General features: G+C 41.6%; 1 pseudogene; it reads left to right on the top strand.

The window, feature by feature from the left end:
• LOC137332214 (5,6-dihydroxyindole-2-carboxylic acid oxidase-like) overlaps positions 1–1,123 on the top strand; it is a 4,896-nt pseudogene extending 3,773 nt beyond the window's left edge.
• The last annotated feature ends 70,966 nt before the right edge of the window (positions 1,124–72,089 follow it).

Raw genomic sequence — 72,089 nt, 5'->3', positions numbered from 1 at the left:
GCTGCAATGGATAGATTTTTGGACTCTAGGGCAATCAAGGGATATGGGGATCGGGCGGGAAAGTAGTATTAAGGTCGAAGATCGGCCATGATCTGATTGAATGGTGGAGCAGGCTCGAGGGGACATATGGCCTACTCCTGCTTCTATTTCCTATGTTCTTATACCCTTACAAATTAATAAAATGCAAAAAAGGAGTCTTGAAATGTGATCTTATAGAGGTATATTTGCACTCCCATACTGGAATTTTGCCACTGGAGGAAACATCTGTGACATCTGCAGGGATGACCTCATGGGAGCCAGAAGCAATTTTGACCCTACTCTCCTGAGCCCTAACTCTGTCTTTTCCCAGTGGCACAATCTATGTGAAAGTTTGGAAGACTATGATACCCTAGGAACTATATGCAATGGCACTGAGGGTGGCCCGATTCGGCGGAATCCAGGTGGGAATGTTGATAGACCGATGGTGCAGCGTCTACCTGATGCCCAGGATGTAGCACAATGTTTAGACATATCCTCTTACGACACACCACCTTTCTACTCCAATTCAACCGATAGTTTCCGAAACACGGTGGAAGGTTATAGTGATCCTTCAGGAAGGTATGATCAGGCAGTTCGCAGTTTGCATAATCTGGCACATTTATTTCTTAATGGAACTGGTGGGCAAACCCACTTGTCCCCAAATGACCCTATCTTTGTGTTGTTGCGTACATTTACTGATGCAATATTTGATGAGTGGTTGAAGAGGAGTAATGCAGATTTATCTATCTTTCCATTTGAAAATGCTCCCATAGGACATAACCGAGGGTACAATATGGTTCCCTTTTGGCCTCCTGTAACCAATGTAGAAATGTTTTTGACAGCACCTGAAAACCTTGGCTACACCTATGAAGTTCAATGGCCAAATCGTACACTCTCATTGTTGGAAATGATAACGGTGGGGATTGTGGCAGCTCTCATGTTGGTTGCTATTGTTTTCACGGTCTCCATGTTAGCTTTATGCAGAAGAAGAAGAAACTTGGCTGCAAGTGAACTGAACCAACCTCTCTTAGAAACTCCGTGTCCGCACTACTCATAATATGATGCATCGACAGTAATCCGAAAAGCCTCACAGTCTGCTATCTGACTCCTTCTTTGATTTTTTTTTCATGCTTTTATACCATACCGATGATGTGCAGCAAGAAAACAGGGTGACTGTTTAGATAAAAGATCTAATGAGAAGTAAGCTCTAATCTCATGACCTGCTGCAGCCTTTAATGAAATAAGCCATCTATCATTAGCCTGCACTGAAAATGATTACTTCTGACTCATTAATGGTAGCTGTCATGGCTTTTAGTAGGGTTTAAAATTGAAACGAATTGGAGTTAATTTGAGAACTTGGTTAAATAAGCCTCAAACTTAATGCTAAAGGGATATGGGGAAAAAGCGGGAACAGAGTACTGAGTTAGACGATCAGCCATGATCATTTTGAATGGCGGAGCAGGCCCAAAGGGCTGAATGGCCTACTCTTGCTCCTATTTTCTATGTTTCTATGTTTCTATATATGATAAGTACGGAAATAGAAACGGTAAATCCAGGATATTACTTTAAATTAAATTGTCAGTGGAGGACAAGGGGGCACAGATTCAAGCTAGTTAAAAGTAACTGTAGGACTAATGTCAGGAAAGAGTGATCAGTGATCAGAATAGACCCAGATAGAGTAGTGAAGGCAAAAGTAAGTTGGAATAATTTAGAAAGATAGAGATGAATCTGAAGGCCAGGCTGGCAAGTATGAAAATTCAAGCAAAAATAATCAATTTGTAATATTTGTCATTATATGTTGATTCTTCTAATTTTAGAAAATGAATCAAGGAGGTACCAGTCTATTGGAGGCTCAGGAAGATATTGATTGACTGATTCATGTCACCTATGACTGTCTAAAGTAAAAAATCCTTTAGGAAACTATTAGTAAATTATATAAGCAGTAAATTAGATCTTGAATGGATTTCGTTGGATAATTTTGAATAAATATTTAATAAGAGAGTCTGACTGGATGTTATTTCTATCATTACCCAAACAGATTATCCTTAGCATTTGCACTTTCTCAATTAACCCTCTCCAAAGGCTGAGTGCACTGGATACAGCAAAGGCTATGGGCCCCAACAACATCCCAGCTGTAGTGCTGAAGACTTGTGCTCCAGAACTAGCTGCCCCTCTAGCCAAGCTGTTCCAGTACAGCTACAACACTGGCATCTACCCAACAATGTGGAAAATTGCCAAGGTATGTCCTGTCCACAAAAAGCAGGACAAATCCAATCCGGCCAATTACCGCCCCATCAGTCTACTCTCAATCATCAGCAAAGTGATGGAAGGTGTCGTCAACAGTGCTATCGAGCGGCACTTACTCACCAATAACCTGCTCACCGATGCTCAGTTTGGGTTCCGCCAGGACCACTCGGCTCCAGAACTTATTACAGTCTTGGTCCAAACATGGACAAAAGAGCTGAATTCCAGAGGTGAGATGAGAGTGACTGCCCTTGACATCAAGGCAGCATTTGACCGAGTGTGGCACCAAGCAGCCCTAGTAAAATTGAAGTCAATGGGAATCAGGGGGAAAACTCTTCAATGGCTGGAGTCATACCTAGCACAAAGGAAGATGGTAGTGGTTGTTGGAGGCCAATCATCTCAGCCCCAGGACATTGCTGCAGGAGTTCCTCAGGGCAGTGTCCTAGGCCCAACCATCTTCAGCTGCTTCATCAATGACCTTCCCTCCATCATAAGGTCAGAAATGGGGATGTTCGCTGATGATTGCACAGTGTTCAGTTCCATTCATAACCCCTCATATAATGAAGCAGTCCGAGCCTGCATGCAGCAAGACCTGGACAACATCCAGGCTTGGGGTCATAAGAGGCAAGTAACATTCGTGCCAGATAAGTGCCAGGCAAAATTCCATCTCCAACAAGAGAGAATCTAACCACCTCCCCTTGACATTCAACGGCATTAACATCGCCGAATCCCCCACCATCAACATCCTGGGGGTCACCATTGACCAGAAACTTAAGTGGACCAGCCATATAAATACTGTGGCTACAAGAGCAGGTCAGAGGCTGGGTATTCTGTGGCGAGTGACTCACCTCCTGACTCCCCAAAGCCTTTCCACCATCTACAAGGCACAAGTCAGGAGTGTGATGGAATACTCTCCACTTGCTTGGATGAGTGCAGCTCCAACAACACTCAAGAAGCTCGACACCATCCAAGATAAAGCAGCCCGCTTGATTGGCACCCCATCCACCACCGTAAATATTCACCCCCTTCACCACTGGCGCACAGCGGCTGCAGTGTGTACCATCCACAGGATGCACTGCAGCAACTCGCCAAGGCTTCTTCGACAGCACCTCCCAAACCCACGACCTCTACCACCTAGAAGGACAAGAGCAGCAGGCACATGGGAACAACACCACCTGCACGTTCCCCTCCAAGTCACACACCATCCCGACTTGGAAATATATCGCCGTTCCTTCATTGTCACTGGGTCAAAATCCTGGAACTCCCTTCCTAACAGCACTGCGGGAGAACTGTCACCACACGAACTGCAGCGGTTCAAGAAGGCGGCTCACCACCACCTTCTCAAGGGCAATTAGGGATGGGCAATAAATGCCGGCCTCGCCAGCGACGCCCACATCCCATGAACGAATAAAAAAAAAAATTGGTTCTTGATTCTGTCAGAATTTGATCCTGGCAGAAGTTGTGAGGCCTGACCATTTTTTTGTGTAATGTGGGACTCCTGTTAACTTTTGGAGTAGAATGTCACTTACTAAAAAGTAACAGATTCCTGATTGAACAACAAGTTTAATTTGGTAGCAAGGCAGCAAGCAGATGCAAATGGTTTGTATGGGTGCTTTACTTGGACCAAAACAACAGGAGTTTGACAAGCTAAATCACATTTCATATTATTTTCTTTTAATGTCATATTTTATCATGTACCAATAGAAATAGAGATTTAGGGCGCTAAATTGGGCCGTGTCGCACCCGTTGTTTCGGCGCATTGTGGCCTCCCGAAGAGCCTTGGCTGCTTACGTATGTTTCCAGCGTGACGTGCACCAGACGCCGTCTTGGTATATGATTTAGCACAGGCGTATATACCGAATGCCGGAAGCATGTAAAGTTAGGAGACAATGGATACAATCGGTGTGCAACGCTGATTTAAAGTGATAGACACCATTTTGGGACTTAACGCTCCATTCAACGCACAGTCTTAAACCCGACCATTTGAACGTGTCTTAGAGTGCCTGGAGGAACCCCCGCCCCCCCCCGACCCCGGCGCTATTTAAAGGGACCATGCAGGATTTACAGGTTAGTGGCTAGATTATTGCTTCTGGCTGCAGAGACATTTGTAGCTGTGTTTGGAGGTTTCCTTGACTTGAATACTAGGACTAGGGGACATTTCCTAACATTTAGAGCCAGGACATGCAGGAGTGTAGTTCGGAAATGTTTCTACATGCAAAGGGTGGGAGAAGTTTGGAACGCTGTTCTGCAAATGGCAATTGATGCTAGCTCAATTGTGAATTCTAAATCTGAGATTGATAGATTTCTGTGAACCAAGGGTGTTAAGGGGTATGGGGCTAAGGCGAGTATATGGAGTTAGGTCACAGGTCCACCATGATGTCATTGAATGGCAGAACAGGCTCGAGGGGTTAAATGCCACTGTCACTTGTTGCCACCTGATATGCGTCACCTTCTCCTGCAAGAAAGCGGGACGTGTGTGTGGGTGATATGCCTGTCATGGTTGAATAGCTGCCAGTGTGGCCTGTGAGTTGTGGGTGGGCAGCTTACAACAGTGGTAATGTGAAAGGGTGAGAGGAAGCATCTGATTGTCAGAGTTGAGTACTGATGGAAAGAGTTTGCTGGTATGTGGGTGATGGGGGCTGTAGTGCGTGGTGCAGTTGGTGGGAGATGCCACTTGGGAGTGGACCTCACTCACCTTGACCACTCGTGTCAAAGCATTGAACTTCTTTCTGCACTACATCCATGTTCATGATGCTGTGCGCCTGGCATTGATTTCGTCCTCTACTGCCTCCCACTGCCTTTTGGGTATATGTCTGGAGGGCCTCTTGACCCCCCCCCCCCCCCCCCCGCCCCGCCTGCTGATATAGGATGTCACTCCTTCTGTCCACCTCTTGCACTAAGGCCTCTAGTTCATCAGCAGAGAACCTTGGTTCACGCACACTCGCAGGCCTGGTACAAACTCAGATTGGCAGATTGGTGCGGTCTGGCATGCAGATTGGAGGATGTGGGATTTAGTAGCGAGCGACCTTTATTCAATGTTTTAACATAACTCATCAGTTTTTAAAATTGGGATGGGAGCTGCATTTGTGTTTTATGTATACGATGTCTGATCTCCCTCCATTCGAACTCCGTGCAGACAGCAGACTGTAATTTTCAGTAAATAACAGGTACCAGCTACCTTTAAGAGATTGGAGCTCCCCCTGCTGGTGGAAAGTGTGAATTGCATGGAATCCTCGTTCAACACTAATTTCCAACACACGTTGCAGGTATGTCCTCGGGCCTGACAAAAATCTCGTCCTGCCTGCACGAGGGCATTGGGCGCGAGACAATAGTGGATCGCGCTACCCCTGCCCAAAAACAGACCCTATCCTATTTTTCCCCCCCTTAATGCCCTCATCTATTATGAACAACTGAATACCATCTGTCCATTATGAACTCGTTAGTAAATTCACACAGTTTAATTGGTTTGTTTAATTGAATTAATGTACTTGTTTGAGTCAAACAACTATTTATTGCATCTCAAATGTCTTTTGGGCTGTTTATTATGCCCAGATTGAGTAGAATGATAAACCAAGCAGTAGGCCAATCATGCCTGACATTTTATGAGGATCTGCTCCCAGTGCAGAACCTTGTTGGTCGGGATCATCAATTGCAGGATCGTTTTTCACAATTAAAACTTTTCTACATTTTTTGAGACTGCACCTCCATTCAGCATGAGCCTCCTTACACCTGTGAATTATATGCAAATTGGTCCCATGCCAGACATCATGGATTATCTGGATTAGCTCTGTCTCCCTCTTTAAAAATGGGTACGATATTGGCCACTCTCCAGGCCCCTGGCACACATCCATACTCAATCGAGCCCTGAAATATAATTTCTAGGACCTCTGCAATTTCCTCCCTCAGGATGCTAGGATGTATTCTGTCAAGTCCTGCTGCCTTTCTTCCTTTATCTTAACTTAACTTTATCTTATCTAAAATTTTTATCCATCATAATATCGCTCATCTTGTTCTCAACCACTTGAGGATTCATCTCCTCTCCGATATCCTTCTCTTTAGTAAAGACTGATGCATCATTTACAAATTGATAATCCTCCTGTCAAAGGCATCCCACCTTGCTTTTAATAATTCTCTTTTTACTGATGTACTTGTAATATACTTTACTGTTCCTTTTGATGTTTTTTGAATTTTTTTCCTCATATTACTTTTTAGCTTTTCTTATCCTGCTCTTTGCCTCTTTTCTTATATTCTTCTTTTTTTTTCATTATTATTATAGTCCTTATAGGCCCTCTTCTTCAATTTTAATTGGTTTCGAACCTTTTTATTCATGGCATCCTAAAACTACTAGTGGTTTCATTTTTTAATAAAATATACTGATTCTGTACCTTTGCAATCTCTTTCTAAAAATACCCCACTGTTGCTCTACAGTCCTATGTGCCAAATTCTTCTTCCACCTCACCTCAGCTAGCTCGCTTCTCATCTTCCATAGATTTACCCCAATAAAATCTGGTGTTCTAGTTTCTTGTAGTTACTTATGCCCTTTCTATGGATCTTAAACCATATCAAATTGTGGGCACTACTTTCAAGGTGGTCACCAACATTTAGCTCATTTATCTGAACTATTTTATTACTCGTAACCAGATCTAACAACACCTCCACCCTTGTGATTCCTAAAATGTGTACAGGACTCCTTCCTCAAACCGTATATTGCTGTACACATTTTCGGAATTACATTCCCTTTGCTCCATAACTCCCTCTCTGTCCCAATTGATAAGTGGATAAATCAAATCTCCCAGAATAATAATTTTGTTACACCTACCCATCTCTCTAATCTGACTACAGATTTCCTCTTCCATTCCCTTACCACAATTTGGAGACCTGTAATACAATCCTAATAATGTAACAAGTCCTTCCTTATCTTTGAGTTCCAAATCATATTGACTACTATTGAAACTGAAGTCCAGTAATAAAATACACATCCATAGTACGTGGTCCGTCTTTGGTATTTGCCTTAAGTGGTTGGACTGTAACGCAACTAATGTACCTATTGGCCAAAAAACAAACAAGAACTGCATATATGTTTTAATTATCTGTTCTCTAAAGGTGACTCGAAATAAGGGACCAAAACCGAATTTCCTACTAATGCTAATAGTTTTCCTCTGCTTTTCCCAGGAAGTAAGAAACTGGAAATTCAGAACTCCCTAAATGGAGTGTCTTAATTTGTTGAAAGGAATAAAACAACATGCAGTGTTTTCTCCAAACGTGTTAAAATAGCTCAAAAGCATGGCAAAGGAGTATCATTGATTAGGATCTTGACACTGCTTCTCAACTGCTTTTCACTGCTTTTCAACGGCACTTTAAGTGAGAAGTACAAACACTGCAATTTGTGGACAAATTTTCATAAACTACTTGCGTGGCATAATAACACACACAATGAATTACTGGAACATTTCAAATCAGTGAATTAATTAGCAGTTTTGGCTCAGCATATTGTTTACTTCAAGTGTAACCTTTATACAATCTTTCTCATCAACTGAAGTATTCAGCAAAGTCTATTAAAAAAGATAAAATTCTTGATTAGATTTATAATCATGATGAAATAATTTGAAATGTAAAGTGTGGTATGGTGACACCAGTGAGAAAGAGGACACAAATCTAAATCTGGTGAAGTGGCCAGGGGTTAGACCATAACATTTAAGAAACGAGGGCACAGTCTTTGGTAATGCATAGTTTGTTATTACATCACAACAGATGAGGTTTCTGGACTCGTTCAGGGGCAAAAGGCTGTTGTAATTCAGATTCTAATGATTAAGTAGGATATAAAACAACCCAGTGTGAGATTATTTGGGCAGCCATTGAAGACTTTGAAGTACAGAATTATGAAGAGGTTCTGAATACCATTAGGCCTTCTGTTGTGCTGTGAAAATAAAAATGTTCTTGGTACTGCATTCAACTTTTTTAATCAACTATTCTCAAATTATACAACCTGTATCACTTGTGATTAAGGATTCATTCTTCTTTCTAAATGCAGCTGATTTTATCATGGAATTAAACAACGTAACTATTCACAAAACCAAATAAAAAGTTCAAATTCAATTCTACGAGACCTCACAACTGCTAAAATTAAATCAACAATAAGTAGTTTGCTATTATAAGTTCTATGCAAAATCTCTGCCTGCTAATCTCTAGTCATTACACCACTGCTGCAAATATGCAGAGCATTTATGATGTGTTTGTCTTTTGATGAAGCAACTCAACAGCTTTGCTTAACGTTAATCTTTATGCCCTTAGCACACTTCAGCTCCCAGATCATCAGCACAAAAGGACATTTTCTGGATGGTCAAACTCCTTTATTTTACGTTATGACTCAACTGAGTTCCCTGGATCATTCATCACTGAGCTAATGGCAAAAAAAGAATGAGGTAGGGAGCACAAAAGAGACAAGAGCATGAACGGAAGAGATATGTATCTATTGGCCTTATTCCGCAAAGGAGATTACACATTCTTCAATTAATTTCTGTAAAACATGTTATTTTTAGAGCACAGAAGCGCACATATATCTTTCTACACTTGTATTTTACATCAACCTTTTCCTTCATTGAAATATATTTGATTAGTGGAGAATGGAACGTTTCATTCACCCCATCATTAACAATTTTGCCCCTGGGTCTGGGTATGACACAGGACGAATGATTATAACCGCTTTAGATATTAGGTTGTGTGAAAACAGCAGAGCTACTTACTGCTTCAATGATGAGCTTTGTATAGGGCAAATTCCCCAATCAGCCCCACAGCCCCTGATTTTCTGTCCTTTAATTTAAATGGATCAGGGGCTGCAGACCCAGGATTTTCTAGTCAACACTCACTGTGGGCACTGTTCCCTGTGAGGAGCACCTGATTAGGGAATCAGCCCTTATATCTTTTTTATATAAAATCTTAGATCAGTCATTATACTTTGGATTTAAAATAGACTTCAGCCAGGGATATCCCATGGGAAATTAATTAGGGTAGAAATTTAACCTCGCTGTGCCCATTTTACTTTATAATCATATTTCTTATGAATAAATTTAGTCTGTGGTTTTAACCTGATAATAAGGCTTTTTCTCTGCCAATCAGAGAGATCAAGCGCACATTGTTGGGCAACCTGTACAACTTTCAGTATGAAATTCTCTGGCACACTTCTTTCCCTCAGGGCACATATCGGATTGTAGGTTTTAGGTCATAGGCAACGTGGGACTGTTTATGGAAACTGCAATTCACTGTGAACATGAATTTAAAAAGTGGGGAGATGTCCCGAATTCTAACAGGTTGCTTGAATAATCATAACTCATGGACCGCTGGCAGATTCATGGAAAGTCCAGTCTTCTTGAGCTCATCAATCTTGTTTGTTTCCAGCTCATTCACTGTGATGCTGTAGTAGTCAAGTTGTCAAGTATTCACAAATCGTTGGTGTGAAGTTTTCAGTTCTGAACCATAGGATTTCCTTGCTCTAAAAACATAAACATGGTCAAATTTGACAGTTAAATAAGTCAAATGGGCCACAGTGGGACGGGCAAATGGGATAGATGTATTCTTTGATCTTTTCCCTTATTCTTGTTTCCTTCTCTTTCCTTTTTGTTTCTTTCTTTTCCTTTACAGCTATGAAAGTAAGGCTATTTCAGCATCCATAGCAGTACTGAAAGTTCTGTAAAAAGAAATTGCATGGCTCTGTGGTTTATTTTGAGAAAACTCTCACGACTCTACAGATGATAGCCCTGTCTTCATAACCGACTCTCGCTTTCCAGCGAGACAAAGCAACAGAAGTGCCTAAAATTATCAATCAGCTCGTACACATGCGAGAAAACGATCCTGAGGCAGGTAGGAATAAGGTAGTGATCTTACACCGACACCTTCCGCTGAATGTTAATAGTGCAAAATACTGGTATAGGACTGCTAGTTGAATCTATTACTGTATTCTCATTTGATATTTCAATTGATCATTCATAAAGCAAAGTGATTACATTCTGTCAGTGTGTTATTATAGCTAGGTATATGAATTGCAAACCAAATTCAATTTACTCAAGCCCCTTTTTTGATGAAAAATACAGTTGTTAATCATGATGCATAATCATTGCACTGTACTAAATGTCATTGCTGTGTGTTTTCTATACCTTAAGCTTTAATGAAAACTAATTTGCATAACTTCCCATGATTCAATCACAATTTAGACAACTAATTCATGACTAATGACAAATGGAAGCATAAAGATGCCTCAGTTAGTAATGAGTACTGGCCAAAAAACTTTTTCAAGTCACCAAAGCTTTGCTCAGGAAAAGCATGGAGGAATGTTAGCTTCCCAATGTTACTAAAAACAGCAACAAACAGAAAAAAGCATATTAAATCTTTGCTGTACTATGCAATGTATTGGATACTATCACCAGTTCCCACATACCCATGAATACACTGAGGATATTTTAATGCTTCCACCTCAACAGGAAGGTGTGCCATTCTATTAGCATACAAGTTGTATGTGATGCCAGGAATAGCATTCAAAATGTATGCTAATCTCTCCAGCAGCACAACCGAGTATGAGATTTATGGGAACTCCATTGACTGATTGCTGGGTGATTCATTAGCTTATGGATATTACTGTATTTGCCTCTTTTATCTTTATTTAACGCCTGTGTTATTTATATCTAATTATTTCCAGTCTCCTTCTGGCAAGTGAATCCAGTTCCATTTTTCTAACCCACCCAGAAGAATGTTATTCTGGGATACACAATACCATTAGATTAATCAGAGGACATACAGTGCCACTTTGAAAGAAAGATTAATGTCCTACATTGCATGTTTGATATCAATAGTGATACTGAGCTGACATTAAATAATGCTTCTTATTTCTGATGAATTGTCACTTTGGTGTCAATAGCGAGACTACCTGACAAGGTACGGAGGCAACTTTTTAAATATAAAACATACAGATTAAACAGCACACAGGTAAGTAGTGGTTCCACTTTCAAATTTCAAATTTCCCTGGCATATAAACTCCCCTACCCATATTCACGGCCACCCTCTCAACCTTGCCACCTCACATGGCCTCTCTACTCCCATCACACCAATTACTGATAAGGCCATCTCTGATCACTTCCTTGTAATCCTCTCCACCCACATCCCTTCCCTCTCCGATCCCCACATCCTTCTGTGTCCACTCCTGGAAAAAAATCTCCCCCAGGTCACTTACAATGACACTTTCAAATTCCCAACTGTCTAGCTTTTGGTCCTCCATTCACCACAACTTTTCTGCAGCTACCGATCTGCTCAATCACACCCTCAGCTCCACCTTTGATGCCCTTGTCTCCATTAAACCATTACTCTCATTCACCCTGGCCGTTCCCCCTGGTATGGCCCTCATCTTCGCTCCCTTAAGTCAAAGGGACGCAGACTTGAACATTTATGGCGGACAGCAAGTGTGGGCGTTCGTGATGAACCTCATGAAAGGGCCTTATTACAGAAGCCAGTCAAGAATAGCCAAGACGTGGCAGTATAGTGGTGACGATAATAATATTTAATGTGCGTTTAACAAAAAGCAAATATAAATAAAAAACATGACCAACCGTCAAACACCTTTCTGCATCTACTTTGTGCTTACAAAACCTTCGCCTTTTGCTTCCGACTACTTCTACATGGTGCATTCCCTGTGGCTGCAGCAGAGGTAGTGGCAGGTTGCGCATGTTCATGCCCTGACCGATTAGACGCTTTGGGACTACGCCCTCTGGGTTTTGGTGCCCATGACTGCTCCACCTGCACCTGTGCAGGGCAGACTCAGCCACCTGGAGAGGAGGCAGCATTGTGGGTACTGGTTGAGAGGGGGGCAACAGGTGAGACGTGGGGCTACTTTGAGTGGCGTCCCCACTTCCATGTCCCCTCTCGCCATCATCCCTCCCCTGGGCCAGGCTCACACCACTCCTACCAGTCTGCTGGACGACAGTTTGGAGGACATGTGTGAAGCCTTGTAAGCCCAGTGCTAGAGTATCTGCCGGCCTGTTTAAGGCTGCAGAATGTTGTTCACCCTGAGTCCAAACGGCCGTTGTCAGGGCCTGAATGGACTCATTTGTGAGCCATGCTTGAAGTTCTGTGGAGGCTAGCCTTCCCTCCATCGCAGACATTCCTTCACTTACCCGTGACACTATCTCAGAGATGCCCTCACGACCCTGTGCCACCATTCCACTTGTGCAGGAGTTGGACTCCTCCATCCTCTGCGCAATTGTGGAGTGTGCGTGTGGCACCTGTTCCAGCACCTCGCAAATGTGCTGCTGCCTCTCGATCATTCTCCTTTTCATGGATGGCCCCCAGGGTTCAGCATCTTTGTCCAGCTGAGCAGAGCCTGGAGAAGAGTGCTCCCACCGACGCGGACTCTCCCCAGCTGTCCCTGCCACCTGTGTCTGCTCATGCTCACGTGTGTGGTAACTCACCACGTGTGACCCCAACTAAATGCGGACGGGGACCCACCGAGGTGTGAGTATCTGTGCTGGTAGATGGCTCGCTCAGATGTGACGGTGCCCACTCAGAGGCTGGCAGGTCCTCTTAGGAATCGCCGTCACAGCGGTCGCTGAAGGCCCTGTAAGAGAACAGAAGGCAATATTAAGCATGATGACAGATGTTGAGGTGCTGAAGATGGCAAGGCATGTTAAATCAATTGATATTGTGTGTGCTGAATGTTAAAGTTCTGTCACCAGATGTTTGTCGGGTGCCAGTCTTGGTGTCCCCGACAGAGAAGCACTCGAGAGTGCAGCTCAGTTCCAGAGCCTCCTGCTCCGCGTCTGTGAGCACGACTATCTGTTGCAGCCCCCCTCCGGTCCTCGCCCTCTCCCGTGCATTCTGGGCCATCTTCTACTATAAGGGGAGAAAGTAGAGATGCGTAGGTGAGTGATGGTGACGTGGCCAACCGCTGAATGCATTGGTCTGGGTGCGGCTGACCGTGAAAGAGATGCATCAGAGGGTGAGTGTGAGACAGAGCCACGACATTGTATGAAGATTGGGTTGAGTGGTAGTGGTGGGATGAGTACTGGGGAGGTGCAGGTAAGTTGTGGATGAGCTTTAAGTGGATGTGAGGAGTGATGTGATAGAGTAGTGTTGACAGTGCTGAATGAGTTGGGGGGTGGGGGTGGTGATGTGGAAGATGGAATGTAGGAGAATGAGTAAGTGTACTCACTTTGGCTGACCTAGTTAGGTCACTGAAGCACTTCCTGCACTGGATCCAGGTGCGGGAGATGTTGCTGCTGCTGGTGACCCCCTCTGCCACCTCAAGCCAGGCCTTCATGGTGGCAGAGGCAGGCCACTTCAACCCATCCGCCGGGTAGAAGACATCCCTCCTCCTCCTCACCCCATCCAGTAGCACCTGGAGTGAGGCATCACTGAGTCTAGGAGCAGCCTTTCCCCTGGGCTGCTCCATTGTGCTATTTGCACCAGGAGCAGCCATTGGAGGACTGCCCCTTTAAATCGAGCTCCTCCAGCTGACAGCCTGTGAAGCGGGAGAACAGTCTGCCCGCTGTGCAGGTTTCGGACGCCAAACCCGGAAGCCACGCTAAGTGGTTCCAATTGACCTGCAATCGCGTGGGGAATAGACAGATCACCCCCTCCCCCGCTGCCATCCCGCCTCCCCGCTAAGTGGCCCAAATGTTTAGATTTCTGGTTTTTGAATACTTTTTTGCTTGTTGCACTTTGCATTTCTGGTGATCCATGACAGAGTCGGATGCCAAATGTGGCCAACTTAGTTTGTCTGCCAGAACAAATAAATACAACCACATGTCAACACGTGTATTGACATCAACTGTACTCAAATTTCATTATGGTGAGTGGGCGTAACTGTCTCATGCTCATGAGGTGCAATGTAATGGAAAATTGTGGTGAGTTTCATTCCTGTGTTGCTTTTGAAGGGTCAACTGTTATTCATGGAAACTTTTAGGCCATGGGTTAGTTTTTCAAGTGTCTAAGAGGATTGTGAGAAAAGCACTATTGCCATTGTGAGCAGGAGATAATCTAAAACCATTTTTAATATACTTATTAGAAAAAGTAAGGCAATTTTACCATATATCAACGTAGCAAATAGTTCAGAATATCTGAGCAAAAATTTAGTTGTAAAAATAAATATTTTCTTTGCACATAAGAAAATAGTGATATATAATGACAGACACAGCTTCTCACAAAGTATATTTGTTGTGTCCAGCATTTTGTTATTTGGTTGCTCCAAGAGGTTCATGTAATAAAAAATACACACTGCAAATATGAGAAACAGCGTGTTAGAATTTGCAGTATGCCAGAGATTTGATGGCAGCAGCAGTGTGCCAGAAGTACATGTCGGAGTATTCTAGGATGACAGTGCTTGGGTTATGAAAACAGCTCTAGATTTCATTCTAAATACCAATAGTCCATTAGTGGGATCCATAACCAGCAGTGCTTGGCAGCAATCTGGAGTTTTCTTTTAAGTTTTTGTTGCCAAATATTGAAATGCAATAACAGCTGCCAAAAAGTATTTTGCAACAGCACCTTACCACAACAAAACATTCTCAGTGCGTATCTGGACACAGTTTAATCAGATGCAGCTGAGACCTCTTCTGTAAAGTTGTAATTATCCCTCAGCTGAAAGGACAAACACTTATGAGAAGCTGCTTAGTGATACAGATTTATATATATTATATATATATATATATGCAGTCATTTCAATTTTAGTTTTTTTATATATATATATATACTCTAAAATAGAAATGACTACATTTTTATTCTGTCTTATTATGTATCAATTTATTTATTGGGTATAATTATTCATTTCAGTAGTGATACAATTGCACATATTAGAAGATTAAAGTTGTTTCTCTAATGCAGAATCAGTCGAAGGCCGCCATTCATATAATTATACAGAATATGACCCTGTAGATTTATTTGTCATTATCTGTCATGTATATCTGTGCTAACATTTGAAATTCTGCGTGAAAATCCAGCATATGATCTGCTGTTTTATTATACAATGCAGAAACCTACCTACCTTCGTATAAACCTTCATATAAAGGTTTTAATATGTTTCAAAAGACTACTGAAAAAAATAACGAAAGAGACAGCAGGAAGCATCATGTAGAAGGTGCATTATTGTTGAATTAATGTTTCAGGGAAAATTGATCACATTAAATTAAGTGAAATGAGATAAAAATGTACGCTAATAATATATTCAATGAAATAAAGGGTGAAGTTGTACTTAGCACCCACCCCCATCCCTCTAAGATTAGGGGGCGGACATATGAGGAGAGGTTGAGTAGATTGGGACTCTACTCATTGGAGTTCAGAAGAATGAGAGGCGATCTTATTGAAACATATAAGATTGTGAAGGGTCTTGATCGGGTGGATGCGGTAAGGATGTTCCCAAAGATGGGTGAAACTAGAACTAGGGGGCATAATCTTAGAATAAGGGGCTGCTCTTTCAAAACTGAGATGAGGAGAAACTTCTTCACTCAGAGGGTGGTAGGTCTGTGGAATTTGCTGCCCCAGGAAGCTGTGGAAGCTACATCATTAGATAAATTTAAAACAGAAATAGACAGTTTCCTAGAAGTAAAGGGAATTAGGGGTTATGGGGAGCGGGCAGGAAATTGGACATGAAGCTGAGTTCGGATCGGTCAATGCCCTGTGGGTGGCGGAGAGGGCCCAGGGGCTATGTGGCCGGGTCCTGCTCCGACTTCTTGTGTTCTTTAGATTTGTGGTTGGGATCAGATCAGCCATGATCTTATTGAATGGCGGAGCAGGCTCGAGGGGCCGATTGGCCTACTCCTGCTCCAATTTCTTATGTTCTTATGTTCTTATTAAGGGAGTTGACATTTATGAAGGGCCGACTAGAGAGCCTAGCAATATTTTTATGTGCTTTCTCCTGTTCCAGCGCCCGTGTTCAACCTTGATATCACCAGCAAATGAGCTGAACCTGCAGGATCAGCGGCAGCAAAAGATCAGGATTTATTATCTTATGTTGAATGTTTTCATTGGTGATACCTACTTAGCTCACTTCAAATTGTTTTACATAAGTTTGACCAACATTACTTAAATTATTATTGGCCATCAATAGAACAAAGTACAGCAATTGTCAACAAACATTTAACTCTTGGTGAACCTCAGAATATCACACACCAAACAAAACACAATTGATGTTGCTAGCAGCTACTTTTATTTTACTATTTCTATGCAAATAGATATACCCTGTTATAAATGATCTCATCACAACAGTACAGTACTTAGTTGTAGGATTATAACATCACAGCATCAATGAAGCACAAATCCTCATAGTTTAGTTCAGAGCTACAGCATTACTTCACCTAATGTAAAGTTGTCTGATACTTAGCACAGAAAAAAAGACCTGTATTTACACAGTACTTTATCACAGTGGCAAAGCAGGAACAAGGTCGGAAGTCAACCATGTCCATTTTAACTCTGCTACTGCTCCATTTCTGTTGGATGGAGGGAGTTAAATCTCCCCAATAATCTGTAATATTCAACTGAGAAAGTAGACAAAATCTTGGTTTAATATCTTATGCGAAGGACCTTTGCCAATGCAATACATCTTCAGTATTGCATTGGAGGGGCACTTAGATACATACTTAATTTCTTGGGCTTGAACCTTCTAACCTGGAGTACTACCAACTAAACCATGGTGATATCTGCAGAGCAAGTAGCAATTGTAATTATAATTTAATCTGTTTTATGACACAAGTCATTCTTCACAAATTGTTTTCTGATTGGCTGAGAGTCTGTGTAGTTTTTTTCAACCAATCAGCACCTGATATGTTTCAGGTTTTCCCAGGTGCCCATTGAGAAATATAGACCATAGGAGGCTTGAGGTGGAGGATTTCTTGGAGTTAGAATCTTACCAGTGGATAGAACCCTGGCAGTATCAAAGATTGTAGCACTAAAGGGAGTAAGAAGCTGCAGGTAGGAAATAACGTAAAAATCAGTTGGTGAATGAGTGACCAATTGACTGTCTCAAGGGTGGGGGCTGCAGCATGAGGCTGGTCTCTGAGATTGCTTACAGGTTTAATGTGCTGCTGTAGGATAAACAATCTGCACTTGTTAATTGAATTAATGTACAGCTAATATGAAGATAATTGCAATTTTGTTTCACTCTTGATGTGCTTAAATCTCTCAGATGGGTTTGCACACCATATACATTGATGTAGTTTAACTACAGATCTCAAAATATATTGGTTGTGGGTTGGTCTTCAAACTAGTAAGTGATCTAAGGCAGTTGTGATGAAATCCGTACAAATAAAAAGGCATAAGAACTATTGTAGAGATGCCTGCATGTTGAAGGGTTAATTACATATAATATTGGGGGATGGGGTGTCACAGCAGTTTTGAATATCATCCTAATGGCCTCAGGATCTTTTTGTGAGTCCAGCCACATTGATGGAAAGGAAACTTCTCATCCAAACAGTTATAATAGTCCTATTTGAAATGTATTTGATTCCACTTAACTCATTCCTAGCACTAATTATCATTAAATTGATAATGAGAGGCCATATAATTGTGAGAAATGTAAGTGTGTAGGATCCTTTTTTTGGAGTTTCTTTTTTTTTTCCCCCCTTTCTGTCTTGTAGTTATATGGTATTATTGGGGCACAGCTTTCTTGTACCTTGTCTCAGTGATCATTCCTAATCTAGTTGGTGTCAGCAGGTTGTTTGCCTGTGGAGGGCATCAGTTCACTTTCCAACAGGAGTCACTGGACAGCAATTAGTAACCCTAGCTGATTTTTCTTTCCCTCCTTGGGATGCTAGAGCTAATTGTAGCAACCCCATTGCTGTCCTGGCCCAAATCATTTGGTTCCACTTAACTCATTAGCACAGACCAGGAATGACATCTCGGGTGTAAGTTCAACATGCATCATTACTGATCCGGGATTGCTTGATGCTGCCAAAATAGTAAATTATTTCATTCACAAGACTGATATCACTGAACTTGAGAAGTTTTAAAAACTGGTCAGAAAAGCAAAAGCCCATGGGATCCAAGGGAAAATGGCAAGTTGGATCCAAAATTGGCTCAGTGGCAGGAAGCAAAGGGTAATGATCGATAGATGTTTTTGTGCTTGAAAGGCTGGCCTCAGTATTGAATCAGGCTAGCCTATCGGGTGGGAAACCGTCCCAAAAAAAAACGTCCTTATGTCAAAATCATAAGGATATCTGGGAAACCTGTACTTTCGGGTTTGCCGTAAGGAATTCCACTCCCCAGCTCCCCAATAAAATCATGCCCATTGAGTGTGAAAGCAAGGAAATTATGCTAAACTTTTTTTTATAAAACACTGGTTAGGCCTCAGCTGGATTGGGGGGCTCGGGCTCGGGCTCGGGCTCGTGGGGGTTGGAGATCGTGGGGTGAGGCTGGAGATCATTGGGGGTGGGGGGGTCGCTGCAGGTAGGCTTGTTGGGCCTGGGGGAAGCCCTCTTGCTTCTCCAGGCCCACAAGCTATGCAATAAAGGCATTTACCTGCTGTTTCGGGCCTTCTTGCCTCCTCTCATGTGGCATGAAGTAGAAGGCCTGGGAATCCCGGCCCTTAGGTTTAAAAGCAGATAATCTGTTAAAGTAGAGGCCTGCAGCCTCCTTGAAAGCTTTCACTGACCGACTCGACTCCTAAGAGTGGGTCACCTGCTTCCATTAAATGGGCATGTTGGAGGTGAGTTTTAGATTTTAAATATTTTTTACTGTCACCCTGCCCCCAGTTTGAGTTAAAATCATGTCCTATACCTCTATTAATAAAGCCCAGGATCCTATATGCTTTTTTTAACAGCCTTCTCAACTTGTCCTGCTACTTTCAAAGATTTGTGCACATACACCCCCAGGTCTGTCTGTTCCTCCACCCCCTTTAAAATTGCACCATTTGGTTTATATTGTCTCTCCTCATTCTTCCTACCAAAATGCATCATTTCACATTTCTCTGTGTTAAATTTCACCTGCCATGTGTCTGCCCATTTCACCAATCTGTCTGTCCTCCTGAAGTCTGTTCCTATCCTTCACATTGTTTACTACATTTCAGAGTTTCGTGTCATCTGCAAACTTGAAATTATACCCTCTATACCCAAGTCCAAGTCATTAATATATATCAAAATGAGCACTGGACCTAATACTGACCCTTGGGCACACCACTGTATACTTCCCTCTAGTCTGAAAAACAACTGTTTATAAAACATGTTTATATAACTCAAGTAATGTATGTTTAAATGAATTTACATAGAATGTACAGCACAGAAATAGGCCATTCGGCCCAACAGGCCCATGCCGGTGTTTATGCTCCAAGGGAGCCTCCTCCCACCCTTTTTTTGACATCCTATTTACATATCCATCTATTCCTTTCTCCCACATGTGTTTATCTAGCTTCCCTTTAAATGCATCTATGTTAGTCGACTCAACAACTCCTTGCGGTAGCAAGTTCCACATTCTAACCATTCTGGGTAAAGAAATTTCTCCTGAATTCCCTATTAAATATATTAGTGACTATCTCATATTCATGGCCTCTAATTCTGATCTCCCCCGCAAGTGGAAACATCTTCTCTGTCCACCCAATCAAACCCTTTCATAATCTTAAAGGCCTTTGTCAGGGAACCCCTCAGTCTTTTCTAGAGAAAAGAGCTTGTTCAATCTTTCCTAATAGGTATAACCTCTCAGTTCTGGTGTCATCCTAGTAAATCTTTTTTGTACCTTTTCCAGTGCCTCTATATCCTTCTTATAAGGATAGGGCGGGAAAGTGGAGTTGAGGTCGAAGGTCAGCTGTAATCTTATCGAATGGTGGAGCAGGCTCGAGGGGCCGTATGGCCTACTCCTGCTCCTATTTCTTATGTTATGTTCTTGTATGGAGACCAGAACTGTTCACAATACTCTAGGTGTAGTCGAGCCCATTTCTACATCAATTTAACATAACTTCCTTTCTTTTTAATTCTCTCCCTCTAGAACTGAACCCCCAGTGCTTTGTTTGCTTTTGTAAATCGCCTTATTAATCTGCGAAGCTACTTTTAGTGATTTGTGTATCTGTTTACCCACCCCGGCCTTGATCCTTCTACTCCTCTACCTCATTTAGACTCTTATTTTCCCAAGAGTATGTGGCCTCCTTATTCTTCCTACCAAAATGTTCCACCTCACACTTATCTATATTGAAATTCATTTGCCAATTACATGCCCATTCTGCAAGTTTATTAATGTCTTCCTCTATTTTTTTTGTCGCAGTCCTCCTCAGTATTAATTATATCCCCCAACTTGGTGTCGTCTGCAAATTTTAAAATTGTTCTTCTGATTCTGGGGTCCAAATTGTTCATGTAAATGGTGAACAATAGAGGTCCCATCACCAATCCTTGTGCAACACCACTTCCCTCCCTTTGCCAGTATGAGTAACTATCTTTAATCCCTACTCTTTTTAATTTTTTACCCAGCTTCCTATCTATTCTGCTCCTTGTCCCCTGACTCCACATGCTCTGACCTTAGGATGAGTCTACGCTGTGGTACCTTTATCGAAGACCTTTTGAAAATCCAAATATTATATCTGCTACATTACCCTTGAATACCCTTTCTGTTACTACTTTGAAGAATTTGATACAGTTGGTCAAGCATGACCTTCCCTTTTGCAATCCATGCTGACTATTCTTATATTTTCAGTTTCTAGATGATTTTCTATTATGTCTTTGAGTAAGGATTCCATTATCTTTCCTAACACTGATATTAAGCTAATTGGTCAGAAGTTCCCTGGACTTGTTCTATCTTCCCTTTTTTTAAATATAGGAATCACATTAGCTGTGTGCCAGTCCTCTGGCACTATTCCCTTTTTTCTAATGAATTTTTAATATATGTAATAGCGCCTCTGCTATCTCCTCCCTAACTTCTTTTAATATGCGTGGATACAATACATCCGGACCAGGGGTTTGATCCTCCGTTTGATTAGTTTATCAATGATCTCTCCCCTGTCTGTCATATCTTTTTTGATCTCTTCTTCTAATTTACTTTTAGCACCTGGAATTTCTGCTGGGGTTCTCCCCATCTACTGCTGTAACCCTGGAGAAATAACGTAAATGGATAAAACTGTAAACAAAGCATTGGGTTCATTTCTAGAGGAATAGAATTCAAAGGCAGAGAAGTTATGTTAAACTAATGTAGAACCTTGGATAGACCACACTGTGAGTGCCGTGCACAGTTCTTGTCTCCATATTACAAAAAGGATATAGAAGCACTGAAGAAAGTTTGCTTACCTTTTTTAGTACACGCACAAAGAAAAATATAAATATCATACTTGACTCAGATTTCTACAGCCTTAATGACATGCATTTTCTTGTTTGCAAGTAACATTGTTGTTTGATAACTAGACCAATTTAACACCATTGAGCACAAATATCATCTCACTATCTATGTTTCTATGCACACCTTTTGGCAATGTCAAAAAAATGCTGTTATTATTGGAAAGAACCTGGGCTATTCCTTCGATGTTAAAATGTTCCAAATGGAACAGAACATAGTACATGATGCAGTTTGAAAACTGTGAGGATCTCTTCTTTAGGTGGTAATGTAACTTATCAAATATTCAACCATCCATTAGATTGTCAATTACTATCCGACCCAGTATGTAAGCTGTTCTCTCCCATATTTTTATTGCAGGCGGTCTGAGGGAATGAGTTGCATACCAGTGCAATTTCTAAACCAACATGGTGAATTTTAGAAATGACAAGATGATCACCCAAGAAAGAGAATGCTTTCAGGGTCAGCATAGAAGTTCTGCTCCCCTATATCTGGTTAATATTCTTTGTGTGCATATGTCTGGCTGCAAGAGGAGGGGCAAAAGGAGAAAAGTGAGACTGAAAAGACAAAGGAAGAGACAGGCACAGAAAGATAAGGTGTGGGGGTGGGGAAAGACAGCTACATTAAAAACAGGAGAACGTATGAAGCAAAATGAACAGAGAAAATTAAAAGCCTCAAAGATACCTGATATGCTAAATAATTACCATACTTTTTTTTACACTTCAATGCTGCAGACAGGTTTTCATAAGAGCATTTTGCATTGTTAAAGATGTGCTTTATGCACAGCTGTGGAAACCTTTTTTTTCCTAAACTGCCAATTAAAAATGTGGGGAAGAATTATACATGTGATTTATACACTAGATATTGCAGTAGTTCACTTTGGTATTGCTTGCATCTGATTTAGTTTGTTCTATTGTATTAAAGGCTAGCTCTTTCTTCATTACCAGTTTTTTTTAATGCTGTTGATATTATCTCTATCTGCCTGGCAGAAACCAGGAAGGTGGGTTGCTAAAATGATTAGGTGACCTACCTGCTAAGATCCTGACCCTTTCATGCCATTTTGGATTTTAACCTGCAGGCAAGAGATGCAGGGGGCCTCCTAAATTAATCACAATCCTATTACGTCAATGGGACCCCAATTGCATTTTAACTGGCGCCTGAGTGGGGAAACTGAAGTGGCTTTCCTGCCAAGCTGAAGCAAATGTGCAGCTGGCCTACAGACAGGAGAGATACTTCAAGGTATGTCTAAACGTCACGGTCTCCCCACAACTTACCTATTTGATGGTGAGACTGTCCCTGGGTGTCAACTGGCGGCTTCCGGCCACACTAACTTCTTTTCCTGCCCACCATCCAGCTGCCGTGTTACGATTCAGGCAGGCAGCTGACCGGCAGTATGTAGATGTGGCCCAGTAGTTCAAATATCTTGGGCCTCAAACTTACAGCAGTGAGTGCGTTTGGCATTTGCCCTGCCCGTCCAGATTAAAATCGACCCCTATAGTTTACTGAGAGGCACAATCCTTTACCAAATATTATGAAATAATTTTGGTTCATTAAAGAGAAATTCAGTTCCTAATGGTCCCCTATGAATTCAGAAAAATGGGTGCTGAATATATTGGTATAGCCAAAGAAAACATGAACAATTAATGATCACTGTATTGTTGGTTTATGCACACATCACATTTTTGATTATATTACCTTATCTATCTAAACTTACTGATGGTCAAAATAGTGATATACTTTACCGAATTAAGTACAATATTATTACTTGTATAAATGTTGACCTATATGTTCAGCTTTATAATTGTCTGTGGACAGAAGTTTACAAACTAAGATATTTATGATGATGGTTCAGTTTAGTATAAGATGGCAATAGCCAGAGTACCTGTTTTTGGTACTGGAGGATAACCATCTGGATAGGCAAGAAAACATTAATTCAGAGGCATCTTAATCAGGGACTGTTCACTTGTCCTGTGCTCAACAACCCTTATATATTCCTGCTGAAAAGAGTCTATTGGCACCTTTCATTAGCTCCAGCAAATTGACCTGTTACTGACCAACATTTCAAAGCCTAAATTAAATCTCTGGGCAGTTTGGAACCTTTCCAAACAGGATCCAACTCTGTTTAAACTTTCTTTGTCTCTATGTCTATCTCTATCTCTATCTCTGTATCTCACCACAATGTTTTCCTGCTATTGCAGAATGGTGTGCAATGATGTGTTGCTTTAACATAAAGCACATAGGTGGCCATAAATATAAGAGGCCATAGGTGACCATAAAGCAACTAGGGGCCATAAATATAAGATAGTCACTGGTAAATCCTATAGGGAATTGAGGAGAAACTTCTTTAACATTTATCTGTTCACTACTTAAAACACATGAAACCACTAGGACCAATTCAATTATAATTTATATTATTCCCAGGCTTATGCCCAACTCAAAGGCTGGGGCTCTTTTTTCTTTAGAAAAGAGAAGGCAAAGGGGTGACCTGATAGAGATCTTTAAGATAATGAAAGGGTAAGATAGGGTAAATGTAGAGATGTTTCCACTTGTGGGGGAGACCAAAACTAGGGGCCATAAATATAAGATAGTCACTGGTAAATCCAATAGGGAATTGAGGAGAAACTTCTTTAACCAGAGAGTGGTAAGAATGTGGAACTTGCTACCAAAAGGAATAGTTGAGGGAAATAGCATAGATGCATTTAAGGGGAAGCTAGATAAACACAGAGGGAGAAAGGAATAGAAGGTGAGGAAGAGGGGTGGGAGGAGACTCGTGTGGAGCATAAATGCTGGCATGGACCAGTTGGGCCGAATGGCCTGTTTCTGTGCTGTACATTCTATGTAACCCTAACTATGTGAGCACTAAGTATATGAGTACATGGAATGACCGTATTCTCCCTAGTATTTAGTATTTATTCAGAAATGTTATAGCCATTGTGGTGGCTTATTTTACATCAGCCCAACTCTTTCAAGGAACAGCTGAGTCCAGGCTCTGAGCAGCAGCTGTTATTTTTTCCATAATTGCCTAACTAGCCTTGATGATGCCATGCTTGAGGTATTATTTAAAGAGATTGATCTGTTTTTTTGGGAATGGATCCCGGAATTTTAAATAAGTGGTGTCTTTCCCTTTGGTTGTGTGATCCAATTTGTCACAGACGGCAACTATCTGTGACTCAGGCCGCCTTTAAAGCTCTAAACTGTGTTGTTCACATTTTAAAATGTTTTCTGGATAATTGTGGATTAAGACCAACAATGAGACCATTCCAATTTGATTAGTTGGACTGTTGGGTGAACAGTAACTTTTGTCCAGCTTAAGTTTAGACAAATTTGAATTTTCAGTATTTGGGGATTTGCATAAATAAACAAACTAACTTCTCATCCAAAACTGTTTTAAACTATCCTAAAATAATTCTCAGAATCATCCTCTAGTCTCATGAGCTCACTTTCCTGATCGATACAAACCAATGTAATCATTTAATAGAGAAATAGTAATTAGTTTCAAAAGATTTAACATGATTCAAGTTAATTTCTGCCACATAGGCCCAGAGTCAATTTCTGTTAATTTTTCTTCAGTAGAGTTATGGTAGAATATTAGGAGGATCCCACAGAAATACTCCATCGAATTGAATAGATTTTTTTGCTTTAAAAGATTTCAGAATAAAATTTGGTATTTATTGAAATACAAAAGGCAATAGTTTTAGTTGGAGAGAATACTTGCACAGTCTGGAGATGTATTTTTAAATGACAACAAGGCAGTATTTTCTTTCGATTTCAAAGTTTGGCTCGACTGTGGGGCTAAAGTTCCTTTGCCCCTCTGGTGTATTCCCATCATAACTCTGGCAGGAGTGCAGCAGTAAGACTGCAAAGTAGGCCAGAACCCAGATACATCAGGTCCCAACCTAAAGTCAGAATTCCCAATTGCTTTGTTTGGGACAGAGTCTCTGCCCACTCGAAACAAGATCATCAATGGGGTGGGGACTGCCTTTGTTGAGAGTTCCCAATTCCTTGGCAGCTGGTATGCCAAGATTTCAAGAGAACCAGCGTCTTTTTAATGGTGGAAGTGGGGTCCAGAAATGGACTGAAGCATGGAGCAACATTTTTAAGACGAAAAGCAACACTTTTTTAAAGTCAAAAATTATTTTACAGCATTCCCCCTTGCAAAGAGGACCACAGCAAACCCCAGCTGAATGTTTTGGAGGGTGGGTGGGCTGACCGGTCCAGGCACCAAGGCCTATGGTAGCTGATAAGCGCTCCAGATGTACTCCCAGTAGTGCAGGTGCCTGCTACCTATATACAGATGAGTTGACAACCCATTAACCTCGCATACTCTGACAGCCTTAATAAGAATAAAACCGGACGGACCATCCGGCGATGGACCATCCGGCATCGGACAAAGGCAAACCAAGCCCAGTCAACCCTGCAAAGTCCTCCTCACTAATATCTGGGGACTTGTGCCAAAATTTGGAGCACTGTCCCATAGACTAGCAACAGCCTGACATAGCCATACTCACAGAATCATACCTTTCAGCCAACATCCCAGACTCTTCCATCACTGTCCCTGGGTATGTCCTGTCCCACTAGCAGGACAGACCCACCAGAGGTGGCGGTACACTGATATGCAGTCAGGAGGGAATGGCCCTGGGAGTCCTCAACATTGACTCCGGACCCCATTAAATCTCATGGCATCAGGTCAAACATGGGCAAGGAAACCTCCTGCTGATGAATCAGTCCTCCTCCATGTTGAGCACCACTTGGAGGAAGCACTCAGGGTAGCAAGGGCACAGAATGTACTCTGGGTCGGGGACTTCAATGTCCATCACCAGGAGTGGCTCGGTAGCACCACTACTTACAGAGCTGGCTGAGTCCTGAAGGACATAGCTTTTAGACTGGGCCTGCGGCAGGTGGTGAGCGAACCAAAACGAGGGAAAAACCTACTTGATCTCGTCCTCACCAATCTACCTGTTGCAGATGCATCTGTCCATGACATTATTGAGTGACCACCGCACAGTTCTTGTGGAGACAAAGTCCTGTCTTCACACTGAGGACACCATCCAACGTGTCGTGTGGCACTATCACCGTGCTAAATGGGATAGATTCAGAACAGATCTAGCAGCTCAAAACTGGGCATCCATGAGGCTCTGTGGGCCATCAGCAGTAGAATTGTATTCCGGCATAATATGTAACCTCATGGCCTGGCATATTCCTCACTCTACCATTATCAACAAGCCAGGGGATCAACCCTGGTTCAATGAGGAGTGTAGAAGAGCATGCCAGGAGCAGCACCAGGTGTACCTAAAAAAAATTAGGTGCCAACCTGGTGAAGCTACAATAAGGGACTACATACATACAAAACAGCGGAAGCAACATGCTATAGACAGAGCTAAGTGATTCCACAACCAACGGATCAGATCAAAGCTCTGCCACATCCAGACGTGAATGGTGGTTGTCAATTAAATAACTAATGGGGGGAGGAGGCGGCTCTGTAAACATCCCCATCCTCAATGATGGTGGAGTCCAACACGTGAGTGCAAAAGACAAGGCTGAAGCGTTTGCAACCATCTTCAGCCAGAAGTGCCGAGTGGATGATCCATCTTGGCCTCCTCCCGATGTCCCCACCATCACAGAAGCCAGTCTTCAGCCAATTCGATTCACTCCACGTGATTCCAAGAAAAGGCTGAGCATGGGATACAACAAAGGCTACGGGCCCCGACAACATCCCAGCTGTAGTGCTGAAGACGTGCTCCAGAACTAGCTGCGTCTCTAGCCAAACTGTTCCAGTATAGCTACCACACTGGCATCTACCCGACAATGTGGAAAATTGCCCAGTTATGTCCTGTCCACAAAAAGCAGGACAAATCCAATCAGGCCAATTACCGGCCCATCAGTCTACTCTCAATCATCAGCAAAGTGATGGAAGGTGCCGTCAACAGTGCAATCAAGCGGCACTTACTCACCAACAACCTGTTCACCGATGCTCAGTTTGGGTTCCTCCAGGACCACTCGGCTCCAGACCTCATTTCAGCCTTGGTCCTAACATAGACAAAAGAGCTGAATTCCAGAGGTAAGAGTGACTGCCCTTGACATCAAGCCGCATTTGACCGAGTGTGACACCAAGGAGCCCTAGTAAAATTGAAGTCAATGGGAATCAGCGGGAAAACTTTCCAGTGCCTGGTGTCATACCTAACACAAAGGAAGATGGTAGTGGTTGTTGGAGGCCAATCATCTCAGCCCCAGGACATTGCTGCAGGTGCTCCTCAGGGCAGTGTCCAAGGCCCAACCATCTTCAGCTGCTTCACCTTCCCTCCATCATAAGGTCAGAAATGGGGATGTTCACTGACGATTGCACAGTGTGCAGTTCCATTCACAACCCTTCAGATAATGAAGCAGTCTGTGCCTGCCTGCAGCAAGACCTGGATAACATCCAGGCTTGGGCTGAAAAGTGGCAAGTAACATTCGTGCCAGGCAATGACCATCTCCAACAAGAGAGAGTCTAACCACCTACGCTTGACATTCAATGGCATTACCATTGCTGAATCCCCCACCATCAACATCCTGGGGGTCACCATTGACCAGAAGCTTAACTGGACCAGCCACATAAATACTGTGGCTACAAGAGCAGGTCAGAGGCTGGGTGTTCTGCAGCGACTGACTCACCTCCTGACTCCCCAAAGCCTTTCCACCATCTACAAGGCACAAGTCAGGAGTGTGATGGAATACTCTCCACTTGCCTGGATGAGTGCAGCTCCAGAAGCTTGACACCATCCAAGCCAAAGCAGCCCGTTTGATTGGCACCCCATCCACCACCCTAGATATTCACTCCCTTCACCACCAGTGCACCGTGGCTGCAGTGTGTACCATCCACAGGATGCACTGCAGCAACTCACCAAGGCTTCTTTGACAGCACCTCCCAAACCCGTGACCTCTACCACCTAGAAGGACAAGGGCAGCAGGCACATGGGAACAACACCACCTGCACGTTCCCCTCCAAGTCACACACCATCCTGACTTTGGAAATATATCGCTGTTCCTTCATTGTCGTTGGATCAAAATCCTGGAACTCCCTACCTGACAGCACTGTGGGAGAACCTTCACCACATGGACTGCAGCGGTTCAAGAAGCTGGCTCATCACCACCTTTTCAAGGGCAATTAGGGATGGGTAATAAATGCTGGCCTTGCCAGCGATGCCCACATCCCATGAATGAATTTTTTTTTAAAGTTGAGAAAAGTGTTAACAGATATCCCTAGACTTTAGGTTCGATTTTAACTTGTGGCAGGATCGGACCTTTGTTGGGGGAGGAGGGAGTGGACACCCGGATGTCTGAAAGCTTGTGCGGCCCGGCTGTTTTAACTGCCAGGCCTCATTTACATTCGATGGTCAGACAATCACGTCAGCAGCGGGCCTCCTGCCCCCCTACATGGCGCAATTTCCGTCGGGAATCCTGGGCCGCTATCTAATGGTTGATAGCACCTCCTTAGAGGGAAGGAGCATTCACTCAATATGAACCCTGCTCTTGTCTTCTGCAATTCATTTTTCTGCTTCTAGAAGGTGGCTGCAAGGAGGGGTCAAATTGATGGGTTTTCTGATGCTTGCATTGATGTGCCACTTGTAGCAGTGAGGGGCAGGAGAGAAGTGCTGTTCCCACAAAGTGGCAAGAGAAAGTCCAACAGAGTTACCAGGAAATCTTTGTTGAAGGTCACAGAGGACGTTATCATAGAATCGTTACAGCACAGAAGGCGGCCATTCGGCCCATCAAGCCTGTACTGGCTCTTTGTAAGAGCAATCCAGTTAGTCCCTGCTCTTTCTCCGTAGCCATGCAAATGTTTTCCCTTCAAATATTTATCCAATTCCTTTTTGAAAGCCACAATTTAATTTGCCTCCACCACCCTTTCAGGCAATGCATTCCAGATCATAACCACTCACTTTTTAAAAAAAAAGATTTTCCCTCCTCTCGCCTTTAGTTCTTTTGCCAATCACCTTAAATCTGTGTCCTCTGGTTCTCGGCTTTTCCACCAATGGGAGCAGTTTCTCTTTATTTACTTTATCTAAACCATCATGATTTGATTTGACCACCTCTATCAAATCTCCTCTCAACCTTCTCTGCTCTAAGGAGAACAACCTCAGCTTCTCCGGTCTATCCACATAACTGAAGTCCCTCATCCCTGGAAGCATTCTAGTAAATCTTTTCTGCACCCTCTCTAAGGTCTTCACATCCTTCCTGAAGCATGGTACCCAGAATTGGACAATACTCCAGTTGTGGCCGCACCAGTGTTTTATAAAGGTTCAACATAACTTCCTTGCTTTTCTACTCTATTTATAAAGCCCAGGATATGCTTTTTTTTAAAAAGAGCTTTCTCAACCTGTCCTGTCACCTTCAAAGATGTGTGCACATGCACCCCTTTTAGAATCGTACCATTTGGTTTATATTGTCTCTCCTCGTTCTTCCTACCAAAATGTATCACTTCACACTTCTCTGCATTAAATTTCATCTACCACGTGTCCGCCCATTCCATCAGCCTGTCTATGTCCTCTCAAAAGTCTATCACTATCCTCCTCACTGTTTTACTACCCTTCCAAGTTTTGTGTCATTTGCAAATTTTGTAATTGTGCCCTGTACACCCAAGTCCAAGTCATTAATATATATCAAAAAAAGCAGCAGGAACATCATTAGATCCGAGGTCAGTACACCTCCTCCCTTCCCCAACTCTTGCACTGCACCTGTTCACTTTCCCTTTCCTCCCACCTCCATTATTCAGACCAATCACCACTCCTGCATCACTTCCCTCGCCACCAATCAAAAGGCTTTTCAATACATCATCATCACTCGTGTTCCTCAAGCGTTTTTCTTTTAACGGCTGGACCCCGTGCAGAGGTCTGCATCTCTGTCCCACGCAGCAGAGCCAGTAGAGGATGGCACCCTCCGACAAGTTGTCTCCCAGGCTGTCCCTGCCATCACTACCAGCTTTTGTTTACTTGTACTGTGTATTTCATCGGGTACAGGCCCTTCTAACTCACAATTTATGCTCCCTGAAGTGCCAATCTCTACACTGGTGCCTGGGACGGATGCATCACTCTTGCTGCTGGGTAGGTAGGGTTAAAATCAGGGCCTTTGTCTCAAATTTCTAGATGCTAACCTTGCAATTGGTAGTTTAGAAGAAGGGGTCTAAAACTTGCTGTACTGTCCACTCTGGGACCTGACCTCCGATATGGCTGGCCATGCCTGTTGGTAAACTGTTCCAAATTTTTGTAGTCTTCAGGACAACTTGTCACCTTTTTCTGGTGTTGCAACTCTGAGGTACAAATTATTTAATTTAGTAGGTGGTAAATAAGAGTTTCTCCAGCTCCAGATATGATACCTTTCTGCAGCACCAGAGTACAGATGGGATGAGAGTTGTCTTCTATCATAAGCATGACTTGGAATCTCACACAAACAGGATTTAGAATCAAGCACCTTTTGTGGATAAGGGGAACCAGTGGATGCAGTATATTTGGATTTTCAAAAGGCATTTGATAAGGTCCCACACAAGAGGTTGTTAAATAAGATTAGGGCTCATGGGATTTGGGGGTAATATATTAGCATTGATTGAGGATTGGCTAACGGACAGAAAACAGAGTAGGAATAAACGGGTCATTTTCAGTTTGGCAGGTTGTGACTAGTGGGTTGCCGCAAGGATCCATGCTTGAACCTCAGCTGTTTACAACAGATATCAATGACTTAGATAAGAGGACTGAGTGTAATGTATCCAAGTTTGCTGATGATACAAAGCTAGGTGGGAAAGTAAGCTGTGAGGAGGCTGCAAAGTGGCTACAAAGGGATATCGACAGGTTAAGTGAATGGGTGAGAAGTTGGTAGATGGCGTATAATGTGGTAGGAAGAATAGAAAAGCAGAACATATTTTCTAAAAGGTGAGAGACTAAGAAATGTTGGTGGTCAGAGGGATTTGGGTGTCCTTGTCCCCGAATCGTAGAAAGTTAACATGCAGGTACAGCAAACAATTAGGAAGGCAAATGGTATGTTAGCCTTTTATTGCAAGGGGTTTGGAGTATAAGAGTGAGGAGGTTTTGCTGCAATTTATATAGGGTTCAGGTGAGACAATACCTGGATTACTCTGTACAGTTTTGGTCTCCTTGCCTTTAGAAGGGGTGCAACAAGGGTTCACTAGATTCCTAGGATGAAAGGGTTGTCCTATGAGGAGAGATTGAGTGAGTAGAATGGGCCTATATTTACTGGCGTTTAGAAGAATGAGAGGTGATCTCATTGAAACGTATAAAATTCTTAGAGGGCTTGATGGTAGATGTTGAGAGGTTGTTTCCCATGGCTGGAGACCCTAGAGTTAGGAGTCATAGTCTCAGGATAAGGGGTCGGCCATTTAGGGCTGAGATGAGGAAAGATTTCTTCACTTAGAGGGTTGTGAATCTTTGGAATTCTCTGTGGATGCTCAGTCGTTGAGTATATTAAAGACTGAGATCGATAGATTTTTGGTCGCTAAGTGAACCTGGGGATAAGGCAAGAAAGTGGAGTTGACATAGAACATCAATCATGATCTTATTGAATAGCAGAGTAGGCTCAAGGGGCCGCAAAGCCTACTCCCGCTCCTATTTCTTATGTTCTTGTAAAGTCCTGTGGAGAGAAATGTCTGTTGCTGTTATTGTTGCACTATAAATGTGTAAAGCTATTTCATTAGATTTAGTGTAAATGGTGAAAAATTCTTGTCCAATTAAATCAACTTGCAATGAGGTTTAAATTTGCAGATTTCATATTGGAATATTTTGAGTTGTTCCAAACCATGTTCTATATCCTAATGTGTAGTCAGTTTTTTTTAATAAAATAATACAAAGCAGTGCCTGGAGCTATTATCAAAATTACCTTTTTAATATGGGCACACTGTGAAAGTGAGAACAGATGGGCCATTACTTCAGTTTTGTGAATTCACTGTACTGATGATGGAATCATTAGAGATGATACCAGGACAGAATTTGCCTAAAAGATCCAAAAATACTGAATAATAGATGGTGAATAATTGGTGTATTCAATTCACAAAAAGGATGGACTATGTTCTCACTTTCTGGTCTCCCAAATGGAGAAGTTACCATCTAATGTCAGAGGAAAAAATAAATTGGCTTCATCTGTTCTGATTATGATTCTGAAGTCAATGTTCTCTCTCAATCTTATTTATACAGCTTTTTATCTTAAAAAAATGGGATTGATTCCAAACTAGTACATAGAAACAGATTAATTTACTTCTTAATATCTTTCTTTTCACTTGTTGCTGTGCATTTATCTCACCAGTAAAAATGTGCTTAATTCCTTTAAGAGGATGACATTTAATGGTGTACTTTGATGTCAATAGCCAAATAGACTGCACCACACAGTGGTTGAATTCACCTACTTAACTACTCACACAAAGCTACTGATCTTAAGCAAGTTCCAGTGAGGATGTTAGATGTATTCCCACAGGGAAGGACTTCAGAGGGCAGTTCATTCTAAAGGGAGAATGGTGCAGCTGGGGGTTCATGGCACTTTCCCAAAGTGCTCCTGCACTTCAACCCCCGCCCTCCCCACTGCCCCCCGCCACCATCTTAACTCAATTGAAATCGGGTACAGGAAGATTGCCTGCCTCAGGAGCGGAGACCTAATTTAAATGAAGTCATGTCCCGATGTCACCGTGATACACACCCCATTTTAACTGTGGGCCTACTAAGAGTCCTACCATTTCGGACCAGATTGCAGGCATCAATCTGGTCTTAGGAGGCCCAGTTAAGTTCATTTCTTTATTATGTTTTACAAGTTCCATGTGTCCCCGGAGGCGCACGAGGATAACTAGAGCCTCCATTGCGGACTTTGCCGATTTTTTTTCTTCCTGCTTCACTTATGATGTCGGGGTCCATTTTAGTTAAAATCCCTAGGACCTCACACTCCACGGGCTGGACAGATCACAGCCCACTCCAACCCCCGCACCCCTGCCCTGCCTCCCATCCCCCTGAGTTAAAATCAGGGCTTAAGTAACTGTTGCACATCTCTTATCAGCCAGCTACATGGGGGCAGTGGCACTTATCTGGTACTGACCATAGTGCTGCTGGCACTATACATTAATGGAAAGGGGAAAGATAACCAGAAAGAATAGACTGATGAGACCAATTTTTTAAAAATGCACATATCAGTTTTAACTAAAATACATTGTGGTTTGAAATGGTTACCCTGTACTTAAGGTTGAATTTCTTTGCTTTTACTTTGTGAGATGCTTAGTTTTAAATTGCTGGAAACCTGAGCAAATTTTAATCAGCAATATTTCAAAAAGCTAATGAATATCTGAAACTAGATTATGCCTCTGAAACTGGTCAAAAATAGTACCATTGTGAAAAGCTCAGTAAAAGTTATTCATTTTTGAATAACTACCTGACCCAAACTAGCCACATTTTTACATTCAGGAAACTCCTTGACAGAAGCTCCTTCTGACATACTGTAGCATTAAAGTCTATCCGTACTAACAGTACCAGTACATTTCTTGTACCATCCCTGTTATACCTTCCTTTTCATGCTTTAAATTTATTAGTTATTAATAATTGCTATCAGATAGTCAGAATAATTTTACATTTCATTTAAGTAATTTGATATGGTTTAAAGTCAGACTGGAGCGGTGGTGGGGCAAAGTTATTCCTGTCATTAGTTCAGGGCTAATACTGTATGGCAAATATTCTCATGTTGACCCCATGGTAGTAGTGTCAATGATGGACTGCTATTAACTTTAAGAACTTTTCCTAGAAATTATCCTAGTCGACCCTCTAGTAGTCTAAGGAAATGCCCCTTTGAACAATGCTAAGCAACAGAATATGCAACTTACTGCGTTTCATGTAAGATTTTTTAATGTTAAATGTTCATGTTTACAAACATGCATGTGTGTTGCTATGTGAAAAAATCTCTCTATAGATGCAGACTCAAAATACAAGAAGCAAAGAAAAGTAACTAATGTTAAACCTGAATATAACAGAGGATATAACCTAGTTACCCCCTCCATGTATGGCTATGGCGACAAATATATATTTTGGGTCTTTCACTCCTGATCATGACAATCACAGCTCTCCTGAGCTGGGTAACTTGATTTATTATGTTTTTTTTCACAGACAAAATGTTTAGAATTAAAAGATCATACAGCATTCCAAGTTAATTACAGCATGTATTGAATTCCGTCCAGCTAAAACTCTTAAATAATACAAATTATTCTAATGACTTCCGAACTCAATCATGTTCCAGAGTAATACAGTAAGGGACAGCTTCCAGTGTTTGGGTGAAGGGTAGCATTCATTTCTGCACTGAGTACCTTGTAAGTCCTCTTGTGACAGGAAAAATTGAAATGAAACTTAAAAGTGCACTGGTTGAGTTTTGACTAGAGTTTCTGATTTCTGGATAATGGCAAATTCTTCCTTTGACCAGTTTGTTAGCAGAACTGCCAATGTATCTGGAAGGACAACATTGAACAAACCCATTGGATAGAATTAGGAGTCTTAAATTTGCAAGTTATGTGAGTCACGGTCGCCTCAGCTGGATCACTCCTCATCTTTTTAAATCTACCCTATTCCAATCGGGTGAACTTGTTTTTGTACAAACTTTTTCCCTTTCTATTTGGACCTTTTTTATATTATGGTCACTACATCTGCGGTGCTCACCCGCATTTAACTCATCTACCTGATATATTTTGTTACTCATCACTAGATCCTGCAACACTTCTCCCTTTTTGTAGGCGTACAAACATGCTACTTGAGGAAGGAGTCTTGCACACATTTTAGGAATTCCATTCCCCTTTCGCCATTTACTCTCTCTCCTGTCCTAATCAATGAGTGGTTAATTAAAATCTCCTCGAACTATAATTTTCATACTCCTATTCATCTCCCTGATCTGCCTACAGATTTCCTCTTCGGTTAGGCGGTCTGTCGTATCACCCCACTGATGCAACAATTCCTTTTTTACCTTTGATCTCTAACCATGTTGACGCTGTTTGAACCTCTTTTCTGTGTACACCTACAGAATGTATTCCCTCCTTCACCAATATTGTCACTCCTCCACCTTTCTTGCCTATTCTGTCCCTCCTTTAAAAAAAATATTACAACCCAATATATTTATTTTCCACTTTGGACTAACTTGTAACCAAGGTTCTGTTGTTAAATCCATGGCGCGTGATTTTTAACCCCCAAGAAGGGGTGGGTTGAGGGCAGGTGGAGTTGAAAATAGTTGTTTTTTGGGTCGCGACCGCAACCCGGCTTCACTTCTGAGATTAATGTGGGCGGTAAAAGTACAGGCTTCCCACTGGGAATGCAAAGTCTGAAAATTTTACGGTTGCGACCCCAAAATAAAACTATTTTCAACTTTCACCCCCAGCCAACCCACCCGTTCTTGGGGGTTAAAATTACCCCCTATATCTTCCTGCAGCATAACCCTAGCCAAATTCTGCTTTCACTCTGTCCCCACCCCACTCTGTTACCAACTCCTGTCGTGGTGTGCTCTTCTCTGGAACTGCAAGCACCAGTGGTGTTCTCACCCCTGCAAGTTATCTACAGATTAAGTAACACAACATAATTTTCATCCTTACATTTTAGGTCCATGAGTGACAGTCCCTCTCATTGATTCTATGCTTGCGATGTTGTGCAACAGAACAGAAATAAGCCACTATTGTTAATATTGAATTTGTAAAGCTGCACATTTTTGCTTGAGTGCTGCGTGTGATGTAATGAATGTTCATATTATCACAGTTGTAGGTTTTTTTAAGAAGTGTCATTTCCAAAATTTGTAAACCTGAAAATAATTGCTATTTGTTGAATTGAACACCAACATTCAGCATTTAGTTCACATGTTATCTGGATTTAGATGAAGCACTGAAATAAACTGGCAACTATTTCATGAATAAGGAGCATATCCATAAGTGCACAATCCTGGCATCTAGCAATTTTACAAAAGCTCTACTACTTTCGTTAGAGGGTACCAAGCTTGAATGTGCTTCATGATCTAGGCAGTTTGATAAATAATAGAACTGCATTATTTGTTTCTTTTTCTGATACAATAGTAAGTAGGGTGAAGAATAAACCATCTTGTGTAATATGGTCTTCCCTCTTCGAGTTTTTAAATGAACTAGCAATTGATATTTTATTTTATAGAACATTAACGATATACTAGAAATACAGCTTAGTTTTACATTTGAAAGGATAATGGGCCAATTTGCAGCTTAGACATTTTTTTAATGAACTTGTGTGTAGCTGTCAAATTATAGATGCATGAGATTTTTCTTTTTTGTCTTGGCCTGTTTGTTGTAGCTTAAGGTACTTGATTTTTTTTCCCTAGTTTTAAGCTGCATTCATTTGGTTTTCCACATGTTTAGCTTGTTGGCTCCTGACTCATGGGTCCCGTGTGTCTTGTGGCAGCTCCAAACTGAACTGACTGGTTTCATTAAGGCTTCCTTAGTGAATCTGGCAAATGACTTGGGGTTGCCGCCAGTTGTGTAAGGCCAGTGGATTGAGCCAATGGCACAGAACGCAACCAGTATAAAATCAGCTGATTCCAGTTCACTGCAGAAACCAGGATCAGTACTTACTGATGGTCTATTGTACACAAACAGGATTATTTTCTTAAAAACATATTAAGTACGTTGAAAACACTCGTGCATTACTGATTGTGTTATAAGCAATATCAAATGTTGGCACAAGTACAGAGGAAATCTCAAATAGTAATGCCAACCTTTATAATGGGCTCTTTAGGAATAATTAGTTGTATAAAAACTTCAATAATACACATTCTAAATGTACTGTCAAAATTAGGTTCTTGGGCCATAAAATTCCAAAATTATATTGCTTTGTTCTCACTGCCTTTAGTTCCAACTTGACTGTGCAACTGCTATCTCCAGTATATGTTCATTTATTTCAAGATCTCATCACTCTGCTCATGTTGGGACTGTTAATCACCTGTGCTTTCATTAAAACATCTGTTACTTATGATACAGAATAGACAACATTAAGTTGAGAAGATCTTGTATGTTTTCAACATCAGTTGTTGGGCAGTTCAATAAGCTAGCTTTTCTAAGAAGTAGAATTAATAGTAATTGTACAAACTACATTTGTAACCTGGATTTGTAATTGTAATGTCTTAGTAAGTTGATAACATTTCCTGTTGGTAACTTGTCTGTTGGGTGAACGCAGGCCGCTCACTCACACTGAAAATTGCTCTGAAGCCTTCAGTCCTTGAAGAAATGAGGAATTGAATCAAATATTTAAACTTAGTAGAATAGACATTCCAATCTACTAATATTTTGAATAGTTGCAACAACAACTGATATTCTGACTGGTGCCACCTAAGGATTAAAAAGTAACAATCAAGGTTGTAGAGCACATACTGCAATGGTATGTGTTCTTGGACATGTACGGCATGTTTGTGGAACTAGGTATGTTTTGGTTCAATGCAGCTGCAGATAGATGAACTTCATCTGTGCCACTGCTGCAGTGCAAGTATAGTCAATGATTGTAACTTGTCATTGCCAACATGAGGAGTTCACCTGCTACAGGCGGGGCAGGTCCAGTGTTTGGCATCTTCTCGGGAACAGCAAGTGCAGAATAGATGATGCCGTGTGGAGTTTTAACTCCTTAAATTGAAGAAGTTCAAAGAAATCTTTTGCTGCTATTGTGTGAATATTATATTGCAATTTCCAGTAGGAAAGTGTTGGATTGTACTCTGTGTGGCCTGTGTGAAAAAAAGAGGCAGTATATTTACACAGTGTTGCGTCTCAAATATTTTCAAGTGTGGTATGAAGTAACTTAAATAGTCTGGATAATAGCCAAGCTCCAATCAGTCATTGCAGCTGCTAATCTGATCATTTCTATCCAGCCCCTGTGGTCCCAAACTGCCCTTTGATGATAAAGGTTAACACCACCCCCTGCCCCCCAATTTTTTTTAAATATTTGGCTAGCTAAAACATTCAGTATACTGTAGTCAGATTGAAGAATGTTTATGCTGACCTTCAGTCATTCATGGGAGCCAAAGTTTCCCAAGAGTTTCATAAAACAAATCCTTTGAGGAATGCGTTGTAGTTAAATTTGCTCATTTGTCATTTTGTTTGACAGCCCCTTCTGTAGAGGCTGACATTTTAAAGTTTTTTTATTTCAACCAAATGCAAACTTCAAAGCTCTGGCTCGTGGTCTCTGTAGACAACACATTATGAGCAAACCATTGAACAGAATACGCACTGAAATAGAATATCCTGAAGAAAAGCAGTGGCTGCCATCACGTCTGAGTGTACAAGAGTCAATAAGGGCCAAGAACATTTTTTTATTGTGGAAGTAGGTAAATTCTCCTTGTGTAAGGTTGTCAGCAATTTGGAAATGTCCATCACCGCTGCCCTACATTTAAAAAGTCTCCTTTATTTCCACAAAACTGGACTGCATGGTTGATTGCACATTTTTGTTGTATTGAATAAAAATGGATTTAGTACACGGGTAAATAAGGGTCGAGAGTAGATAAAAATATAAAGAAGATAGAGAAATAAAAATGGCTTTTGGTGGGGGATGCCTTGAACGGGCTGACAGTAGGCAGGAGTTTTTTTGGATGACTTGCAGGAGCACTTCTGTTCCTCCTGGACCCATTAAAAAAAAATTAATAGCTTCATGGGCCATTTTTTGAGCAGCCTCCAGCAGTCCCTTTTTAAGGAACGCTGGTTAAGTTGCTCAGTGTCTGGTATAAATGGGTGGAGTGTCCAAGGTGCCATTTGCACCTCAAAATTATAATCCAGTCCTACAACTGGTATAGAATCCTGATTTACATTTTTAAGCAACCTCCTGCTTTATTTCAGGCAGGTGAGCTGCTCTCCCATTTACAAGCCCGCCTGAAAATTGCACCATGCCAGTCTTGAGTGTCAATGGGGTGGATATGGTCCCGTTTTTTTTTCCCACCCCCCCCCAAATTTTCAATTACTAGCCGCTCATTTTTTCGGGTGAGAAATAGGCAGCCAACAGTTGAAAATCACCTCCAAAGTGTTTATCATTTCAGGCTTAGCAGAGATTTAAATCTGCATATCCAAGCCAAATACCACTTTCACTCAGTGACCATAGGATTGCAAAAAAATTGTTTAGTTCAATAGAAGTAAAATTCCCTGGTGAGCAAAGGAAAATAATTGTTTCAGCACAAGAACAGTTTGCTACTTGTAGAATTGCTGATGTTTTGTGCATGTTTAGGTAACGTTTGTTTTACCCAGTAGGCGTTTAAGCATGGCCAATGTCAATGTGCACAGTTATTTTGCACAGTGTACACAAGTCAATGCATTCCTTAGAAATGGCCATCTACATTTTGCCACATTGTGCAATTTTCTGCCCCAGTTTTGTGGGCAATTGTCAACATAGCAAAACTTTAATGAACCAGCTCCTATGTGTGTGGGAAAGATACAAAACCATGATATAGGAATTACAGAGAAAACATGGAAAGATAATTTTCCAGCTGTGGGACCAATATGGAAATGGCTAATTCTGACATTTCCAACATATATGTGAGCTTTGTGCTCACATATATGTTGGAAGTGTCAGAATTAGCCATTTCCAACTTGTGTGAGCACTAGGGTGATGTGGGCAATCTGGTACATCGGCTGTCCTTCAAGGGCTGTAACTAAGATTTGACGGCAAGTTGCAAAAGCAAAAGAAGTACCTGATAAAGAAACTGTGTAGATGGCAAATCAAACAATGAGGCAGGCAACTGAGTCTGTGGACAAGTGGTAGAGGTACCCAGCCCAGAATGCTTCCCCTGACAACCACCCTCCACTCCACCTCCCCCGCCCCCCCCCCCCCCCACCACCCAACAACGTTTGATGACTGGTGAGGTGGAGGTGTTGGTCTTCGAGGTAGATGTGAAGAGGGCGAGAGAGAAAAACTATGGGATAGATTTTCAACTTGACACCCGGACGTGTGTCTATTGTTCTGGAAATGAAAAATGGACGATTTCTATAACACTCGGCTGATCGCAATGCTAGTCTTACATCGGAGCGGCAAGTTTAAAAAACCAGCCCCGATGTCTGTCTTCAGTTAATGTCACTTCATTTTTTTAAAAGTTGAATTTTGAAACCAACTAATTATCTCACCTGTGTTTTGTTGACCATTTTTTTTTAAAAAACCATAATTGCTAACCGTTTACACCTGTGAGATAGAGATTCTAAGCTCCAATACCCATGGGACAGATGGAGAAAGACATAAATGGAGAGAAAGGCAGGCAGTTTCTTTCCCCATTTGAATTCAATTTCATTTTTTTAAAAAGTAAATAAAGCCTTTTGAGAGAAACAGAGGGGAGGAGGGAAACTGGATGAGGACAAGGAGGCCTCTGGCTTCAAGCCACCCATCCTTCAGAGCAGTCAGGGAGAGTGGATGAATACATAACTTAACTTCAGGACTGTAGTCTATCCTGGAGGAGATGATGTTAGATCCCAAGTTAAGCTGTCATGCTTTATAACTATTATTTGAACTCCTTGATGAGAATACAGGTGTGTAATGACTCACAAGAATCCTATTTTTTTTATTGATTTTAATTAAAAACAAGTAGAGCATTATTTCTACTGTATTCCCTCTCCCAAGGGTTACTATTTTAAATTTGAAAGGCTAAATAATTTAACTGCATCTTACCACCTACCTTTTTCGCCTGGTCCCACTCCCTAAACTCATTGGTGTATCTGCTACTGCAGCTAATTTTAAAGTGTGCTATCTGGTGCATTGCATCAACCAAAGCAACTTTATTTAATACCAAAATGTATCAATATTTAAAAATCATTTTGAAAACAATACTACCCTTAGGGATACAGGTGCCTAAAACTCATTAGAAAAGCAGTACGGCGTGAAATAATTTCAAATCTTACAGATGTAATTATGTAGAGAAGTACAGAAATACATAAAGGGACAAGCCAAATAATCAATTTTTATGTCCTGTCATGAGGTAAACTTGTCTTTAAACATTAATTTGGAGGGTAAAGTAAGCAGAGAAGTGATCATAAATTAACTTGTGACTAGTTAGAAAATATTTTAATTAGCTCAGATGGAGTAGAAACAGATTTTAACATTTGACCTTTTATTAACAGATAAAAGTAACTGTGTTTATTGTTATCTATTAACAGAATAGTCGGATAAAACCACTGGAGCCACTCAGCGGTTCAAAGAAAGTGGTTTGAGACCTATTTATACATGACTCAACCTTGCAGTTGCATGTAACTTGGAAGAGTAACACAAATATTGCCATGATGTGGAGATGCTGGTGATGGACTGGGGTGGACAAATGTAAGGAGTCGCACAACACCAGGTTATAGTCCAACAGCTTTATTTGAAATCACAAGCTTTCGGAGCTTTGCTCCTTCATCAGGTGAAGTGAAGAGATGCATATAGGCACAGCATATATAGTCAGAGAACAATGCCTGCTGATTACAGATAATCTTTCTAACTGCCCTTTATCACACCTCGGCAGAGAGATGATCACAGCAATCAAAGGAGTGAATGGTGTTCAAACAGGTTAGTCAGGGAAACATTACATCCAAGAATACTGAGGTGGGGTCACAAGGGGTCAAATGTAGCAGATGCTGGGGTTTGTATTGAAAACAGATAACTTTTTTTTGCTGGAAATCGCAGCAGGTCCGGCCGCATCTGTGTATGGAGAACAAGCCAACTACGACTTGAGTCTGGATGACTCTACGTCAGGTGGGGTTACATATAGCGTGACATGAACCCAAGATCCCGGTTGAGGCCGTCCTCATGGGTGCGGAACTTGGCTATCAATTTCTGCTCGACGATTTTGCGTTGTCGTGTGTCTCGAAGGCCGCCTTGGAAAACGCTTACCCGAAGATCAGAGGCTGAATGTCCTTGACTGCTGAAATGTTCCAACTGGGAGGGAACCCTCCTGCCTGGCGATTGTTGTGCGGTGTCTGTTCATCCGTTGTCGCAGTGTCTGCATATCTACAAATATTGCCATCTGGGTTTAGCTAGTGATACCTAAAAATCTGCTTTTGCTTTGAATACGATCCATTAATGCTGCCCATATCCTATTCTGCACCAAGTCCTGCTCACCACCTATTCTCCTTGCCAACCTACATTGGCTCCCGATGCCCCAACCCTTCAAATCTAAAATTCTCATCTTTGTGTTTAAATCTCTTCCTGGCCTCTCCTCTCACCATCTCAGCAACCATCTCCAGCCCTACAATCTCCCCCTTCATTCCCCTGGCGCTGCAGAGGACATAGAATCTGAATATTTGGACACTTCCTCTCTCCCATTGCTCCACAGTGGTGGCGGTGCCTTCAGCTGCCTAGGCCTAAGTTCTGGAAATCCCTCCATAAACACCTCTGCCTTTCTATATGTAAAAAGAGGTGCAAAAATGCGTTCAATATCCATGCTGATAAAGAAACTAACATTTATTTTAGAGTATTCATGAAATTAGATTTTAATTGTCAGAATACAGATCTATTCAAGTAAGTATGTCTGTAAAACAGACTGAAAGTAATTTGAATTGAGGAATGGAAAGAACTCAGGACGTTAAAGTTAAGTTGAATTGATCTTTAAAAATTGTCATCACATTTAGTTGTTAAATACATTAAATTGAGAAGTTTAAACTGTACTGAGAGCTAATCACTTGCTGAAGTGGAAGGAGAATGAATCTGCTTTAATGCATTCCTGTTTTGTTAATGTAGAGTAAACATAAGGAAACATATTTTTAAAAACAATCTGAATAACCAGATGGAAGTGATGGAGTGCGTTAAATGGAAATGTTTGCTGTATGGTGGCATTCATTCCTTTTCAAACAGTGCTGATAGCTGAAGTGAGGTGGATGGTGTCGAGTGCTTTGTTCATGTATTGTAGAGTACATAGAATCTCTATTTGGACACAACCCCTAAGTAAACAACAGCAATACATACAAGTTGTTTAAGTTAGAGGAGTGTCCAGATTTACAAAACTACATGAAATATTTGCTGTTGCTGTTTTTTTGGTGATGTCTATGATGGGGGGGTGGGGTGGGGGTGGAGGTGGAAACAGGTGTGCAGCAATAATAAAATGGAAATAGCAATTGATTCTGGCATGGTTTTACTGTGGTTATTTTCATCATTTAATAAAGTCAAATTATTATTTGTCAAAATAGACTTAACATTGCTCAAAGATTTGAGTATTGGATTCTGAGTGGGTTCTTTAATAAAACATTAGAAACAATCTGAAATATAGACAATTTAGTGTGCAGAAGCTGTTACATAAGAGAGTAATTGGCCTCAGGCATTGAAAATAATGTCAATACAGCTCTACTCTCCATGGTGCATGTTAACACTGTAGATTGGATCTGCATAATGTGGCTGTTTTGATCTGGCTTAGAAGTATGAAAAGAAAATTGCATGATCTCCGTTTTCATTAATCATGGCTTTGTAGATTGCACAAAGCTGTCATTGCACAGTTTCATGGTACCAGTGCAAGTTCTTCACTGAGTGGACATGAGCACTCCAGCTTGCGAGCAGTGGGTTGTCTCTGGTCCATAAATGAGCTGAGAATTGATTCCAGTTATGGAACAAACAGTACTTCCTTATGGCTCAGCAAATTAACACCACAATTGAAATGTTTACATACTTTTTAGACTGCATTAGTTTTATTGCCTGTACACAAAGAAATTGAAGAACATTTGGCACAATCAGTCAGAAGCTAGATCTGCCTCACGAGACATACAATGGGCCCGATATTAGGAGGGCGGCGGGTTCTCAGCGGGGGGTCGACTGGGCGCGTGGGTAATGTGCCCAGTGAAATCAGTGTGCTCCGCACGGAATCGCAGGCTAATTGGAGCCACTTACCTGTGCTTCTGGGTTTCGCGCTAGAAAGCTGCGCAGCGGGCGGACATGCTGCAGGAAATAGGAAAATTTACAGCATGGAGCAGCCCAGGGAGAAGGCTGCTCCCAGGTTTAATGATGCCTCACTCCAGGTATTATTGGATGGGGTGAGGGGGAGGGGGAGGACAGAGATCTTCCCACCCCCCCCCCCCCCCCCAGCAGGCGGGAGGAAGTGGCCTGCCTCTGCCACCAAGAAGGCCTGGCTCGAGGTGGCAGAGGAGGTCACCTGCACCACCAAAATATCATGCACCTGCATACAGTGCAGGAGGCGCTTCAATGACCTAAGTAGGTCAGCCGAAGTGAGTACACTTACTCATTCCCCTACACTCCGTCTGCCACGTCACCGCCCCCACCCCACATCTCCTTCTGCACTGCCAACACTACTCTGTCACATCACTCCTCACACCCACTCAAACCTCATCCTCATCTTACCTGCACTTACTCACCTCGCCAGTACTCATCCCGCCACTACCACTCAACCCAATCCTCATACAATCTCATGGCTCTATCTCATACTCACCCCCTCATGCATCTCTTTCACAGTTAGCCTCACTCAACCTGCCACTACCTGTGCTGCAGCCACAGGGCATGCATCAGTAGGAAGTGTAAGGCAAACGTGTCGTGAGCATGAAGAGGATGCATAAGGGTGTTTGAGGGTTGGTCATGGTGTTTACCTATATTTGATTTCTGATCAACTCACATTACATATTATATTGTAACCACTACTGCCACGTCTTTGCGAATCTTGTCTGGTTTGTGCAATAATGCCCTTTCTTGAAGATCACTATGAAGATCCACAACTGATGCCACCCATTGTGTCACTGCAGACTGGGTGTAGGTGTATTTGCAGGGCTCTTTTGTGCAGATGACTGGGAGACGTCGACGATGTCCCCGGTGGCACCCTGGAAGGATGCGGAGAAGAAGTTGTTGAGGGCAGTGGTAACTTTGACAGCGATAGGTAAGAAGATGGTGCTCGGGCCAGCCAGGAGCAGCTTTGCACGAAGGAGGCTGCTGATGTCCACAACTACATGTCGAGTGACTCTGAGCCTCCGTGTGCAGTGCTGCTCAGAGAGGTCCAGGAAGCTGAGCCTTGGTCTGTGGACCCTGTGGCGAGGGTAGTGCCTTCTGCGACGCATCTCTCTCTGCCGTTGCCCTCCCTCCTGCTGTGCAGGTGGATGTGTCACAGCACTATGTTGTGGGGCTCCACGTGTCAGAGGTGGACGGCATGGCCGGCGAGGCTGGTGATGCTGTTCGTCCTCCGATGAGGTCATGATTGCAGTTACGGCGGCTCCCAACCGGAAGATGTACGTTTGAGGGGGTCCGCAAGGTAGGTAAATGTCTCTGGACCCCGGGGTAAGTGTGCAAGTTTGTGAATTTTATTGTTAGGAGGAGGGTGGTGCAGGCCAAACTTTGTCCAAAGTGACAGAGTGGCCTCCTGCAATGAGTAAGGGTCTCCCCACCCCCCAACCTATCAAATGGACCTTTGCAGCTGCCACAGGCTGATGGCTGCAACACGTTCGTTTGAACTGGGAGTGTTTCTCCCAGTACGAGAAACAGTCCCAGTTGTTTGCAAAATCCAACCCCTCCTAAAATGTTATGTTGATCAGGTCTGTTAACGACCTGAAATACCTACATAAATACTGTTAAGTGGCCCCCCACCGGCTTTAATTGCCTGCGGGAGTCCCACGTGCGGGGGCTGCGCGCGCACATCAGCGTGTCTGTGGGGAACCCGGAAGTGGGCGGGTTGGAGCCGGGCTCCCGACCCGCTCCGGGATTCCCCGATTTTTCGGAGCCCCCCTGCCAGGAACGCACCCGATAGCGGGTGCAAATATCGGGCCCATAGTGTCCAAAATTGGAAAAGTCCCCAGATTTTTGGGTAGTTTCTTTTCCAGACCACATATCTTCAATTGCTTTTCATGTTCAGTAAAGTAAGCTTAGCATGATTCCGAATGGAAATAATGTCTGCCCTTCAACGGAAGAAGACCACTTTCTTAAAATAGGCCAAAAGTTGTTCCTCTTTAGAGAGACAGCAATGTCTGTATGGCCTGAATCATTCTGTCTTCCTTGTAGAAGAACAGGGTGTTTTCCCATTATGTTTGCTGCTAACAATCAAGCTGTGTGGTTTAGGGACACAAAATATCCCACCTTAATGTCTGACTCCTTACAAGACAAGAAAAAGTGCTTGGAAAGGTTTTTTTAAAAAATCTAGAGAAAAAGCTTGCAGCACTTTTTTGTCCTATCACATGCAATGAGAGACTAACAGTTTATAATATTGCAACCCATGTTTATGAACAAAAAAAACTTTGGCTGAACAATTTTCATGAAGCTGCTGCCACTTTTTTCAAGAATCAATATTATAGGTAGAGCATTGATGTATAGGGTTCAAGTGTCTTTATTGAGTGTGACTGCCCTTGATATCAAAGCAGCATTCGACTGAGTGTAGAACCCAGGAGCCCTTGTAAAACTGAAGTCAATGGAGATCAGGGGGAAAGCTCTCCAGTGGCTGGAGTCATAACTGGCACAAAGGAAGATGGCTGTGGTTGTTGGAGGCCAATCATCGACCCCAGGACATCACTGCAGGGGTCCAACTGTCTTCAGCTGTTTCATCAATTATTTTTCCTCCATATAAGGTCAGAAGTGGAGCTGTTTGCTAATTGTGCATGTGCAATGTTCAGCTCCATTTGCAATTGTTCAGATAATGAAGTAGTCTATGCCCAGGTTTGGGCTGATATGTGGCACGAATGTTGCTTGCCACCTAAGTACCAATCAATGACCATCTCCAACTAGAGACCCAAACCACCTCCCCTTACACACAATGGCAATTCCATTGCCAAATCCCCTACTGCAAGAACATATCACCCACCTATTGTTAAATTTGCCTGATTTTTCATCCCATTGAAAATAAACACTGGTTGCAATTCTCATTTTGTGCATGTTAACTAAATCACACATAACATTAGCCCAGAAATTGCTGGATAAATAATGGTGGGTTCAGGGCGCTCGCTATTATTAGTTCATTAAAAAAAAATCCAGCCATTTGTGGTGTTGAAGAGATACACCATGAGTTCCAATTCTCCACAAATTGCTGGACGATATACACCACTCCGCCTTTGGCCTTGACAAAACTGAAAAAATAGAAACCTCACAGTGAGCCTCCCCGTTGAAATAAATTGTGTCATGAAATTGCTGGATTTATGCCGTTAATGTGAATTAATTTCCCTGTAGCCATGTAGGGCTGGTAATTCACGTAAGGTGCCTGTTAATGATTTATGCTCCTGACATGTCACTCAACCTTGGAGGGCCAGAAAGTGAACAATGGAGTTTCACTCCCACAGGCAGTAAATTGTTCTTAGGGCAGATAATTGCACAACATTAGGCTTTTAAAAACTTTTTATCTATCTTGGCAGTATTTTATACCAGTCTTACCATCTGCACTCCTGTTAGTTGTACCATGCAACTACCAGGATGGTGGTAGGTGTAACAATATTGGAAATGGGGGATAAATTTACATTTTTTCTTTATACTTCTAACCATCATACTCTGCAGGCTGTGCTGCATATTTTGCTGAATTGTAAACTGTTAAACTTTAACTAGTGACTGACCCTTGTCACCCTCCTTGCTAGACAAGGCAGCTATGTGATAAGAGGAACAATAATGCAATGATAGCAATAAGATCAGGATCTTGACTAGATAGCTGGACAATATGATCAAACAAATTGGCCACCTTGGTAAACTATCTTGAAAGGTCTTGTGGTTAAATGAGTAATGTTAAACATAGAAAATGGCATCAAGAGTAGGCCATTTGGCCCTTCGGGCCTGCTCCGCTATTCAAAATGATCATGGCTAACTCAGTACCCTGTTCCCGCTTTTCCCCATATCCTTTGATCCCTTTAGCATTAAGAAATCTCTATCTCCTTCTTGAATACATCTAATGACTTGGCCTCCACTGCCTTCTGTGGTAGAGAATTCCACAGGTTCACCACCCTCTGAGTGGAGAAATTTCTCCTCATCTCGGTTCTAAATGACATACCCCGTATCCTGAGACTGTGACCCCTGGTTCTGGACTCCCCAGCCTCGGGAACATCCTCCCTGCATCTAGTCTGTCCAGTCCTGTTTGAATTTTATATGTTTCAATGAGATCACCTCTCATTCTTCTAAACTCTAGTGAATATAAGCCTAGTCGACCCAATCTCTTCTCATATGTCAGTCCTGCCATCCCAGGAACCAGTCTGGTAAACTTTCATTGCATTCCCTCTATGGCAAGGACATCCTTCCTCCGATAAGGAGAACAAAACTGCACACAATACTCCAGATGTGGTCTCACCAAAGCCCTGTATAACTGCAGTGAGACATCCCTGCTCCTGTACTCAAAAATCCTCTTGAATGGTATGTTGGCCTTCATTGCGCCTTCCTAACTGCTTGCTGCACCTGAATGCTCGCTTTCAGCAACTGGTGTACAAGGACACCCATGTCTCGTTGCACCTCCCCTTTTCCCAATCTTTCACCATTCAGATAATAATCTGCCTTTCTGTTTTTACAACCAAAGTGGATAACTTCACATTTGCTGCATCTGTCATGTTCTTGCCCACTCACCCAACTTGTCTAAATCACATTGGAAAAATTAAAACAAGCTGACCATCTTGAATTCTTTGAAAAACAACTTTGTTAATCTATAAGGGTCTTATGAATGTTGTTCCATATATGGTGAGTTTCCTGCCAGGGGGGATATAAAAATCCAACGTCTTTTGGAGCTCGGGGCAGAGGAACCAGTGAAGACCATCCAACTGTTGAAAGAACACCTAGCTGTCTGAAGAAGACACCGCAGAAGAATACCTGATGACTGTCAGAAGGCTACCTCATTGTCGGAAAACTTGAAATGACCATGTCGCCAACTTAATTACGACCTCTGCCCAGTAATATGCAGTAATATTGTTTTGATTTTACCAGTCTTACCATCCATACTCCTGGTAATTGCGTGGTACAACTAACAATATTGGAAATGGGGGAAAAATTGACATCTTTTTCTTAATGCTACTAACCATCATACTCAGCAGGCTGTGCTACATATTTTGCTGAATTGTAAACTATCTAAATATTTTATACCTTTACCTGATTTGACTATTAATAAATGAGACATTGATTACTAATTGGTGTTACTTTCGACTCTTACAAATTGGCGAGCCAGCCAGGAGATGACTAGTCAATATTTTGTGTTGACGTAAAATCAAACACTGAAAGGAAAAAATGTTTCGAATTCAACAGATTTAATTTGATCACAAAAGATATAAATTGTTCAAATTCCATAAGTGAGGTTTTGTTTTAGGATAAGATGGTCACTTGCCATGATCAAAGACCAAAAGAGATAGGAGCAGGAATAGGTCATTTGGCCCCTCGAGCCTGCTCCGCCATTCGATGAGATCATGGCTGATCTGATTTTTACCTCAACTCCACTTTCCTGCCTTTTCCTCATCTCCTTTGACTCTCTTGCTGATCAAAAATTTGTCTAACTCCGCCTTGAATGTATTCAATGACTCAGCCTCCACAGCTTTTTGGGGTAAAGAATTCCAAAGATTCACGACCCTCTGGGAGAAGAAATTCCTCCTCATTTCCATCTCAAACGGGCGACCCCTTATTCTGAGACTATGCCCCCCAGTTTTAGATTCCTCCATGAGGGGTAACAGCCTCTCAGCATCTACCCTATCGAGTCCCCTCAGAATCTTGTATGTTTCAATAAGATCTCCTCTTATTCTTCTAAACTCCAATGATTTTTGACCCAAGTGTCCACAAAGTGCCGGAAAAGAAACTAAAGGGGTCCGAGGAACCTGTAGAATTAATCTCATAGTGGAGAAGGATGAAACTTATGAGGCAGACATAGACTGGGTCGAGAGTCAAGTTTGAAATAAAAAGATGGAGAAAGTTGGTAAAAGGACCCTTATGTGGGCAGCAAATCTGTGTGCACTTAAGAGTGAGAAACGTATTAAACAATTAAGAGGAAATGAAGGAACAGTTAGGCAAAAACAAAAGATTGAAAGAACATCTGACTAATATCTTGACTATGCTGGAGAGCAGTTGTTGGCTAAGATTGCGACAGCAAAGGGACTATAAGAGTTAGAAAATTTTACATGAAAGAGACTTGGAGAAAAATGGGAGACTAGAGACGGAACTTGCTGCCTGTCGAGGGGCTTTAAGGGAGATATATCGTCCCATACGTTCGGTAGACGACACACGATGTAAGTTAATGATTCAGGAGTTCCGTGGCAAATTGAGCCGACAAGGGGCTATGGTGGCTGCTGTAACGTGAGGAGTCATAAGAAGAATAGAAGGTCATAACGATAGTTGTTTATGAAGACAGAAAATGGGTCATTACTCTGTAGACTTCCAGAGTATTGTAGACCCCCCCCCCACCCCACCCAGCACAGAAATGGGGGAAATCGGACCATGACACTCCAAAAACCAGGAGGGGTGGAACAAAAATTAGATAAATTCTAACCTTCCTGACCACCCAACAACAGAACCAGTTTGGTGGTTACCAAGAACAGTTGCGAGTTAAGAGATATTATATGTACAATGACCCAAGCGGGTGGTGATGGAGGCGAGGTAGATGGGGAAGGGTTGGCAGAGGAGGCTGTGAACTATCACTCCCCAGACAATACAATGACACAAGGAGCCAATGATGAGAATAAAGTAGATTGTGAAGGCTTCGATGAGGACGAATTGGAAGTCACAGAAGTCAAAGAATCATTTAAGCAAACCCAAAGCGTGTTAAAATAAAAGATCAGAAGGGAGAGAGGCAGTCGTAGAGGTTCTAGAAAGAGATGAGAATGCTGGGCTGGTTCCCCAGTGCCCCCTTTCCATTCACTATACCCCATCCTTCCAGGAACGGAGGAGAAGGAGAAAATTTTTAAATGAGAGCCAACACAAGCCTGTTTTTTTTTCTCCCCCCCCCCCCCCCCCCCCCGCCCCCACATGAGATTTTAAATTCCTACAAAATTAAGTAGGAAACATAAGAGATTGAAAATTCAGATAAGAGATAAAGGATAGATGATTTAAAACGGGGAGGGGGGGAGGGAGGGAATGAAAAAGGAAGATTCCGTCTCCCACTGTTACAAGCTACTGGGGTTTTTCTTTAGTTTTTAGTGTATTATCTCTTTAAGTATGTTGCAGCTGGCTCCATTTCCTCTTTCTTTCACAAAACTGACTCAACGTTCACCCTTTGTAGTCTCGGTTGATAAATATAAGCTTTTCAAATCATTGTTTTCTAAACATAGTACCACTGTTAAATGTACAAAAAGAATTTTAAAAAGTTTGAGAATTATTATAGTTACGGAACTGTATTTCCTATTTATGTTTGTGAGGTTTGAGATCTAAATCGGTTGTTTTCTTTTCAATTCCGCAAAGTTTCTTTAAATTTCGTTGAAATCTGCATGAATATGGAGCTGTTGTGATGAAACTGGCTCCGCCTTCTTTTCAGTCAGTACTGCTATGAAGTTTTAATATCATGTTGCCTTTAGAGTTAGTTCCACATTTGGGATGACTTTAACCCTGTGGGTCTACAGCTGTTCAAAAGGGGAAGTTGGTCTATCACAAAGCACAGAGCATCCAAGGTAACAGGCAATTGAGACATCGGGTCAAAGTCGTATAGGGTTTTCTGCTCCAAGTCTCCACAGAAACTGGAGGCGGAAGAAATAATTCTTTGTGCTTTCTCCACAGATAAAATGAAATGGACAATGTGATACTAATTACATTTATTATTGGGAAGTATATGACAAGGACTTAGAAACTAAAATGTGCCATAAGTGAAGGACGTCCAATTTACGGTACCATGGTAAATGGCCACAAGAGACATGCAGATAAAATGGGTACAAGAGGTAGAGAGTGATAGATAACATAACTAGAGTAGAGACTAGACCAGAGGAGGGCATCATCAGGACAAGACAATCACAGTCCAATGCTGTGGGATGGATAGGTGCAATAACTGGGTATCCGGGACAGGAATGTCAATTTAGAATCAGGTAGATGTTGAGACTATAAAGACGCATGCGCGTCATTATGAACATGCACGGGCCAAACTGGTCAATGCACCAATCCTAAACTCAATCAATGAGCTAGCACAGGAAGAGGGGGGGTGCAGGAAAAGATGCGTGAACAAACTTGTGACACAAACATGAAACTTGTTATAATTTGCAGTTAGAGATTATTCCTGGTTTGTCTAAATTATTTGATTTATGTAATTGAAAGTGTGATAACAAAAATCTACGTACAAAGAAGTGGTACACAGTTTGGCGGTTAACATCTTGGCTTTGCACCAACGAGAATTACTAAATTGGGACTAAAATAGCAATGCCTGTTATGGCCACAATGATACAAAAATGCAAGTAAACATTACCCTCCAGACAAAGCTTACGAGTGGTTGTAAATTTTGGCTGCAAAAGCATTAAGTGTACTTAAACATGCTATCAGGAACATTAGATAGAGGCAGGGCCACATGGAACTTACAGGCTTATTGAAGGCGACATGAGAGATCGAAACCCTTGAGGTTTTCTCGCTCCTAAGATGGGGATTATGGGGTCAGGTCGCCCCAGTAACTATAGTTTATTACGACATCACCAGACTGAAGATCTGTGGGGACTTGATGGAGGAAGTATTACAGGCTGTAATTCGATTCGTGCACCCCATTCCCCCTTTATCATTCAGTCTTAAAAGTGCCTTGGATGAAAGTGTTTCCTCTCAAACATCTCATCAAAATGCAGCAGGATAACAATGAACTAGAGAGGGATACAAATCCTTTTGGGCTAAATCATGGTGGGAGAATGTCCATAAATGGTGGTGAATCCCCATGGGCACATTTAGCATCGTATGCTTTCCTGATCATACAAGTCCTGGTTGCCATATCATTAATAGTGTCTACCTGCTGGATCTGCATGTGGGTCTCCAAGTTAAAATAGAATTGTGTGTAATTGGACTAGATTGATTAAGTGAGGGGTCAAAGACTTAGTCTTCTCCCCCTCAAGGTGTGGAATCTGTCATAATATTGGAAATAGGGAAAAATTGACATTTTTCTTAATGCTGCTAACCACATGCTCTGCAGGCTATGCTGTATATTTTGCTAAATTGTAAACTGTTAACCTTTGACTAGTGACTGACCCTTGTCACCCTCCTTGCTAGACAAGGCAGCTACATGATAAAAGAGGAACAATGACCCAAAAAGAAGAACAATAATGCAATGATAGCAATAAGACCAGGATCTTGACTAGATAACTCGGCAATGCAGTCAAACAAACTGGCCATCTTGAAAAGGGTCTTGTGGATAAATGAGTAATGTTAATATAAGCTGACCATCTTGAATTCTTTGAAAAACAACTTTGTTAATCTATGAGGGTCTTATATGGAACAACACTAATATGGTGAGTTACCTGCCAAGGGGGACATAAAAACCCAATGTCTTTTGAGCTCAAGGCAGAGGAATCAGCAAAGACCATCCAGCTGTCAGAAGTCTACCTCGCTGTCAGAAGGCTACCTCGCTGTCAGAAGGCTACAAATGACCATGTTGCCAACTTAATTATGGCCTCTGCCCAGAGATCAAACAGGGTAATATTGTTTTGATCTTTGTTGTCAAAATATTTGATACTTTTACATGTTTGATTTGACTATTAAAAAATGAGACACTGATTACCAATTGTCACCTCCGAATCTGTTACAAAGATGAAATGGATGGGTCTTGCTCTTTTTTTTAATCTCAATTTCTATGAATGCAGTTCTACTGTTCCTGGTTCAATACTTCATAACTCAAGATAGCTTGTACATTTCGCACACCTACCCTATCATTTACTCATAACTTGTCAAGGACCAATACAACTCTGTTACAATGTCCTTGTCTACTTGTTCTTTTTGATTTTTCTTTTCTCTCTCTCGCTCCTGCAATCTTCGCTCCCGCAATCCTCGCCCTTTATTTCTCTTTCTGTCTCTATCCTTCTGTTTCGTTGGTTGAGGAGATAGACCATTGGACACGACATGCAGGAGGTCCCAAATGTGACGTTGACATCACTGCGCCATATTATCAATTCGCCTTTCCAGTAATTTGTGGCGCAAATATAGTGCGATCTGAAGGGTGAGGCTAAAAATGTCCAGTTTCATGTCGCTTGCTGCGAGATGTGCATTCCAGCAATTTCTGGGCCATTATACTAATATCAGTGGTACATACATCTAGAAGAGTTTAATTGCCTTTTTAAATATTGCATAAGTGTTTCAGGCAGAAGTTCTGCTGATCTATAGATTTTTTTTTAATGTTAGTGTTTTCAGCATGAGCAAAGGTACAGATATTAAAAATTGTAATGTCAATTCATTAGCAACTTAAAATGTAAATTCATCATTATTCTTCATTCAGACAAAATATTTCTTCACAAAGCAGCTTTTCCTTTCATCATCATTCAACTAAGGTATTTTGTTAAAATAAATGAAGGTTAAAACTTGAGTTAAAAATCTGTTTTGCAGTAAATCTTATTTTAATGGGTGAAATTGTAATCAGAATCATTTCATGCAGATGATGAACATAGAACACAGATGCTGGATGATTAAGAGTGAACAGGTGCTGGCAGAATTGATCTGCAGTGTGTATGCAGCAGGACAGTCATTATGATGTTTGGTGCCAGGTTCTTAACTGTAGTACTTAGCTCTTTTTACACCAAGTGGCTCTGTATCTTCATCCAACTACAGTTTCCTATTATCTGCCAAGTAAACTGAGTTACAATGATTACTGGCTGAAATTCCATTGATTACACCTGCAAGTAATTTCTCAACAAATTTGCAGTGATAATGACAAAATCGTTCATTCTTCAGTGTGAATGTTTCTATCTTTTTGGAACATTCTGGCTGACACCTGCTACTACTCCAAATGGAATAAAACTCACCTCGAACATTTATTGGTTTCAAGTTGATTATCTAATCTCCAGGTCTGGACAATGATTTGCTCTTGTTATTGAGTTATTATGCAATTTGAGTGTGTGCGCGTGTGTACACTGCTGGAGTCCTGCCATCAGGATATGATTTCTGTTCGTTGGGTTTCCCAGCACATTACCATCCCGGGGTTCTTTTCCACTGAGGGATGGATGTTGTGATTCTGGGATCTGCAGTGTTGGCAGCCTGCACAGGGTGAGGTGGCTCTGTAGGGCCGGAGTTTCTGGGAGATCCCAGCCAAAATTGGGGGGGAGCGGGAGGAGATTAATGTCCCGCACACCGCTGTCCGGGACCCCATCCATCCGCATGCTGCAGCTGTTAATGTTTGAAGTGCTGTGGGGTAGGTAGGGGGCTGTTAGCAGTTCATCAATAACTGACATACGGGTGGAGTAGGGTTGCCAACTCTTGTTGAAGGCATTCCTGGAGGTTTGTTCACATGGTGGTTTGACCACGTGACATCAGATCAACTTCTACAAATGTTATTGGATTTACCTTATCAAGGCTGGATGCCCTGTTGTTGAGAATCTTTATCTGTGGCTTTGTGCCAGCAGATCTTGTGTGAGAAGTTCAAGAACCAGGATATCCCCACCATCACAGAAACCAGTCTTCAGCCAATTTGATTCACTCCACGTAATATCAAGATACCGCTGAGTGCTGAAGATTTGTGCTCCAGAACTAGCCGTGCCTCTACCCAAGCTGTTCCAGTACAGCTACAACACTGGCATCTACCCGACAATGTGGAAAATTGCCCAGGTATGTCCTGTCCACAAAAAGCAGGACAAATCCAATCCGACCAATTATCGCCCCATCAGTCTACTCTCAATCATCAGCAAAGTGATGGAAGGTATCGTCGACAGTGCTGGCAAGCAGCACTAACTCACCAATAACCTGCTCACCGATGCTCAGTTTGGGTTCCGCCAGAACCACTCGGCTCCAGACCTCATTACAGCCTTGGTCCAAACATGGACAAAAGAGCTGAATTCCAGAGGTGAGGTGAGAGTGACTGCCCTTGACAACAAGGCAGCATTTGACCGAGTGTGGCACCAAGGAGCCTGAGTAAAATTGAAGTCAATGGGAATCAGAAACTCTCCAGTGGCTGGAGTCATATCTAGCACAAAGGATGATGGTAGTGGTTGTTGGAGGCCAATCATCTCAGCCCCAGGACATTGCTGCAGGAGTTCCTCAGGGCAGTGTCCTAGGCCCAACCATCTTCAGCTGCTTCATCAATGATCTTCCCTCTATCATAAGGTCAGAAATGGGGATGTTCGCTGATGATTGCACAGTGTTCAATTCCATTCGTAACCCCTCAGATAATGAAGCAGTCCGAGCCCGCATGCAGCAAGACCTGGACAACATCCAGGCTTGGGCTCATAAGTGGCAAGTAACATTCACGCCAGAAAAGTGTCAGGCAATGACCATCTCCAACAAGAGAGAGTCTAACCACCTGTCCTTGACATTCAACGGCATTACCATCACTGAATTCCCCCACCATCAACATCCTGGGGGTCACCATTGACCAGAAACTTAACTGGACAAGCCTCATAAATATGTGGCTACAAGAACAGGTCGGTCCTAAGAGATAGGCGAACGCCGTTCCAAAGGGACGGGCGATGGCCTCCGTTGCCCTCAGCCGATCGAAAGGGAGTCGGGTTCAGATCCCCGAATCCGGAGTGGCGGAGACGGGCGCCTCACGGCGTCCAGTGTGGTAACACAAACAATCCCGGAGAAGCCGGCAGGAGCCCCGGGGAGAGTTATCTTTTCTTTGCGAAGGGCAGGGTGCCCTGGAATGGGTTCGCCCCGAGAGAGGGGCCCATGCGTCCGGTGAGCTCTCGCTGGCCCTTGTAAATCCGGGGAAGATGGTGTAAATCTTGTGCCGGGCCGTACCCATATCCGCAGCAGGTCTCCAAGGTGAACGGCCTCTTGTGTATTAGAACAATGTAGGTAAGGGAAGTGGGCAAGTCAGATCTGTAACTTCGGGATAAGGATTGGCTCTCAGGGCTGAGTCGGTCAGGCTGGGGTGCGAAGGGGAGCTGGGCACGTGCCGCGGATGGACAAGGCGCCGTCCCCCTTGAGACCATCCAGGACAAAGCAGCCCGCTTGATTGGCACTCAATCCACCACCCGAAACATCCACTCACTTCATCACCGGCGCACTGTGGCTACAGTGTGTACCATCCACAGGATGCACTGCAGCAACTCACCAAGGCTTCTTCGACAGCACCTCGCAAACTCGCGACCTCTACCACCTAGAAGGACAAGGACAAGGGCAGCAGGCACATGGGAACAACACCACCTGCACGTTCCCCTCCAAGTCACACACCATCCCGACTTGGAAATATATCGCCGATCCTTCATTGTCGCTAGGTCAAAATCCTGGAACTCCCTACCTAACAGCACTGAGGGAGAACCTTCACCACACGGACTGCAGTGGTTCAAGAAGGCGGCTCACCACCACCTTCTCCAGGGCAATTAGGAATAGGCAATAAATGCCGGCCTTGCCAGCGACACCCACATCCCATGAACGAATAAAAAAAACCTCGCTGAATTATTATATAATTATAACCAAAAAAAAACTAAATCAGGCTTGTAATGTTTGAATCAAACAGAAGTGACATTACGTTACAGACTGGAACTGAAGTGGTTTAAGTTCTCCCTTGGCTTTTTATTATTTGGAAAATAATATACCTAAATAACCATTCTAAAGCTGACTACCTGGCCATTTATCTCATTGCTGTTTGTGGCTTCTTGCTAAACGTAAATTGGTTGCTGCATTTCCCTACACTACGATAGTGACTATACTACAAAAAATTGGTGATGCAGCACTTTGGGACATCCTGATGTTGTGGAAGGCACTATATAAATGCAAGTTCTTTATTTGACTTTGTGTTAATCTGTAATATGCTCCAAATCTGGTATCTTGCATTTAAATCACCCATCTTAATACATAAAAAGCAATGGCCAGAATCCTATTGTCTGGATCGATAGTACTGCCTATATCTCTGATTATTTTGCTGTAATTTAACTTTCTATATAATTATCACAAGTTTACATTTGAGTTGTCAGATAACTAAACATTGATAACAGTAGCCCAAGTTTGTTTAGGGATAAAACTTACTTCCAATAAGTGACTTATCTGTAAAGAAATACTGTATGATATGTAATGATGACAATATCTGCATATAACTCTTAAAAACCAAAAGCCCAAGAGTCTTATCCATTCTTAGATCATGCCCAGAATATTTCAATAATGATGTCGTTCTTGAGATCAAGGATATATTTTACGTAATTCTTAAAGCAAATGTGTGTAATGAGTAATTTTGGGAGGAAAACTGCAATATTCACATGGCTTAAATGAGGACAGTTTTCTGTAATGGTTTGTGATATCAGTCTGTTAAGCAGACTGAATCGTAGAATTATACATTATGTGTATGTTAATGTGGTCTGAACAAAGATGATAATTTCTTATTGCAGCTGTAGTCTGGTTATTTTGGGCTGTTCTGAATGGTGCTGTTAGCAATGGTACATCGTGCTTTGTTATCCTTCTTTCATGATGGAGCTTTAAAACAAACAAAAAAATCAAACTAAAAGCTACTTTTAGAAAGTATTTTAATCTACAAATAATGTAAGCTCATTATATAATAATTTTAGGTGCTTGTGCAATGATATCATGTCATATCAGTATTTAAGAGTTCACATAAAATTGATAGGAAGAAAAAATATGATAGCTGAATTTAGTTATACTGACATTAACAATGTGGAACTCATAACTTGGTCAAATTCCTGCAATGTAAAATGGCATCATCTATTAATTTTGTGAACATAAAAGGCATGAATATATTAAACAATTACAAGATAGAGGAAAGTTCCACAATAATTTTAGTCATATGTGTGATAAATGATGCAAATTTATGCCCTGACACATTTTAAATGTGTTCTACGGTGTCTGTTGATAGTTTATTGCCCAGTTGAGTGGACAGTGAACTCAGCTTCTATCAGTTATGTGACCCTTAAATGGGCTAGTAATTCAATAGTAATGTATGTTAATGATGTATCTAATGCAAAAAAGTGATGCTGAGACTTACAGAATCTGACACAAAGTCAAAGGCCTACAAATTGTTTGACGCCGCACCCATTTTACAGGCATAAAACAGGAGCCATAGCGTCCAATATGGCAGACGGCGTGCACGTGTACGTTCTGCGCCGGAAGTGCGCCACCCGCCATATTGGTAAAGGCAGTGAAAGAGCCATCCAGGGCCCGCACCTGAAACAGATGAAGCAGCAGTCTGAAATCTAATGCAGATTCATCAGCAAGCTGCCTGGGAGCACCCAGCATGCATCCGTAGCTCACTGGCCTCATTGAAATGAGGCCCAAAGGCCAATATCGGGTGTGCCTTTGAAAAAATCAAGATGCCACGGACATATCAAGGAAATTGAACAAGTATATTCAAAAGTTAAGGCCTACCTTGTGCCCAACTACACGAATAATTCTGCAAACAGCCTATGAAGTAGAATTGAGACCTGCATATCTGTAATAAGAAGTTCACACGTACTTATACTGAATCATTTGTTTAGTAATATACCGGATATTGTGAATAGTAGGCCTGTAACTTGACAATAAATGAATGTCAACTTTAACTGAGTTGATAGCCTTCTGACACAGAATTTGAGCACATAACCTGGGCTGACATTTCAGTGCAGTGCTGAGCTAGTGCTGCATTGTTGGAGGTGCTATCTTTAAAATTGATGTTAAATCCAGTAATGTAGGCTTAGGTGGCTGATCTCATGGTAGTATTTGAAGAAGAGCAGGGTGAACTCCTGGTGTACTGGCCTTTCAAAAACAGATTAACTGGTCATTCATCTCAATTGCTGTATATGGAGCTAACAGTGTGCAAATTGGTTGCTGCATTAGCTTACATTTAACAATGATGGCTGTTAGTCATTAGTTGTGAAACACTTTGGGATGTTCTGAAGATATGAAAATGAGTTATATAAACGCAATTTTTTTCCTTGTTTGTAATTTGTGATTTGAAGGCAAGGGCTCACAAAAATACAATCAAAATTCTGTTTCAGAAAGCTGTGGCAGTTTTAAAATTTCATCCTATGTGTAATTAAAGGCAATAATACATTAGATAAGATTTAGAGTTAGAGTCATAGAGTTATACAGCACGGAGAGAGGCCCTTCGACCCATCGTGTCCGCGCCGGCCATCAGCCCTGTCTACTCTAATCCCATATTCCAGCATTTGGTCCGTAGCCTTGTATGCTATGGCATTTCAAGTGACACTTTGCAGGAAACCCTATGAGCTAAAGCTTTAAGAATGCTCATTGAGTATTAATTATTGAAATAAGCCCTTTATTTCAAATGATTTGCAAGACAAATAAGTCATTATAGAGACTATTCGTCACATGACATCTCCGTGAAGCAAATGACTGTGTGATGGGACTGAAATTAAAATACTAGTTTTTTGAAAATATCTGCAATTGTACTCACATTTATTGAGAAATATTGACCCTTTCCTAACCTTTAGTAATACAATTCCAGTTCCATGGCAATTTCCTGTAGTTCATAAGGTGAAAGACACTGTAAACAGATTAGCAAGGGATTTACAGAAGATTTATTCACCGTACAATTCGCTCAGACAAAATACTCTTGACATTTGTTGATGTTTAGGATGAGCTGGTGTTTAAGTTTCCATAATTCTTTGAACACTCCAAGATGTCTGCAGTGAAGTTGTTTTTTGATAATGGGGCCAATAATGCAATGCTGATGTGCATTGTATACCAACTCCCCTTGTTATGAAGCATAGAAAATAGGAGTAGGCCTTTTGGCCCTTCGAGCCCGCTCCGCCATTCAATATGATCATGGCTGATCCTCTATCTCAATACCATATTCCCGTTCTCTCCCCATATCCCTTGATGCCTTTTGTGTCTAGAAATCTATCTAGCTCCTTCTTAAATATATTCAGTGACTTGGTCTCCACAGCTTTCTGTGGTAGAGAATTCCATAGGTTCACCACCCTCTCAGTGAAGAAATTTCTCCTCATCTCAGTCCTAAATGCCCTACCCCGTATCCTAAGACTGTGACCCCTCGTTCTGGACCCCCCCAGCCAGGGGAAATATCCTCCCTGCATCCAGTCTGTCTAGCCCAGTCAGAATTTTATATGTTTCAAAGAGATTCCCTCTCATTCTTCTAAACTCGAGTGAATACAGGCCTAGTCGACCCAATTTCTCCTCATACAACAGTCCTGCCATCCCAGGAATCAGTCTGGTGAATCTTCGCTGCACTCCCTCAATGGCAAGTATATCCTTTTCTTAGGTAAGAAAACCAAAACTGCACACAATACTCCAGGTGTGGTCTCACCAAGGCCCTGTATAACTGCAGTAAGACATCCTTGCTCCTGTACTCAAATCATCTTGCATTCCTAACTGCTTGCTGCACCTGCATGTTTGCTTTCAGTGACTGGTGTACAAGGACACCCAGGTCCATTTGTACATCAACATTTCCCAATCTATCACTATTTAAATAATGCTTTGCCTTTCTGTTTTTCCTTCCGAAGTGGATAACTTCACATTTATCCACATTATACTACATCTGCCGTGTATTTGCCCACTCGCTCAACTTGTCTAAATCGTCCTGAAGCCTCTTTGCATCCTCCTCACAACTCACAATCCCACCTCGTTTTGTGTCGTCAGCAAACTTGGAAATGTTACATTTGGTTCCCTCATCCAAATCATTGATATATATTGTGAATAGCTGGGGCCCAAGCACTGATCCCTGCGGTACCCCACTAGTCACTGCCTGCCACCCTGAAAAAGACCCATTTATTCCTACTCTCTTTTCTGACTGTTAAACAATTTTCAATCCATGCCAGTATATTACAGCCAATCCCATGTGCTTTAATTTTGTACACTAACCTCTTATGTGGGACTTTATCAAAGGCCTTCTGAAAATCCAAAGACACCGCATCCACTGGTTCTCCCTTATCTATTCTATCAGTTACATCCTCAAAAAAACTCCAGTAGATGTGTCAAACATGATTTCCCTTTCATAAATCCATGTTGACTTTGTCTCATCCCGTTGATATTTTCTAAATGGCCTGTTATCACATCCTTTATAATAGACTCTAGCATTTTCCCTACTACTGATGTTAGGCTAAACGGTCTGTCGTTCCCTGTTTTCTCTTTCTCTCCCTAGTTACAGAACCCCATCCCTAGTATGTGTCCAATGCAGATAACATGCCAAAATCTCTGAAGCACTTTAAGGGGTAAATTTTCACTGGTGACGCTGACCGTAGTGCCCGTAAAATGGTGGGGGAAAAAGCTTGCCACCCCATTCCCAGAACCAATCCATCAAACACCAACCTCAGAAGGGCATACCGCTAGACCCTAGGGTACCATGAACTGTATGTACAATGTATTGACTGGACCATTCGAATTTGTACTGTATGTACTGTTGCAAATTGTATCACCTACATTGTATTGTTTGAAGTGTGATTGAATTGCATTGTATGTACCTTTACAAATTTTATGAATAAAGTATATTTTGTAATAAAATAAAGCTAGAGGGCCCACCTGAGTCAGGTGGCCGGTGCTTCTAATGTGAAAATTGGGGTCCTACATATGTCATTTGAGAACTCTACTGATGCTGTGCACGCTTGCACAGAATCTATTGATGGTCCAGCCAAAGAGGAGCCCAGCAGCTAAGTCCTTTATTTTTGTGGGACCAGGAGGAGCAGGAGTGCACCCCGGGGTTCCACAAAAACAACTTGGATCGCTGCTGGTCCGGGCTTGCCTCCCTCCCAAGAATGCACCTCACCACCAGACCTACCTTCTTCCAATCCGGAAATCGACCGGGTCGTCTGATATGTGGCAGACTTCACCAGGGTACTCATTTTACCCCTACAGCCCCCCAGCCCTATGGTAATGAGGCCCGGCCCTAAAAATGGACTGGGCCTCCCGTCAGGACAATTGGGCAGCCGGCTTGTGTGCTCCGATGGTTGGCCACCTGCTAGTTAAAATCTACCCCCAAGTGTTTTGAGACTACGCACAGATGGTGCCATAGGCCCTTAACAGCCTTACCTAAATTAGAGAGTTCCTGCACCTGGTACTTCAGGGGAGGCACACTAAAAATGATAAATTTCACTCTTGGATGGCCATCTCTTTGTAGTAGGACCACTCCATTTCTGCCCCAGCCGTTCTTGGTGTCCGATGGCCAATTCTTCTAAAGGGACTTTGTGCCCCACAACTTTGAAATTAAGAAAATGTGGTACTTGAAGGGCTGCCTGCAGCTTGCTATGAACTGCTGGTATCCAACATTCCAAATCCCAAATTCGGTGACACTCTCTCAGCATATCATATGCTATGTGTTGAGAGTGCCACAAAAATACATAAATAAGCTGACCTTGTATATCAGGCAAGTGGGCACAGGCATCATCAGCACAAAATTCACTGCAGTCCTGGCACCGCTGCACCAGGACTACAATTATTGGCCCCAATATTGTCAGGCATCGGCACAAAAAGTTCTACAAGCTGAAAACTACACGATGCACGACACTTGTGGATGCAGAAATGCACGGTAGACAGAATTTCAAAGGACTAAAGTCCTTTGAAATTCCAAAGGCCTTTTCATTTGGCAAAGTGTTTTGTAAAGCAATTGCATGTTTGTGAACCAACCTGTGGACAGAATAGCATCAGTAATTGCGTTATCCCCACCAGAATTTTAGTTTTTCACTATGAATTTTAAAAATATATGTTTTACTGCTGCAGGACTTGCAGTACTTTAATCAATAATAAATTTGCCCAGAACCCAATATGACAGGACTTAAGGAGCCGTCCCAAAAAAAAATACATATTGATGTCTCAGGTATATAGCCTGCCTAAAAACTGTGACATGGGGAAAGGTTACATCTCTATTCTAAATCTACCAAAACTGTAAATCATTTATAAAGAATGAGTTTATGATTTTCCAGCATGGTGGCAATACCTCTTTTGAGGGTTAATAACTGTTACCTTTTTAAGTAATTTAAAAACAATGTTAAACAATCTTTCTCTCATCCACATCTTTTCTGTATTTTTCCTCTACTTCCAGACATATCTTGTGTGCTTCTATCAGCTGTGTGAGTCATGTCCACTTAGTCTTTAAGATAATTTGAGGTGATATCATGGTCTAGTAGAAGTCTTGAATCATGTTGGCATGGATAGAAATTGGCAGAGAAAGCTTACATTGTAGCTTCCAGTAAATGCAGCCTTGGATAGATCACAGTGAAGCTTTTATTTACAGCAGGAAGAATTTTGCCATTTATTATTCCTACAAAAAAAAAGAAACAATCCATTTCTTTTTGTTCTTGATCTATGGTAAAATCTCACAATAACTGGCAAGAAAGCCATTTTCCAGGGGTGAAACAATTATTTTAGAAAACTTTTTAGTGTTGGCATATCAAACTTGCAGCTAGTCACTTTGGACGATCACACCAAGGAGATTTTGGGTAAATTTGCAGGTGTAGTCCACAAAGGACCCTTTCTGTATTTTCCTTTATTGACATTTGAGATAGGGTAATAAGATTACATTTATTGTCATGGATGCATGGGGCCAGAGTTGTGCAGTGTTATTTTCATGTTAACATTAAGAGCAATCAATTTATGAGCACAGCCTTTTGAACTGAAAGTGACAAAAGTTTGGAATTTCTGGCTTTGCCTCTGCTTATACCTTCTGCTCTCCACAGGTTTTCTCTATTTCTGGTAATGATGGTATTTTCCTAACCAAATATAGCAGCTATCAACTTTTCTTTACTTTACCTGTGCTAGGTAAGTCAGGAGACGCACAACCAATTAGCAGCTACTGTCAAGTATCATAATGCCATAGAATAAAGGGAGGGATGGAACTGCAATTAGGGGCCCAGGGGATCGGAGGGAGAAGAATTTAATAACCAAGGTCTGGGAGAGACCTCAGGACACCCGAGAGCCACGGAGTGAGAGAGAGAAATAAATATTGTGAAAAATGAGTCCCACAGAAGCTCAGAATCAGGCCACAGAACAAATGATTGCTGAGGTGATGAGAAATGGGAAAGAGAACTGCAGCCTCATGCAAAGCTGCCAGGCAAGAGAAGTAAACAGCATGCAGTAATTGGTCACACTACTGATAATCAACTATAGTGCCTGGTGGCTTTTTTGAAAATTCTGAGTCTGCCTATGTTTGTTGTAATGCAGAATTAGTGTTCCGCCTTGACAAGAATATATTTTGCATGCATCTTAAGAGTTTGCAGCATGTTATAAAGTAGTTACAAAATGGAGTCTGAGATAAAATGGGTGATTGTCAGCATGGTAGGGCAGTGTCAATGTACCAGTAGCATCACAACAGAAAAACCCCAAGCTGTGTGCACATCAATACCACTTCCTTTTGCGAGAAACTGGCTGGGCAGGAAATAAATTGGCTCAGAAGACAAACTGGGAGAAACTAAAAATAAATTGCAAAAATCGGTAACCAGAGGACACAGATTTAAAGTAAAAGAGCCAGAAGTGAGTTGAGGAGAATTTTTTTTACTCAGTGAGTTGTTATGATCTGGAATGCACTGCCTGAAAAGGTGGTTGAATCAGATCCAATCGTAACTTTCAAAGAGGAATTGGATAAATACTTCAAGGGGAGAAAATTGCAGGGCTATGGGGAAGAGCAGAGGAGTGAGACTAATTGGATAGCTCTTTCAAAGAGCCAGCACAGACCTGAAGGGCCGAATGGCCTCCTTCTGTACTGTAATATTCTATGAGTCTATGAAATACACCCACTCACATCAGAATTGTTTGGCCTCGTGGAGCAAAAGGAATGCCTAACCACCATATAAAATAAGTAATGTGGCCTTTGAAAACTAGAAAATTTGAATGTTGAATACCATTAACTGCTGTAATGATCACCATGGCAATGGGAAAGAGGCGATTTATGCTTCACTGTCTGCCACTTGTGCTTCGATTTAACCTGTTCTCACTTGGTAGCTAGAGTGCCCAGAAGGTCACAGCAATACAATAGTAGCACACTAAATTCAGCATATAATTTTCATATGAGACTGCTACTATAATGATTTATTTCCATTCAACATCATATACAATTTAGTGGCTGCATCTCTCCATAGATCAGTCAAAATGACAAGGTTTTGATATTATTACTATACCATCCAAAATAACCTATTGTTTTTATATGTCTTTTTAACAAGTTCTATTTTTCTCAGATGGGTTAGTAAAAGTTAATAAACTAAATGTGGTGACTCACCGGATTAAAATAGAGTCATTTTTCTTCAGAGAAAAGTTGAATAAATACCGTCTCATGAAAGAATGCAGTTTATCAATCTTGTGTATTGAACAGTAAATGAAATTTTGTTTTTGGCAGAAATTATTTTGTTTTTCCGTTCTGAGTTGTGATCGGTGAGCATCAATGTTGAAATGATGGACTTTTCTTACTGCTAACAGCAACCTTCATGATCTTCATAACTTACATCAATGTCCAGGCACTTTGTGGACAATTTAACAGTCCATGGTGTCCAGCAACACCACAGTGTTTCTAAATAGGGCATACCTGACGTCAATGATATATGACGATGTGCTGATGTGCCATGCCTTGCAGGGATTCAGATGATTTTTTTCAAATGATCTATCTGAAAGAGAAAACTGCTGGTGGGAGGGCGATTCCTCAGAGCGAAGTGGATAAGGGATATCCATAATAACATACTGCATCTAGTATTACCCAGCATTTTTATATTGCACACTATCATTGCCTGTTTCAAGAAACACTCGAGAGTCACAAATCCAGTAGTGTTTCCCATTCAACACCCTTTTAACATGTGTGCTCATTAAGTAGTTTATCAGATATTTGCCTTTGCAAACATTCTGATTTTCCTAATGAGACAGATAAGTCTTTGCCTATGAAGGAGAGCCAATAAAACTCAAGAATTTGCTTTGCAAAAAGTAGTCATTGGTTTGAGTCAGAGAACTGTCTGTCATTTAAACCAGACAGTTTTATTTGTAATGAGTTTTGCCAGATACAGTGTTCTGCAGATCACTTTGTGCTTGTCTGTCAGATGATCAATGATGAGCATTGGTGACATTTTCCAACAAATCCATGCTTGAGGCTTTTCTTCCCATATAGATCATAGTTAAGACCATCATAAACTGTAAGAGTAGTGAGTTTTGTCAGTTCTTGGTTGGTCTGTCAGTGAAATTGCTGTTGTCCCACCTCAAAGAGAAAGGTAAAATACATCTTATCTTAACAATTTAACTATACTCCAAGTGTGCTTTTTGGACTTCCCTGTTTCCTGGATGAATATTTTTCTCTCAATGACAGGGAGAGGAGGGAAACAGGGACCCATAAGTGTACTCGTGAGATGGACCCTCTAAAGGTAAGTTCAGACATACTGCAAAAGTATGACTGACTTAATAATTGCTTTATTGATATATTGTTTTATCCTGATGCTTATCCCACAACTTTCCTCTCAATGGCTACCACACTGTCCTTCAGGAAGCCACTCTGTGATTCATCATTAAGTCTGTGTGACAGCTCCCCCATCCTGTGTACACATAACATTTTTCCTTCCCTTGTGATCCAGTACTCTCCCTCTACAAGAAACTCAATCTACCAGCTTTGTTTAAAACAAAGTTACACATAGATGACAATTAAAGCTCAACTGGTAAAATGACCAGGTTATTTTAACAAATCACAACTGGCTTTTAGAGTAATTTTTAAAAGTGTTAAAGTTGGGGCAGCCTATTTTCGACCGCAGTATATTACCAAATAACTTAGAAAATGCTATATTTACTCCAAAGTGCCAAAATAAAAAATCATAATGAATCAGTATTTTTATAAAATGGCTGACTGCGATGGGGATGGGGAGGCCAGAAACCAGGGACCAGTTTGTGGGTGCAACAAGGGCTTTTTCAGTGGAGAAAAAAGTGGAGGGCAGAAAATGTAAATGACATTTACAATTAGTGTGAACCTCCTCAATGCAAGTGCATCTCAGCTTGGAAATATAGATCAAAACATCTTACTGCAATTTAAAGTGTTACGCATTGTTGACTGGAAGCATTTAAAGTTTTTAAATTGTGATCTGTGGAAATCCACTAAAAAGACAGAAAGTAATTGTGCTTTTTTGGGGGAAGGGAGCAGAGAAGAAGATTCTTGAAACTAAACACCATAAAAATCAAATGGAACCATGAAGCTGCCATTTTGATTTTGGTCCTATTTTTTTTATCCCTTTCTGCTCTCTCCCTAAAAGGTTTTCACTGTGCCTCAGACCACAATTTAAGTTTATTTAAAACTCAACACTTTTTCATTCAGCAACATCTCTGATAACATTTCAGACTGCAATAAGATTGTTTTAATGTACAGCTCCAAGATAAGCCAGAATTCAAATGAGTAAGTTCAGCTTTAATTATTGTGGATCCAGGTCACCATTGACCTGAAAGATAAAGCTAACAATGGAGGGAATGTATGGAATAGGAGTCAGGAGCTATGTGTTCAGCACTGGGTAGAAAACCTCTCTGTCCTCGTCCTCCTACACTGTTCCAACAAAGCTCAACAGAAACTTGAGGAACAGCACCTCATCATTCATTTATGCGCTTTACAACCTTCCAAACTCAACATTGATTTTTTCGGACAGTAAGTGCTGTTGCCATTTACAGCTCCTCTAGACCTATCTTTTGTTTCTTTACTTGTCCCATTACCACTTGTCATTTAATCACTCCTGCCCTCTACCCTATCATGGACTTCCCCTTTTGTTCTTTCCTCCCCCTTTCCCTGGCTCTGTACTTGCTTAAAAACTGTTCAATCATTATTTCTTCCAGTTCTGATGAAAGGTCATCGACCTGATACGCAGCATTTTCTGTTTTTATTTCAGGTTTCCAGCATCCACAGTATTTTGCTTTTGATTTAGTAAACCTGTTAAATTGCTATGTTTCAAGTGTAATCAATAAACCTTACCAACAGAACCTATGGTTCTCTGGAGACAGACAATATTACCACTGTGGCTATGTGTTATATGGACATCACTGACACATTTAGGAGGCGATTCATTCACGTTAGGGACCACTGGGAAGAAATCTATGAGAACTGTAAATTATTAAGGTTGGAAGTAAGTGACCTAACCTTAAATCCTGCAAAACTAACCTGAGAAAACTAAAATTCAAAACATAACAAAAATGTCTCGCCATGTCAACATTTATGTGAAATTGTCCTCATTTCAATAAATGTATTTTTTAAATGATTTCAGGGCCTAAACGTACCACAGACATTCTCTTCATTTCTATATGTATTTAGATAATTACAATCAAGGATTACTTGGTTAAAGTAAATTGACAGTCTGCTAGATTTGCCCAGACAATATACAAAGAGTGAGTGAATTTGAAAACCAAATGGTTCCAATCAGTACAATGCTATAATTACCATGGCAGGATATTGTTAAAGCTGTACTCCCCTGCTCACCTGAAACATTTTATTTCATTGGATCAATGGTATACCAATAAGTCAATACTTCTACTTGTTTAAATTAGAATTGTGAACTAATACAGACAATTAGCATAATTTGTACACAGTTTGAAGCAATAATAGTGGGAGCATTTATGGAGAATTGTGAAAGTTGACAGCGTGATGAGTTGAAGACCGAGCAACCATACTGCATGTCTTGCATCACCACAAAGTGCTATCTGCTTCGCAGTGATGTACGAACACACAAATGCCAACAGTTCAAGAATTGGCTTCGTTCCGGTTGCAGTATAACTTTAGCTGATATGAAGCCATCATTTTCAGCTTTTAATTGTCCTCACTGCGAACATTAAAATATTAAAAATGAAATTTTAAAGCTCCCATTTGGTCCAGTGGATCACTTGAGTGCTTTGCATATTTGACTGCAGTGGATGTAAAGGTGAAATGGTGTGAGGTGATCTCTTGGAGGTAGCATCCTGCAATCTAGTCTATATGTTCTAATAAGAAACATAAGAACATAAGAAATAGGAGCAGAAGTAGGCCAATCGGCCCCTCGAGCCTGCTCCGCCATTCAATAAGATCATCGCTGATCTGATCCTAACCTCAAATCTAAATTCATGTCCAATTTCCTGCCCGCTCCCCGTAACCCCTAATTCCCTTTACTTCTAGGAAACTGTCTATTTCTGTTTTAAATTTATTTAATGATGTAGCTTCCACAGCTTCCTGGGGCAGCAAATTCCACAGACCTACTACCCTCTGAGTGAAGAAGTTTCTCCTCATCTCAGTTTTGAAAGAGCAGCCCCTTATTCTAAGATTATGCCCCCTAGTTCTGGTTTCACCCATCCTTGGGAACATCCTTACCGCATCCACCCAATCAAGCCCCTTCACAATCTTATGTTTCAATAAGATCACCTAATTAAAGAATGCATTTAAAAACACACAACTGAACTACCTCTGCAATATGTAACATGGTGTCTTCATACTTTCTCATATATGATTGACAAGTGTCTCAGCAAAAATTAACAATATAAGCCAGTCCTGTTTGAATGTCCTGAATTTAAGAATTTTAATAGTTCTTAATATCAGTCTGGAGTAAATACAAATCTGCAGTGTTATTATTTTAGTTCTCTTAATCAGGAAAATGAATGCAATTATTTACCCTGAATCAGCATATAGGTACACAGCCTGCAATGTCAGTCTCGAATTCAATTTACAGAAAGCATCGTTATGCAAATCATTGAGCCTTTTTCACCTTCAAAAATGGCATTTCCCTTACGGTTTTTACAAATCTTTCATTTTGTTTGAATATACACCCAAAGAAATAAAAGTTGCTCTGTCCATGCTGAAACTTCAATGGAATTATTTTCACTATTGTAGGGATAGGCAATAAATGTCAGCCATGCCAGTGACGCCCACATCTCGAATATGAACTGTAAGAAACAGCTTCTCATTTTCACAGAATGAAGAGAGTCCCTGAGATTTTCTCAGGCATCATGATATACAGTAGGAAGGGTCAGTCCTTCACCTGGTATCAGCAGATACTGCAATTATTTTGAAACTACCAGTCAATAACCCAGCATTGCAAGGTCATGGATTCCAAATCTTTTCTAATAGCTGAATTATATTAAAATTCTGAAAATGCCTCTCTACAGGATTGGCAAGTAGTAAAAGTTTCAAAATGCCTGCTTTTGCAACACTGCTACAGACAAATGCTGATACATCTGTGAAAAAAATGTTTTGAATTACACTGTGCTACAGTTTGGATAAATATCATCCAGTACAGGCTGGTGAGAGAGTGATCAAATCACTGCTTGGGTGTGATTTTTTTAATAAACTGCCTGACATTGAAAGATTAATGGATCTCAATGAATGCAGAGACCCTAAGGTTTGCCTTTCCCCAGGTTTTGGTTTTGGTTGCTGGTACACTGTTACAACTTTCAGGTCTGCACTAGATATTTTGTTGGGTTCAGCATCTCCTACAATCAGGAGTTTACCTTTACTGCCCAAAGGCTAGTCATATAGAAGCGTGACCTGAGGGGCCACATTGAGACACATTATTGTGTGTAAGAGACACTAGAATCTGGCAAATGCCCCCATGTATGTTTCTCATATCTTCCAGAAGGCACATTGATAAGCACTCTAGTGCATCAAAGCCAATTGTAAACCAAGAGATTGATTTATTTTACATGTAATATATGAAGAGAATACAGGTTTCGGTGCAATTCAAATTCATATCACTCCTTGTGATATCAAAAATAATAAATTAAGAAAAATGACATGTTGATAATGGCCTAGCT

Source organism: Heptranchias perlo, chromosome 14 (assembly GCF_035084215.1).
Source record: "Heptranchias perlo isolate sHepPer1 chromosome 14, sHepPer1.hap1, whole genome shotgun sequence".
In the NCBI taxonomy this organism is placed as follows: Eukaryota; Metazoa; Chordata; class Chondrichthyes; order Hexanchiformes; family Hexanchidae; genus Heptranchias; species Heptranchias perlo.
Note: the sequence above shows the minus strand (reverse complement) of the source record. Positions and strands in the feature narration are given on the sequence as shown.